The sequence below is a fragment of the Ascaphus truei genome, chromosome 1 (genome assembly GCF_040206685.1).
Source record: "Ascaphus truei isolate aAscTru1 chromosome 1, aAscTru1.hap1, whole genome shotgun sequence".
NCBI classification, from domain to species: Eukaryota; Metazoa; Chordata; class Amphibia; order Anura; family Ascaphidae; genus Ascaphus; species Ascaphus truei.
This window is the reverse complement of record NC_134483.1, coordinates 36676272-36748360: the sequence shown is the minus strand read 5'-3', so window position 1 is coordinate 36748360 and position 72089 is coordinate 36676272.

Genomic DNA, 72089 nt, shown 5'->3' with positions numbered 1-72089 from the left:
AGCACGTCTCTCGCCTGAGGGTCTTATGGTCTAAGATTCAGGAGAATTTGAAGCTTGCTACAGGGAGACAGAAACTCCAGGCTGATCGACTTCGACGTCAAGTACCGGAGTTCGCCCCAGGAGACAGGGTATGGCTCTCGTCCAGGAATATCCGTTTGAAGGTTCCTACCATGAAGCTCGCTCCCAAGTTCCTCGGTCCCTTTACCATACTTAGGAGGATTAATCCTGTGGCTTACAAGCTATGTCTTCCACCTTCTATGAAGATACCTTCGGTCTTCCATGTGTCCTTACTGAAACCAGTGTTTCAGAGTCCTCGCTTTTCCAGAAAAACTTCTCCTCCACGTCCGATTATGATTCAAGGTCAACAGGAATACGAGGTGCAGTTTGTCCTGGATTCTAGAATTTCCAGAGGAGGAGTACAATACTTGGTTCACTGGAAGGGGTACGGACCAGAGGAGCGTTCATGGATTCCTCACCGGGATCTTCACGCACCTCGTCTTCTACAGGCTTTTCATCGCAAGAATCCTTCCAAGCCTTATCATGGTCGCCCGGAGGTCGCCCCTGAAGGGGGGGGTACTGTGAGGATTCTGGAGCCACGCCGCTCTCGGCGTGCTCCTCACTTACCTGCAGCTCCATTTGGGTCTCCCGCGGCACACGTGGACTCCGGAGGCAAGCCGCCGTCAGCTTTTCCCTCTATGCGCGCGCGCGCACATCTTCCTTCCTCTTCTGCTCTCAGAGCAGGGCGTGGGTCCGCGCACGCAGCCGATGGTACTGCCTCACGGAGGCGCGTCCACACGGAGGCGCTCCCGCCTCTTAAAGGCACAGCGCCTCTTTTGATGGCTACCACCAAACTCAGCCAGGCTGCTGGGCTTTATGGCTCCTCCCCTGGGACTCCTTCTGGACTTATACCTGCTGTAACCTGGCCTTTCCACACACCCCTACCTTGCTGCGCTGCTATTGGTTCCTCTCTCCTATATATACCCTGCAGAGTCACTGACTCGTTGGCTGAGCATAGAACCAGTTGTTCTCACCATTCTCTGCCTCCTTAGTCTATTCCGCAGACTTCCTCGTGAACTGAACCGGCTTCCGCTACGTCTACCTGTACCTCTGGCATCCCGAACTCGGCTTACAGCTACACGACTCTCCGCACCTCTGGCATCCCGATCCTGGCTTACGGTAAACTACAACGTCCCTCTCTCTACCCCCGGACTTGGCTAACGGCCCCTCTACCTACCGTACCTCTCCTACCCCGATCCGGAATCCCAGACCACTCTTCAATCAAGACGTGCCCTCGTGGCTGTGGGTGGCGTTATTTCCTATCCCACCTCAGCACCGCGGTCCCGTCTCGTTTGTGGTGAGCACATCCTAACAACAATATACTGTCCCAGAAGATTATCTATGTAGCCGTCTCCTCTGTGGTTCCAAGATATACATGGAGTAGCAGCGCATGTTCTGGATTTATCTCTAATCCTAGATTTATTAATCCCCAAATAAGATTTGTCTGGGTTACAACATAAAAGAAAAAAAAATATTACCTCTTACAAAACTTCAGGGGCTACCTTGTTTTTCAAAAAGAGCAACAATCACACCAGTGATTGGAGGGTTAAAATTGCAGCTTTATACACAAAAATATGTTACAGTATCATGCACAACAACAAATTTTGTTTCACGATAAATAATCAGTCTCTCTTAGAAGAGGTGCCATTCACCTTACTACAACTGCTTTACTCTTCATTTTGAAATGTGAAAGAGGTTAAAATTCCAATAATAGCTTTACTACTCAGGAGTCATAAATAATGAGTGCCTTGAAGCTATATAGCTTAATTGCTATAAGTGAGCAAAATGAAACAATGTCCATGGATCAGTGCTACCAATTCTCGGATACAAGGTAACAATCTGTAAACTGTAAACATGATAAGCTTGCTTGGAGAAGAAACTGTTTAAGGCATCATGGAGTCTGGTATACAATCAATAATAATGCTCAGAGAGAAGGGAAGGTATTGATATATGTCCTGGTTGATAATGCAGATTGTATCTGTAGTAAGCAGTACTCTCTGGTTCTCTTCCTATATGGACTACCTCCCTAGAGCTATTGTGTTAAATATCCAGCAATATTACTCCCACTGTAAATGACCATAATGTGGTAAGTAAATGATAATACTCACAATATATGATGTCGTCCGCTCCACATGTGCGTGCCTCATGCTATTCAGTAGATGCAGAAAATCCAGGGAAGGAAAAACGAAGCACAGCAGCAAAAAACGGAAGGGCTACAATAGTAAAGCTAAACTAAATCAATTTCACCCATTTCTCAGCGCTTCGTCGGAGAGTACTCTCCGAAGCACTGAGAAATGCTTGAAACGTGTTAGAGTTACTTACCATATGCATGCCATGCTATAACTTCACTCATTAAATTAATTTTAGTGTATCTTGACTAATGTAGCCCTTCCATTTTTTGCTGCTGTGCTCCGTTTTTCCTTCCCTGGATTTTTTTAATTGCTATATGCTATATGCTAATTGCTATTTTTTAATTGCTATATGTTCATATAGCAACTTGAGGGGAGGAAAAATATTAAATGCAAAATATTCTATGCAATGGGTCTTGTAAAAATATAGTCTAAACTAGGGGAGCGCAAACTTTTCCTGATGCGCCCCCCTGTCTAGCTTGCCCCGGTAATGCGCCCCCACCCCACCTAACCTCCGGGTCAAATAATGCTGCAGATTCATGTCACGTGACCCGCGGCATCATTTGATGCATGAGACACCATGTCACATGGTCCCATGGCGTCATTTGATGCCGCGTTGCCCTGGGGATGCATCACACAACCGGCTGAAACAAGGTAAGTGGTGTGTTGCACGAGCCTCAAGCGGTCCCCTGGTATTAAATGAAATGCCCGGGGGAAGAGCGTGAGGCCTCTGCAACCACCCGCGCCCCCTCCAGAAGAATCTCCTGCCACCCCCTGGGGGGCACGCCCCGCATTTTGCGCACCGCTGGTCTAAACCAATATAACAAAAGTGCAAAAGGGATAACCACATAGGGGTTAGCTAAAGGAAAGTATGCAAGGGTTCACATGTTGTTAATGGTCCAGATGTAGTCAGGAGAATGACTGTTCAGATAACAAAAATGAGGGAGTTAGAGAACCTGATCCAAGAGACAGTTCTGGAAAAAGGGTGCACGCTTATATCCCTCTCCAAGGGATTAACATACCGCCTATAAAATAGGAGATAATACAATATAATTTCAAATATAAATGTATCACAAAATGTATGTGATTTGTTCATCATGACTTCCAGCAATCTGAAATCTGAAAAATACCTCTGTGTTTAGTAGGCCCAAAGTCCTATATGTACCTTTGCCAGATGGTTTTAAAAAAATGGTGGAAAAAACAAAGTGATTGAGGCAAAAACTAGGCAGTGAGTGAGAATTTTATCAAAGGATCAGAATACTCTCAGAATAGTATTTCCTGATATATTTATTCATTTCATCCTTCAGTTCATTGGCAGGATCATTAGGGAGGCAAATTGTAAAATAACTCCCTTCTCATATTTAGTTACGGTCCATGACCACCATAGTGCCCCCTTTATCATCTGGTTTTATAAATATGCATTTATCAAAACTCAATCCCCATGGGGCTTTTATTCTTTTTAAATCAACAATGACAAAATGTAAGCTTTTGTACCTGAACATGTCCAATTAATTTTCCCAACATATCGCTGAACAAAATAAGTAAACTTCTCACTGCATGATTAATAAGTGGGGCAAAAAACGTAATTTTGGCTTTACATTTCTTTAGATCAATCCCTGGGAGATAGTAATTGAAGATGGATAGTAATAGATGTAGTAGACCCAGTAATCTCAGTAATAAAGGTCTAAGTAAGAGATGTAATAGACCTGTATCTTGAATACCAATAGTGCATGACTCAAAACAGAAAATAAGCCATAAGCAATTTGTTACCCAAAATGTAGGGGCAAACCCTTAGCCATAATTAACCTCTTTGCTTCCAGAGGGACCTGAAAAGCACTGCAGGAGGCAAAGTACTCATTAAATGCCTTAAAATCATTGTCACGGATATTTCTAGATAACATTTTTATCACTAAGGAATCCAGTGTATGCTCCTAGTCTAATGATGATCAGAACCTCTTTCTTCTGTGTTTGCATTTATGCCTTAGAAAGGGATTTCTGACAGATCCCTATTTAGTTCTGTATAGTTTTATGCTCCACTAGAAGTCATTTAAGAAAATGATGAAGTTACTAAAGATGGCAGATAGCATGATCTCCGACAGGGGGGCCCGGAAGCTGTGGGGGGGGCCTGCCGGCACTGGAAATTAGGCTCATCACCCATGCCCGGATGCCAGGCCTCTGTTACCTGCTGGGCCTCAGATTTCTCCCCCCCCCTCCCTGCAGAGGGCCTCACTCCCCAGCTGATGCCCGGTCTCCAACGTAGGCCTGTGTGCCTTTAGTCGGGCCCAACTTCTGTATCCGCCCACAGGACGTAAAGTGAGATTTTGTGGTTATTGTGTGTATGAAGGGGTTATATGTATATTGGGGGTTAATATGTGTATTGGGGGAAGGAAGGGGTGTTATGTGTGTGTGGGGAGGAATGTCTATGGAGTTGCTATTGTGTTAATGTAGCACCTGTTCCCCCCCTGCCAAGGAAGATCTGGCCAATACATTGGTATTGTCCGCGGTCAAGGTAACTCGATGGCCTTGATACAGTGCTGTTCAGGAACATCTCATGCGGCAGCGGGTGGGGTTGCATCGTGAGCAGATACCATCCAAAGGTATCCAGCTAGCAACCGACTGGGAACCCTCTGGCCTGGATACGGTGAGTGCCCCCATTCACTATGGGGGGCTGTGTGTATTGGGGGGTTATTATGTGTTTTGGGGGGGAGACGGGTTATGTGTAATGGGGTGGGAGGTTATTATGTTTTTGGGGGAGGGGGTTATGTATATTGGGGAGGGAGTTATTATGTGTATTGGGGAAGGGGGATTACTGTATGTGTATTGGTGGTGGGTTATTGAGGGTGGAGGTGTGGGAAAGAGAGGTGAGGGAATGAGAGAAGAGAGAGATTGGGGTGTAGCAGAGGAAGAGAGAGGTGGGAGGTTTTGCAAAATCCGTCCCGGGTTTTCTGAGTCCGGATGGGGATTTTGCTCTAGCTCGCCCCCTGTGGCAGGATCCTCCAATTTTGCTCCTGGCAGCTTCCTTTAAAAGGACAGCACTGTAAGTAGAAAGTTGTCGACCAAAGTTTCAGTTCATGCTGAGTACATACAATGCACTTACATTTTGTGTTACTAATTACCAGACCCGGCTACGTACCTCGACCACCCCTGTCTTCCGCCTGCCTCGACCTCGGCATTTTCACTGACTATGCAACGTTGCTGCCAGCCCTGACCTTCGGCTTATGACTCACTATTCTATCAGGACTCTGTCCCCCGGCTCAGCCTGCAGGTCTGTTTCCTGCTTGAGATGAGCATCGTTACAGGGAGAGAGAACTGGAAGCATGGGAGAGGGAGAGAGTGGTTGGGTGTGGGAGAAGGAGAGAGAGGTGAGGGGATGGGAGAGAGAGAGTTCTGTATTAATATCTGGGCAACAGGATACGGGGTGCAAATATATCCATGAAAATATACAAAATATTAAAAAAGGAAAAGAGTGCAATTTCCATTGTAATGTTGATAACAGAAAAGCTGGAATGTGTGTCAACTCACATGCCCCAGATCAAAATCCAGAAATGTGGTTATTATGAGTAACCAACTCTTGTAGTTGTCTCACAATTCTTTCCAGACACCCTTCCCAGCATAGTAGGTCAATGTCAGTTGAGAGAGAATGAGAGAGAGGGGATTAGGGGGAGAGGGGGGGATAAGTGGGGGACGGGGGGAATGCAACATAGGAGACAAAGCAGTAATAGTGAAGTATACTTTATAAATTAACATCACAAAGTAAAGCACTTGCATAAGAAGTTTGGGAAGAGCATTCAGACCACCCTGGGTCATAAAGGACACCAAACAGCAGCACTCCTCCTCTGTTGCTCCTTCTCCACGGCCGTAAGAGCAGGTGATGTAACCAAACGGGGAAAGGTGTCAAAAATCAGCTGCAGCTCTCAGTACCCGACGCCCTCACAATGATGCAAATGATCGATTCAAACTCTGCCCTACGTGTTTCACTCATATACGAACTTCCTCAGGGGAATCTTTCCAATCCTATGTGTTTCCCCTCTGTTAAATGTCCTGCTCTGTTCCCGTATATGTCACGGCGCAATCCTGCATCCTCGTACGCCACAGCGCATTCCCACGTCATCATCACTCGTCCTCTACTGATGTCACGATGCTTCCTCATGGGACCGGCATCTTAGCGTCAGTCCTGGCACATGCGCATTCTCCTGCTTACCATGGTAACCTGCCGGAGCTCCAGACTGAAGACACTGGGCATTGATCTACTATGCTGGGAAGGGTGTCTGGAAAGAATTCTCAGACCACTCCAAGAGTTGGTTACTCATTATAACCCCCAATGCCTGATTTTGATTTGGAACATGTGAGTTGAATAATCACACATTCCAGATTTTCTGTTATCAGCATTACAATATTGCACTATTTTTCTTTTTTGTATATGTTCTTGTATATATTTGCGCCCCATATCCTGTTGCCCATCTCATTTTATGGACTTGGATGAGTCCTTTCTGGGAGCTGCACTATTTCCAAGAACGGTGTACAGCTGCGGCCGCCTTTATCCTAATGTGGCCGTAGCGTCACAACTCTGATAACCGCGGGCAGATGCAGTATATCTTTTTTCCCCGGAATATGTTGCGGTATTTTAGCACTTGTAATATTAGCATATTATTAGCACTGTCTGCAGTACTGCAATACCGTCTAAAAACTCAGGTGGGTTTTCGCGAGCTGTTGTCTTCAAAGTCTAATACTATAGCAGTTCAACGTACGTCAGTACACAGTCTGCGTGTGCGTGCGCAGTAATTGTAAATTTGCATATTTATACATGCATGTGCAATACTGTGTGTCTCATTTGAAAATTGTTGAAATGCATAGGTGTGTACTGTAACAGTATCACATTTCAGCGTATATAGCGCTCTCCCCTCGCTCGCCCCGCACACACACAGGCTAATTTACTGCACTACAGTATTTCAACTTCTTATCTTATCTACAGTACACCTCTCCCACACCATTCCTTTGAATGGGTGTCTTTCTGGTTTCAATCACATTCCTGCGTGTGTAACGTACAGTCCAGTGCAGTGCAGAGCCTGGTTTGATTTATTCTGTGTTGATTATTAATGCTCTTTGGGGAAAAAAAAGTTCAAGAGTGAGTGACCTTTTTCTCGTCATTTTTTATTTTTATTTTCTCAACATGAATATGTGCCTGCCTCAACCATCTTGATATTACGATATTCAATCTGTGCTGTAGCTTTTGACTGCGACACTGTGCGTTTGACTGCACATAATTGATTAGTGTGATTTTTATGTATTTGGGGGTGTGGGGATCAAATCATTATGAAAATATATTTCTTTGAACTGTTCAAGGATATCCTTAAGGCAGCTTTACCCCACAACCCCCTGCACACACACACACACAAGGCTCGCTCAAGGATTTCAACCTCTTATCGACACCTCTCTCAGACCATTCATTAATTTTCCTATTGTTGGCTTTGAGTCACCTCTCTGCGCCTGCGTGTAATCCTCTTTGGGAAGGGAGCTAGCTGATTATTACTGCGCATGCATGTATAACTTCAACATTTCACTTTGACACCTATTGTTCACCATTCATATGACTCACCCATCCACCCCCCAACCCTTTGAGGCTTTGTTTACGGTAACGCTTATGATAATTCCTTCTCGAATTTGATATGTAAATCTGATTAGCACAGCACTGTGAAATTGAGAGTTAAAAAAACCATAATCTGATTCATGTTTTTGATGCAATAAGTTACCAATTTTTGTCATTCTTTTTTCTTTGATATAGGGGGGGGGAGGGGTCAATGATTATGATTGTCATGAATGTAAAGAAATATTTATTTTATTTTGTCAGGAACAAAAAATACAAATATACAAATAATCATTAATAATACAAAATGCAGTCTTTATTTAGTTCTTCTGTCAGTTGAAAATTGAGGGCCGGTGGATAATCATGAATAATGCACATTGATAATAATATTAATAATATATAATATATATAATAATATAATTAATATAAAATTTTCCATCTTTATCTTCTTCCTCATTCTGTGTAGTTCATTGAGAGAGGGGAGGTTTTGTGTAAATCATGACTGCACTTTAGATACACTTTACTGTAGACAGTTCACACAATGTACACATGATACCCCCCCTCCCCGTTTCCATCCTTTTTTCTCTGAAAAGACAAGGAAAAAAAAATTAGTGCAGTTATGTGCATATTATGGCATTGTGTACTGTATAGCTACTCCATATTGGACTACAGTATGCAGTTAGTACTGTCAAACTAGTCTATACTGGAACTACTGTATACTGTAACTACAGTTAAATACTTTGTAACCAGATGGCTAGTGCTGCTCTCTCAGGAAAGAATTTTTTTTTTGCAGTTAGGTGCATGCTGTAAAACAATCTGTGCCATACAATGCAGATGACACAATCCTATATCTACACAGCCATAGCCTCTCTGACCTTCAACACATACTTCAGTTTGACTTTTTGAGACTCGAAAACTGGATTTCCCAAAACAAACGGTTTTTAAACACTGACAAGACTGTAACAATGGTATTTGGGACCAAGACTACATTTTTAAAGCTTCCAGAGACTGAGCTCCTGATTAGAACCAACGCTAACACCACCATCTCCTGTTACTAGTTTTAAATACCTGGGCTTATGTTTGACTCCCACCTAACATTCGGGATGCACATTGATACCCTGACAACCAAGACCTATGCCAAACTAGGGGTACTTTACAGGAACAAATCCTCCCTAAGTCTCCTGGTCAGAAAGCGTATTGCACAGCAGATGCTAATGCCAATTATTGACAATGGAGACATAGTATATGGCTCGGCATCTCAAACCCACCTTAGCAAACTTGATACCCTCTACAATTCAATTTGTCGTTTTGTTCTCCAATGCAACTATAACACACATCACTGCGAAATGCTCAAAGAACTAGATTGGTCATCACTCGAGTCTAGGCGCAAAGTTCACATTTCCTGTCTTGCCTTTAAATTCTTTATGGGCAAGCTACCCAGCTATCTGAACAAGCTCCTTGCCCCTACCACATGCAGCACTTATCACCTGAGATCAGACTCCAAAAGACTGTTCATGGTGCCAAGGCTCAACAAAGTATCCGGCCGTTCCTCCTTCTCTTACCGTGCACCCCAAAACTGGAACAACCTACTTGAGACTCTCACATCCACCACCAGTTTAAGTTCTTTCAAATCTAAGGCTGTCTCACATTTTAATCTGGTCTGTACCTGTTTCATACGCCCATAATATATATTTTCTTTAACTGTGCATGCAATGTCTTGTATATAATGTATACCCTGTTCATTTATGTAACTGTATTTGTAACCATGTATTATTTGTCTTAACTCTGTGCCCAGGACATACTTGAAAGCGAGAGGTAACTGTCAATGTATTACTTCCTGGTAAAATATTTCAGAAATAAATAAATAAATACTTACCTGTATCATACTGTACTTTTTGGAGTGTTTCACGACTTTTCGGATATGATCCTTCAGCTGATGCCAGACCATTTTGATAGGATTGAAGTCTGGCGATCTGTCATTGGAGGGGGAAAAAAAGGACAATTAGTTAAAGAGATACACGGTTACCGCATTTACTCCACTGGCGTCTTCACCCAGTTGATACCGCGCTCAAGAATATGCGCTGTTGACGCGGTGTGCTTCGGATCATTGTCCTGGTAGTAACGGTGACCATCTGGGAACTCACGTGTGATGTACTCCACAATCTCAGGCACAATTTGCTCTTGGAAAAGATTCATGATTCCTATAACAAGAAAAGAAAAGTGCTCAAAAAATTGCACACTAGTACAGTACAGTGCATAAGGCAAAAGCGTGTGACTTATTTTACCTTCAAAGATGACAATGCATCCTGGTCCACGCCTAGAGATGGCACCCCACACATTCATCTTCACTGGGTGTTTTGGACGCGGCTTCATAGATATGCGACCTTTTTGTGGAATGCAAAGGTGGCAAATCTCTCCAGCGATACAGTAGACTCATCAGTAAAGATGCAATCCTGAAACGTTTCTCCACTGTCGATCCATGCCTGGGCCTGGACCACGCTCTTGATCTTGTTAACGTCCCTTATCATAGTGTACGCTCTGTAATGACAAGGAATAATTTTATAGGTACAGTACAGTTTCTAAAACAACACTTTAACCTCCTGTACTGTCCAGTACTAACCTCACACGTCCATATTTCCATCCAATTCTGCGTCTCATCTTCTTTATGCTGGTCTCGGATACAGTGAGATTGCGATTTTGCAGCAGAGTGTATTTGACCCTTAAGGCACTCTTCTCATCATTCTCTTCACTTATTTTGTCGACCAGAAGAGTTGTCTCCCTACAGTGTAAAGAAAAACAACAATCCTGTAAGTTACAGTGCAGTAGGCCACAAGTACAGCACATCATTTACAGTAAACAATAATAGATAAATATACTGTATTATATAGTAATATAAATAAACAGAAATAACTATAATATTAGATAGATCTATACTATATAGTTATATTATCATGCAGCAATATAAACAATAATAGATAGATATAATGTGTTATATAAATATACTTACGCATTAGTTACCGTTGCTGTCCTCGTGCGTTGTTTGGTCTTACCGTGTGCATGATAGCACACGGTGGTTGTTGGTACAACAGGCCAGAAGCAGCTAACCAGCGTTGGATATCTGCAATTCATTGTCCGCTCATGTGCATCTCCTTAATTCTCATGCTGAGATCCTTTGAATTCTTTTTAACAGGCATTGCTACGAGTAGAAAGAAATACAAACACAAGAATGTATATTCGATGTGTATTCAATGTGCAGTGAATCCACAAAATGGATGGTGTATTTATACGTTAATGACTCACATTAGAGTATGCCCACTTTTAATACCTGTACCTCGTCGCCATGCATAAAAGGTTACACACTTTGCATAGCCCACCACTCGATGATCTGTATCTGAACTTTCCCTTGTCCAGATACTGCATTGTGCCATCTGCTTCCATGGATCAACCCCGATTCTATGGACGCAGGAACCCACTCGCCTCTGCCGTGCCTGTCATGCAGAAAAAGCGAAAGGCGGCAGCCGTTTCCAAGCCAAGGCCAAAGCGAGAGGCTAAGGCTAACATAGAAAACCTTCTGCTGACCCCAAAGGCTAAGGGTTTTAATACACGTTAGACTTATTATGTCAAGAAGAAATTCGGTGATGTACACTCAAAGCAAAATAAATGGCAGCCAACCCATCGAACCCGCAGGCCACTTCCTCGATTACGCTTCGACGACTCTGCCGCTGCTCTCCCGGAAATCCACAGCCCATCTTCTCCACTACTCATCCACGACGCTGCCGCTACTCTCCCGGAAATCCACGGGTCACTTTCTCCATTACCCTTAGATGACTCTGATGCTTCTCTCCTGGAAACCCACAGGTTACTTTCTCCATCCCTCTTTGACGACGCTGCCGCTTCTCTCAAGGGAACCCCCATCTCATCCTCCATAGCACCCATCCACCCAGATGTCCACAGCACCCCATGCACAAGATCCAGCTCGTTAGACCGCATGCTGAATGGGTTAAGTGTCGATATCCCCGGGAACTCTACAATGCTGGTAAAGATAGATCTTCTTTTAGAGACCATGCTAAATATGGATCTAACGGATGGAGAAGATGGATCAACGGATGGAGAAGATAGAGATGGGATGAATGGGACCTTCGACAACCTTACATCACCAAGCGCACCCCCTCCACCAGAAGAATGTGTGTATGTGTGCTGTTGACGAAGATGACATGACAACCCCGTCAGGACCACGCCAGGAGACAACACGGCGACCAAGACAGGAGGAAAGCTTCCTCCCAGACAACCTACCCTCGCCCGCCGCCACAAGCACACCCACTCCCAGAAGAACACACACTCCCAGAATCCAACCCACATACGCTTGCATCGATACGGTGCCCGACATCATCCTGCGCGAGCTGCCCAATCCACTCAGGGAGAAGTATAGGGTGATGAGTGCTGGTTTACCCCAGAAGTATGCCATGTTAATTTTCAAGCACCACGTGTCCTACTTGGTGTACTGCGGGTGGGTCAACAATGTAAACTACGAAGGAAATCTCGAAAAAAAGGGCACTTCCTGAAAATTTAAGAAGGACTATTGTGGAGGAATTGCAGCGCTATTTTTCAATTACAGATCCTGTAATGAAAATCGTGAGAGACGCCATTAATGGCATTTTGCATCATGCAAGGTATTGGCCCTGGAAGGACAATCTGGTGGGGATCGAATTTGCGTGACTGTTCAAATGTTTTTTATTTTTTGACTTGTTGCTTGTTTTAACTCGTATTAATAAAGAAATGTTTTTACTAACACTATACTGTTGTGCTGTAAATGTTTTGCCTTTCTGTACTTAAATAAAGGAGATGTTGCGTGTTTTAAATTTTATTAATAAAGAAATGTTTTTACTTACACAAGACCTGCACAACTCCAGTCCTCGAGGGAGTTGTGCAGGCCTGACTGACTGTTCTGTACACCATCCTACTGTAAATGTTTTGACTTTCTGTACATAAATGTTTTTACTAGCAGTACACCATACACCTGTAAATGTTTTGAATTGCTGTACGCTTTAAATGTTTTTAAATTGTATTTGTAAATAAATGTTTTTACTTACTCCATAAATGTTTTATACTTACTCCACCAATAAAAGAACATGTTGATTTGTTTTAAATTGTTCCATTGTCTCGTTTTATACTGTAACAAAATACAGTGTATACTGTAGGCATGCTCAGTACATCACAAGAGTATTAAAACAATATATGTTGTACGGGTATAGAATACACATACTGTATGTACTGGAATACATGTAGAATAAATGCATACTTTTTATTTTTCGGGTTATTATACAGTATATATATATTAAAGTTTTGTATACGGTCTGAAAACAACAGCATACTGTTTCAGGTTTTCTATGACGCTCTCAGTTACAGTATTCTATCCTAATCAATAGCAACGGCCACTAAACTGTTGACTCCGGTACGTGGTTTTTTAAATCCGATCCAGCAATGTGCAGGCATTGTTACACAAAGCGATATTATCCATCAAAATCCCTCCATTTGCGTTTTCCGCTGAGATGACAAAGTTTTCTTTTCTGAGGAAAAACAAAAGTACAAGTTTTACTGTAATGGTCAGTCAGTCCCCTAAAGAAGTTCCCACAGTCAGTCCCACCAATAATTTTCTCGGGGGGCGTCTCCTGTTCACATGTGCATGTGCCTACTGTCGATGTGATGAGACGCATATGCGTTTCAAGAAGGTTCCAATGCGCATGCGCCTAGCTTTCCACCAATTGTTCAGTATCTACTGTAGAAGCTGCTCAGCCAATGATATTGCTTACAGGAGAATCGCTTGACTGTGCATTGATATTGATATTTCAAAAACAGAATAAAATACGGCAACATTACTCACCATAGACTTTGCAAATCAGCTGGCGCCGAGCCACTGCCAGTCCCGTATTCTTGATTATACACGTAGTTGACAGGTGACAGCGGGACTACTACACCTGTAGTCAGCTGATGAGGCTGGAAATCGCTTTGGTACATTCAAGCTTTCTGGAATCTGTACGTGAAATCCGGCTCAGGCTGCAGGTATCCGGGCGGGGACAGACAGCAAGGGTTGCCGGTCACCAGGTTTTCACTGATGGTTGGACCGTTATTGGATGCTGGTGCTGTCGCTGGCGCATTGCTTGCCTGCAACTGATGTTTTTTAGTTGGTTTTAACATGACCTTTCGCCATTTGAAGTCTCCATGATCAAAGATACGGGAAAAATCTGGTGCTACACACCAATACCCTCCAATAACACCGGGATCAATACGAAAAAAACACGGATCGATACAAAACTTTTCCTTATTGCACGCTTCCACACATGAGCATCTGGTGAAAATTTGTAAAAGTCATAGTTTTCGATAAAATACTGATAAATTTGACCAACTGTTGCCATCTTATCATCTGTTGCATTAATTGCGGCCCATATTAAATAAGCGTACGTTACGTCGGGTTTTTGGAACACGGACTGCAGTGATGCACTCATGTCGGGATTTTCAGGACAATAAAACACCAGACACTGCGCATTTATTTTTTTAATATGAAAAGTCTAAATTGATACATTATTGTAACTTCTTCAGTACCAAGGTCAATTTACAATAGACCACTGTGGTATTTTTTTTAAACACCTGCAAGTCGACACATAACTGAAGCGCATGCGCATTACAATTCATGAATATCTGCCACCTGGCGGATACGCGAAGAATTGCAACCAATTAAATCCGAACCATTATCAATAAACACATCAACCGCGGGTGACGCCTGCATGAATGCAACATGAATGCGGCATGAACGCGGTGAAGTGCGTGGCATTCGGAAAAAATCCCCGAAAAAATTCGGAGATGTCGGAGAATAAAAGGGGCCGCGCCTGTATTTATACATTTAATTATCACTTATTCTCCATGTGAGTGTTATATACACTTTGATCACTTCACAGTGCTATTTGCGCTTGCGCTATTTGTTTGTAAGCTCACTGTATTATTATATGTCCATTCTTTTCGCTTAACTTGCAATGTGTACGTAAAAAACTGAGTACTCCAAAATCTCTCCTAAGAGGGACTCAGTGTGCAAGAGAAATGCTATTTACTATGCTGCATACATTGTCAACACTATACAAAAAAAATATTATTTGTTATTGTAACTATTCTAAAAAATCAAATCAATCTCACTTGTATATGTGTTCTGCTTCTGACATTCAGAAGTCACCCAATCATGTCACACTAAAGAAAAATTAGAAACATGAATAATTATATATATTTTAAAAACATTTCCACCATCTTAGCTTGTGTAGTTAACACCTCCGTTGTAATGTGCGTTGTTAAACTGCAAAAACTTAGCAAAATATTAATTTGCACTGTTTAATGCACGCAGGTAGCAATGTAAACGTCATTTATATTTTGTACAGGCACTCACAAAAATGTGGCTTCTTATCAGTTCACAAATTAACAATGATTGTACGGTGTAAAAAATCTTACTAGTTAATTACTCTTGTCCTTGCGATGTTCAGGATTTGTCTTGAAAATGTGCACCTAGTTATTCAACACCTGTGTGTTGGCAGCAACTGGGAATTCTGCCAACCTCGAAAACATATTCCAAAAAAAGATTTGATTGCAAGAGATGTGTTTGTACTTTTCAGCTTCTGTTCCCCATTCTGCTATACATACAGTAGGTATTGTGACATGGTAAACTGGTACTATTATCAGCTTACATCATATTTCCCCCCAGTATTTCCATTCCACTGATTTTTCCAAAATGGAACTAGTACAGTAAATCACATATTCACAAATTCAAAAATATGTATTAAACAATGTTGTACACACTGCTTTGGGAGGGTATGTTACTATCTGCTATTGCTGGGGTTGGATTTTGCTTTTGACTGTATAAACCAGGGGCGGCCAACTCCAGTCATCAAGGGCTACTAACTGGCCAGGTTTTCAGGATATCCCTGCTTCAGCACAGGTGGCTCTATGGGCCTAGGTCTATGACTGAGCCACCTGTGCTGACGCAGGGATATCCTGAAAACCTGACCTGTTGGTAGTCCTTGAGGACTGGTGTTGGCCGCCCCTGGTATAAACCATTTCATTTAATTTGTTGTTTTTTTTAACTGCAAAGAAAGATCATTAGGGACAAATTAAGAAACTATGACATGTCATATTTTTAAGGACATATACTTTCAAATACAGTTCCTGCTGGTGTCATTTGATCTCACATCGTTCATTTCACAGCATGACTCTGCTTTTCTTAATTGCCTGCTAATGATGTTAAATTGCTCTGCTATGGTACAGAGAGCTTTGCAGAAATAAATGGATGCTGGAGACCACTACGGAAGTAATGTAGCTTATTTTTTCATAAAGCACCGCATTTTATTTACATGTGTAGCCAGGTCCCCCTTGCCGTACTTACCCCCTCCTTCTGATGCGCGAGCCGTGCGTTACTCAGAGTTGCGGCCGGTTGCCAGGGACGCGATCAGGCCGGTTGCCGGGGAGGCGATCGGGCCGTCGTTAAGGCCGCGATCGCGTTGCTGCGGTCCCGCCGGCTCGCGGAGCAGGGCGCCGCCATTGTTAGGGAGCTCGCGCATGCGCAAGGGCTAGGAGCACCGGGAGGACTGCAGGGAGCTCGCGCATGCGCAGTGGAGGCACAGAAAGCCCGCGAAGCCCTAGCCTATGAGAGGAGGGCTCTGTAAGAGGACTTCAAGTCCCATGAGCCTCTGGAGCGGCCCCATGATGCCAGGGAGCCAATAGGGCTGCAGGAGCTCTGCTTGCAACAAAGTGATACATTTGGCGGGCTTGGAGCACACTAGGCAGTGAGTAACCGGAGCAGCTAGGGGAAGGAGGTAGGGTGCAGGAGTCAGTGACTCCCTGCACTAGGCCAGCAATCCCCTAGGCCCCAGATAGCCCTGAGTCACCCTAGCTGAGTTTGGTAGGGACAGGCCCTAGGTTAGGGACACTGCCCCATTATCTATTTGTTAGTAGTGAACAAAGAATATTGGTTGTTGCTAAAAGGGAGCTGGACTATTTTCACGGACGCCAAGCGAGCATGTGACTGCGGTCTGCGGGTAGCAGACTAATCCTCGCCAAGGCACAGACGGTGTGGAGCTGTGGTGATATTATCCACGCCGGAATTCACCCCACGCGTATTAGGATATCCCGGCGACTCAACCCCAGTGGTATAGCAGCACCCGTGGCTGGAGCCAGGGCAGGTAACCCACAACCTCACGTGGAAGGTTAGCGTCCGCCGTGATGCATAAAGGTTAGCGTCCGCCGTGACGCATAAAGTGTTAGCGTCCGCCGAGGCGCCTAAGGTGTTAGCGTCCGCCGAGACGCATAAAGTGTGGGCACCCGCCGTGGTGCAAAGTAGCGTACGCGTCCTGCGAGACGCCATAGTCAGGTTGCCCTTAGCGAGGGATACCTGTTGTTATGTTGTTGATGTTGCATGTCATCTATGCATGTTAGTAAAGGTATTAGTTACTATTCAATCTGTGGTACGTGGTTATTGTGTATTGTCCTGCGAGGAACCACTCCCCCTCTGGTGGGAGCCATCGCAGGTGGAGGCGCTGTACCGAGTACGCGGTTACTCATATTATCCTATAATTGTAGGAATCCTCAAAGAGGTTTGCGCGGAGCACAGCAAAGTAGGTGCAGGGGCTAGACACCAATGTGAGTAAAAGTCCTTTATTCCACGATCGACATCATGGTGGTGGGTAAGTAAAACTCTCTTACGCGTTTCAGGCTTCTGCCCTTTATCAAAGAGAAAGAACTTCTCTTTGATAAAGGGCAGAAGCCTGAAACGCGTAAGAGAGTTTTACTTACCCAAACCATGATGTCGATCGTGGAATAAAGGACTTTTACTCACATTGGTGTCTAGCCCCTGCATCTACTTTGCTGTGCTCCGCTCAAACCTCTTTGAGGATTCCTACATACGTTGACTATTAGCGTGAGGCACGCCGAAGGAACAGCCTATACTACTCAACCGTGAGTACCTCAGCCCACTCACCTACGGTCTGGGGCTTATTTTTCCATGTACCCACATGCTTCCTAGGGGGACTATACACTGTTCATAGGTGGTCAGATATTTGTCACTGACCTTACCCATAGATACAGGTCCTGCCCGCAAAGGAAGGGGTTACTTATATGGATTACACGGTACACATGCTATAGAAGACGGTTTTTTTCCTGGATGTTATAATACAAATGATATATGATATATTGTTTACATCTACCTCTACAAGGAACACCATATAGCTGAGCACTGTACTCGGGAGTTTTATCTCCTATCACTGACTTTATCCTATAGTTGTCCCAGGTTTCCCTTAGCGGAAGCTCAGCCCTCCTGTGAGCCAACAGGTAAGGCACCATATGCCTATGGTAACGTTGTATGTTTCTCTGCTCCCACAGTATAATCTGCGATTGCGGGAGGGGGGGGGGGAAACCCGTTACACATGTTACGTAGAAGCTTCCATACCAAGACAAAGGAACCTTTTTACTTTTGGTCCAAACCCCACACTTTAGGGATTTGAATAATTAAAATGTTCAATTAAACCTTACAATTGCAACCAAGGGAAATGAGCCGTTTTCATGTCATGTTAAGGTATTAATAGTGTGTTTTCCGTAAAACAATAAATTAAAATCTACTGTAATTAAAGCATTGTAATTAAGAGGAGATCCTAGTACCCGCTACATAGGGAGAACTCAATGATCAAATTGACAATCTTCAGTGATATGAGAAGAGGTTTAGTAGAAAATACTCCTGGCTAACTGGTCAGTGTATATTTCAGAGTAACTCATGTTCCTTGTTGAAGCATGTTCGGTTATTGATTTATATCAAGTACACTTAAATGGGTATTAACCTCTGTTGAAGGCAATGTATAGTATGCAGCAGCTCAGCTTAAGTGAATGTATAGGTTATACAAATCTCATGTGAAGGGGATGAAAGCAGGGAACCTATAAGGCAAATAAAAAAAATGTCATTGTGAATAATGAGAAAGCAACATAACGAGTATGCATAGAATGTCAGCAAGGATGCCAGCCCAAAGTACTTTGCTTCTTTGATCATAATACTCAATGGGGGAGATGTGTTAACAGAAAGAAATTGTAGCCTTGGTAAGAAATGGGGCTATAGTTCTATCCTCCTGGTATAATCCCTGGTAAGGGCAGGTTGCCAGGAGTTATCATGGGTTTCCCAAACTTCAAGCACTTGCCCTGAATGGTGGAGGTAGGTCATCTGACCCTGTGTCCAATCAAGAGACACAGGGGCGGTGCCTACTAAAGTCATAAAGAGCAGTGCACGTCTTATTTAGTTGTGCTGTCTGAGTGCTGTCTGTGTCAGTTCAGAGTGAGTTAGTGTTAGGAGTGAGCAGCTCATGATTAGAGCTGCTATAGCTAAAGTAGTGAGGTGGACCAAGTACCTCTCATCCTGCTTAGGGGGTGAGGGAAGAGCTAGCCCCACTCTGGATGCCTTTTGTCCAGAGTGGCGGCAGGGACCATCACAAGGGAGAACAGTAGTGGACTGTGCATCACTGTACCTGTCGGCTGCTGCTGCTGCTGCTGCTGCTGCTGCTGCTGCTGCACAAGAGTATAAAGAGACTGCTGCTTTTAAAGATAATCCTTGTGTGAGACTGGAATCTCTCAATCCCTGGGAGGGGGATTTCTGTGGTAGGGATTCCACCCCGCATCCCTGGGGCTTACTACAGATGGAGGCGCTGCACCATTGAACGAGAACGAAGGCATTCACCCCAGTAACCTGTTCCTGTTGTCCCCCATGTCATCACGGGAAACTCAGGCCCTCCTGTTGCCAGCAGGTATGCACCACACAGAGACATATAGCCAGACCCCAGAACACCTTAGGGGACATGATCTGCGATTAGGGGGGGAGGGGGGAGTATGGGCTATAAAAGTATGAATACAAATTTGTTTTGATACACTGCTCCAGTTTCTGTTTTCATTAAATCTATTGTAAGAAAGTGTTTCTTACACTTAAGGCAAATTGTTAACCGAAAAACTTTAGACCACTTAGGACTTTGCAGATTTAAAAGAAAAATGAAACTACAAGATGAAAAAGTGAAGCACAGAAATGCAGAGTCTATATAGAAATAAAAAAATACATTTTGCCCATGTATATATTTATCTTTATATGAAACATGCTTCTGTCCTGTACTTTGTTGAAACCCTTTATGTATTTGAAAGCTTATATCATATCTCCGTCTCCCCGCTAAACAGTAAATATCAAGGGGTTTGTCATACCAATGATCTATAAAGTGGCATCTCTTCCTTCCTGCGGCTAATAATGTACCTCTCTCTATACACCTAGCATCCTGCTGACTTTCCCCATTGCTTGCTTACTTTTAAGTCAGCTTAAATAATGACTCTCTTGCTCCCATTCCTCAATGGTAGTTGACATTATAATGCAATTAATCCTGTGTTCTGTGTTTAGATTTAAGTGACACAAGTGCATTGTTTTGCACTTTTTGGGGATTTAATTGTAGCTGCCACACTCTTCACCATGCTTTCAATCTACTTCAATCAGGTTGGGTAAACAAAATGATTCATGGAGTGTCAACTCTGTATTAGATGTTTGTATGAACTGAAAAAAAAAAGGCATAATTGTCCTTTAATATCTTTATGCGGAGCATTATAAATTATCGTGAAGTACACTGGTCCCAGTACTGACTCCTTGGGTACTCCACTGGTCAAATTCCTCCTTTCTGAATGTTGATCACAATTCTGTCGCCAATCCTTCAAATCAATGTCTTATCCACTCACCCACTGTAGAATTCAATGACAAGCATTCCAATTTGGTCTTCTACACCTACAGTATTTGGGACAGTGTTAAAAGCCTTACTAAAATCTCAATAAGCTACATCCACTGTTCCACCCAGATCTATTACCTTAAGAACCCGGTCAAAAAAATCACCCAATAAATACTTGCTGCCTGGGATCCTTAACCATGTTTACTTTCAACATTATTTCCATTCACTTCCCCACTACCCACGTCAGACTCACTAGCCTATGTTAGCTACCTATCTACCTAGTAATAACCACAATATCCAAATCATCCCTTGTCATTAGTGCTGTTAGTTGTGGTATTTTGTTTTCCATGAGGGCATTTGTATACACAGTACATAACCTGAAGACTTTGGTTTCTGCTTCATCCCTCCTATTTTTCCCATATATATCAATTTGCCTGTGTTATTGATACTTTTTTTTAGTTAAGCTGTCTTCTGTTCCCCATCTATGTTTTCTGCTGTAAAGTCCCTCCCAACCGTTACCACTTGCAGAGGTCTGGGGAACATTTGGATGTATCCACACTTATTGTACTACCTCAACCTGTCAGCTAGTTTAAATACTTTCAAATTAAGCATCTGAGTATCTTAACTTTTCTCCAAGGTGGATGCAGGCCATCTCTTTTATATACATGTAGCCCCCTGTAAACAGCTCAGGCTATACCTATCTTCCTCATTCTGCGGTAAGTCCTGTTAAGATCAGACGCCAGTAATCATTATGGGTTTTCCCCCTTCATAGCCCTAACCTGAATGGTAGACGCAGGCCTGGACTCTGCTGCAGGCGTGAGCAAGAGGGGAGGTTCTGCTGACACCAGGAGGGGAGGGGCTAGCTCTATATCTAGCAGCCCACTCCGGTGAGTGAGGTGTTGCTCTTCGTGCTTGCTGTGTGCTATGTTTCTTTCTGACGATGGTCCTTTAAGGAAGAGTCTGAGCGAGCAGAGAGACCAAGGGTCTAGAGCTGCTAAGTATTAGGCCGTAAGCCATGAATCCTGCGGAACGGTCCGAGGAGTATCGGGAGGCTATGGGCTCCCCGGCACAGCATGCCGGTTGGGAGCGAGAGGAACCAAACCGATCAGCGTCTGTAAGTAGAGCTGATAGAATCATAAGACTGGTGGACCAATGCCCTCACCCCGCTGCCAGGGGTGATGGGAATAGAAATCAAGACCCACCCCGAGAATAACCTCGGGTGTGGGCCACGGGGTATTGCAGCCCTAGCTCAGACCATCCTGTCGGTAGAGTGACTTGGAGGGAAGGAGAGGAGGAAGTCGTGGGAGTTGAGCGGGTTGTACCTCGTACCGGCGATTGTATTGTGGCTGCTGGAAGCCTTGTCGTTGGGATATCGTTGCTCTGTCAAATAAAGAGACTATTCTGTACCCGTAAAGACTGTGTGTGATTTGGAGAGTATAACCCTGGGACCTAAGGGGTTCTTCTATACCGGTCCTGTCCCATTACCCTGGGAGTATAGAAGATGGATGCGCTGCACCACTGAGATAATATGGAGGCTACCACCCCAGAAGCCTGGTCCTGGCTCCCCCACAACATCGCGGGAAGCGCCTATTCCTCACAGGTACGCATCACCACACCTGTAACCCACCCCCATGCATCCCTCACACTCCCGTAGAGACTGGGGGGGGGAACAGGGTTACATACAGTAGGTCTGTATATTGTACAGTAGCTCCAGGCAATGTACAGTAAATCCAAATCCGTTCTCCATGTTATATCCTCAACCTTGTGTAACGGGTATTCCCTCTATCCCAATCACAGATACTGTGTGTGTGGGTGGAAACCTATATGTTTCCAGGTGTCAGGCTCACAGGAGGTCTGAGCCTCCACCAGTGAGAGCCTGGGGTGAATCCTCTGGAACGTTCTCGGTTTCAGCGCCTCCACCTGTGTAGGGTTCTAGGGATGTAGAACGTTGCCTACACACAATAAGTACATACACGAGGATGTATATAACCAATTTATTTATATGCAGGCAATAACAACTCATAACATACACTTCTAACACTCCCCCTAGGGAGTAACTCCAGTCCCCGTATCCCCACACTGTGTCCACAGCCCAACCCCCCTTGTCCCGTGGTCAGCGCTGCCACTATGTGTAATGATAGAATGTTAGGATACGTTGGTGCACTTATGGGGGTACCTGCCGAGCACTCCTGCACTCGGGCCTGCAATTGACTTCACAAAGGATCTGTCGCTCGGTGATTCCGTCTGATCCTGTGGTTCCTTGCACAGGGTCTGCCAGGGGCGATCCCACCCTGGTGATAGTCTCTGTGGGCACAGACTTGAGCCCAAGTCTTCTCTTAGAGAGTGCAGTGTCCGCTGTGTCCCTATCTAACACTATTGCTACTGTGACAGGGTCCCTAACCGAGGGCCTGTCCCTGTAGCACCACAAGCTGGGGAGTTAGAACCTATCTGGGGCCTAGGGGTTACTGACCTGCTCCGTTCCCTTAGCTCTTCCCGGTCCTGACTCTAACTACTACCTAGCATCTGTAGTAACGCACTGCCACCTACTTGGTACTTGCAGCAAACGTGCTGCACAAACACACGATGCCTTCCTGTCAGACCTCACAGCACTGACAGCCGTGACTCTGACAAGACAGCATATACGCACACCTAAGGGCAGGGTTCCTATCTTGGGCCGTCCCTTACCACTTACCCACTAACCTGGTGGGGAGTTGGGGCCTAGCTGGGACATGGGGGAACCTTACCTGGTGCAGGAGCTTCACTCGCTTCCTACACCCTTCCTTCCCCTTCTGCTCCCCAGCTCCAACTAACTAGCGTGGGCTCAGCGCGCAAAATGTATCTCTTCTCTCCCTCTAGGGAGATCCTAGGCCCTATTGGCTCACTAGCGTCACGTGGGGTGTACAGAGGCTCATGGGACTTGTAGTCCCCGCTCAGAGCCTTCCCTGGTAGGCTAGTGTTTCGCGGGCTCCTACCTGTGCATGCGCGAGCTGTTTGGGGTCTTCCCGGCGCCTGGCTATTACTGCGCATGCGCGAGCTAATGCGCAATGGCGGCGCCTTGTACCGCGAGCCACCGGGACCTCGGCAACGCGACCGCTTCAGGGAACAGCGCGCTGCTCGCGCACCTGCCCCCACACCTCCCCGCGAACGGCTGCAGCGAGGGAGCGCAGGTGCGGTGTCCACACTCTCAAAGGAGACCTGGCTACATCTGCATTAAAGTCTCTGGTGCAGGGTACTGTCTTTCCCCAACCTATATACGGACAATACCTCTAAAGAAAATAGTGAGGGTGATACCTGCCTTAGAACTGTCCCTAGCTCTAGCTGTGCAGATCATTATTTCCTGATATCTACTTCTCCCTCCTATCTTTCTGCCGTTACAATTCCCATAATGCATTTCCTATCACTCTGTAGCTCTGGATAGGCATCTTACCCCCCTCTTTCCTTCACAACCTGCTCCCAAATCTATATCTCTGACAATGAAATCAGCCATGAAAAGTTGCATATTTTTCTGGAATCTAATTTTCCTGACAGCCTGCTTTCTATTAATACTAGAAGTCCCCACCCTTCATCCACTGCTTCTATGGTTCAGTTATACCCTGCTAGGGCACCATAGGAGTTGTGCAGTGGCACAGATTGTGAGATCTGCCTACTATCTACAGCCTTCACTCTCATGCAGCCCACAATTGTCCAGACATCCTCCTCCTGGGGGGCTCTGAAACAGCAGTGGTGCTTGTGTGGGACAAGAGGATACAAATATCCTACCTATTTCAGCCGGTAGTCTAGCAATCACCTTCTGCAATATAGAGAACAGCTTACTGATGGTACAGTACTGAACTTAAATAATATTTCTCAGAAAACACCATACAGGCATACCCCGCATTAACATACGCAATGGGACCGGAGCATGTATGTAAAGCGAAAATGTACTTAAAGTGAAGCACTGCCTTTTCCCCACTTATCGATGCATGTACAGTACGTTAATGAAATCATCATATACGTGCAAAACTGATGTAAATAACGCATTTGTAACAGGCTCTATAGCCTCCCCGCTTGCGCACAGCTTCGGTACAGGTAGGGAGCTGGTGTTTCTGTTCAGGACGTGCTGACAGGCGCATGCGTGAGCTGCTGTTTGCCTATTGAGCGAGATGTACTTACTCGCGAGTGTACTTAAAGTGAGTGTCCTTAAACCGGGGTATGCCTGTACACCTACTGCCTTGTACAATACTAAATATTCTAGTAGATGTAAATGCTGTGTACACAAGTTGACCCTTGTACCCTTGACTCTTGCCCATTCCATGCTCTCCTGACCCTTGATCACTCAACTCTTGCTCCCATCCCTCTAATAACCCACCTAAATAAATACAGAAACCTTTCTTGGGTACAAATGGCAGCAGACCTTTATTAAATAGAATCATTAACCTCCTGGACCTGGTCAAGAAGTAGCCCCAGCTAGTGAACCCACATGCTCACTGCTGCTACATAACCCAATGCAAAATCATGGTTCGTACCACCTTGGGTCCCTCCTAGGAGTACACCCTTAGGCCCGCTGCATGTTGCCATTACCCAAGAGCACATCCGGTTAGATCCTCATATTCCACCAAATTAACCACCCGGGCAAAACTGACCTGTCCATACTCCTCCATCACGGCGGCTCCCAGCAGTAGCAGGAGGAACTACAGCTTGCTGCATAAGAGAGACTTTATTCAACCCAATTGGAGGACAGAGTCCATTATACTAATAGACATTGGAAAAGGACTTCACTCAATTGTCACATATATCCTTTATTTCACATTGAATTGTAATCACAATTATCACTGTTTTTATGCGCCAGAGCAGCGCAGGGGACACAAGCCCTTTCACGAAAACAAGAGAGAATACAGAAGGGAGTGGCAGGAACCCAGACAGGCAGAGAGAAAAAGGTCAAGAACCGGCGTCTCAGAGGAAAGAGAGGAGGAACAAGAAAAAAGAAAAAGGTCCAATGCAGAAAGAGACTGTTCATTTCACCACGGAGGTTTTCAACCCCCACTGCAATTAATCATCATTATCAGTGAATACATCTGTGGTGCAGTTAACTGTCTAGTAAGCTCCGACCTTTAATGAGTTAAAAAAGAGCTATTTAAGCACAATGGATTGCTTAGGCTCCACAACCCCTGACGAAGTGACGTTACCCGTCACTAAACGCGTAGGGAGGAGCCTAAACGGACGTCAACTTGGACTCTCATCCACTCTCCGGTCAGTTCACTGAACAGTGACGTCAGCACGCCCAAGCCTGGATAACGCGAGACACACGCGATCAGAGGCAGGAGCTGACAGAGACTGGGGTTTGCTGTGGGACAGCCGGGTCGGGCGTCTTAATTATTTTTAAACTCACGGATCTTGTGAGTATATTTCTGCTAAGCAAAGAAAAGAAAGAAAGCTCCCTAATAGCCGCACAAGAGAACACCTATACCTATCTTAAAAATTACTATTTATTAATAAATGATTAAAATATATTTATTGCAGCAAAAAGCTAACGTGAACCAAAGTGATTAAAATAAATTAAAAAACGGAGGAGGTAACTGTATGCCTAATTCAAACTAACAGTGTATGCTAGGAATAACTATTTTAGAATGTCCCACTGCTATATAATTATACTAACAGTGGTAGTTATACCAATACAGTTCTATATAGTTTGAGGACTACACATAAATGGAGAGTATAGCTTAATGTAGTGTGTGTGCTCAGAATATATTTGTTGAGCCAGCTAATGCTAGTATACGGATATATACACACACATATGTACCAGACCAACGGGTTCAAAGGTAAATGAACCTAGAGGTCTGTTATGTTTAGCAGAACAGCTATTTCAAGATCACAAAGTATGTGTCTTGTACTCAGAACCATGACAAATAGGAAAGTAGTCAGAGTGTTGTGCTTCCTTTAGAAGGCTCCGAAACACTCTAACTGAGAGAAGGCAACAGTCCTCTCCGATATAGCCAGCGCACTAGGTGGTGACGCTTAGCCTGCCCAACATATGTTTCACCGTTGTGGCTTCATCAGGGGCAATTACAGAGTGATTCTCTCAGATCTTTATACACTTAATTCTTACCCCATTGGTTAATTAATGTCAGACTGTGATAGGGCTTCTGTATACAAATCCCTCCCACACTTCAAATTGGGTTACATAATGGTAGGGGTCCCTAATTGGCTATGTCTCATCACATGGTTAATGATACATCCCATTGGTGGGTGGTGGTCATGTGATCTTGGCCCCAGATTATCCTGCCCCTTTGTTTGATTATGGGGGAGGAGAGGAGGGGAGGTGCAAAAAGTCCTATATGTTTTATGGCCGGGAGTAGCATTGCATCATCAGAATGCGACCTCCCTCATTGGCAGCAAACAGCATAATGCCAGTAACCTCAGTACAGAGCCAGCCGCGCATCCGATTGGTTATTCACAGTCACATGACTGTTCGGCATCTTAGCCCTGCCTTGTGGTTTGGTTTGCAAGGGATGGTTGTCATAGCTCCCAAGAATGCCATGCGCTGATTGGCCAGAAGTTGCATCGTGTCATCAAGACGCGACATACCTAATGATAGTATGGGTGAGATCACTGCAAGCAATATTCCCAAAGTAGCTGAAGAAAAAATGTTTTAAACACTCGCAAATGGCTACCTTATAGCATGCTGATAATAAAAACATTATTCATTGTGATTGCTTGCTATTGCTGGATGCTTATGGTGTCACATCAGAGTCTTCTTAGTCCTAACAAGGTAAGTCTAATTAAAGGACATATTAGTGATTGCTTGATGTTTGTATTTGCCTGTGTTTGTGAATAAATATTCTTGATCAGCTGTTTGCTTGTTATTGACCATTAGTGATTGCTTGATGTTTATATTTGCCTGTGTTTGTAAATAAACATTCTTAATCAGGGAAGGGGAGGTGCAGGTAATCCCATATGTTTTATGGCTGGGAGTAGCGTCGCGTCATCAGAATGCGATCTCCCTCATTGGCAGCAAACAGCATAATGTCAGTAACCTTAGTACAGAGCCAGCCGCGCATCCAATTGGTTATTCACAGTCACTTGACTGGTTGTCATCTTAGCCCTGCCTTTTGGTTTGGTTTGCAAGGGATGGTTGTCATAGCTCCCAAGAATGCCATGCACTGAGTGGCCTGAAGTTGCGTCGCGTCATCAATGCGCGACATACCTATTGATAGCATGGGGGAGATCACTGCGAGCAATATTCTCAATGTAGATGAAGAAAAAATTGATTGCTTGCTATTGCTGGATGCTTCTGGTATCACATCAGAGTCTTCTTGGTCCTGACTAGGTAAGTCTAATTAAAGGACATATTAGTGATTGCTTGATGTTTGTATTTGCCTGTGTTTGTGAATAAACATTCTTAATCAGCTGTGTGCTTCTTATTGACCATTTCTAGAGTCTGACATTAAATTTCAAAGGTAACTATATTATTCATCAAAATTGATCATTATATTGTCATGAAGTGTAGGAGTGAATACCCCAGACGGAGAATTACAATTTGTTCAGAGGAACAGGGTTGGAGGGTGATGCACCTATTTAAATGGTGCACCTATTTAAAATGAGTATCACATGCAGCAAGAAGTTTATCAGAGAGATTGTTTGCAGGAAGGGGGTATTTTTACAGGAAGGGGGTGAAGAGGAACCCCTCGTTCAGACCTAATGGTGATAGGGTGGATAATTGATATATCCAACGGGACTCTTGCTGTAAAAGAATTTTGTCCCAGTCTCCCCCTCTTGTATTGGCTTTGAGGCAAAAAATGCCTTGAAAGTGTAGGGAATTGATGTCTCCCCCATGATGTCCCCTAACATGGCATGACACAGGTGTGTCTAACTCATTTCTGATAGAACCAATATGTTCCAATATGCGTCTGCGGAACTGGCGGCCCGTCTTCCCTACATACTGTATCCCGCATTTACACGTAATTAGGTATACTACTTTTTTTTCTTCATCTACATTGAGAATATTGCTCGCAGTGATCTCCCCCATGCTATCAATAGGTATGTCGCGCATTGATGACGCGACGCAACTTCAGGCCACTCAGCGCATGGCATTCTTGGGAGCTATGACAACCATCCCTTGCAAACCAAACCAAAAGGCAGGGCTAAGATGACAACCAGTCAAGTGACTGTGAATAACCAATTGGATGCGCGGCTGGCTCTGTACTAAGGTTACTGACATTATGCTGTTTGCTGCCAATGAGGGAGATCGCATTCTGATGACGCGACGCTACTCCCAGCCATAAAACATATGGGATTACCTGCACCTCCCCTTCCCTGATTAAGAATGTTTATTTACAAACACAGGCAAATATAAACATCAAGCAATCACTAATGGTCAATAACAAGCACACAGCTGATCAAGAATATTTATTCACAAACACAGGCAAATACAAACATCAAGCAATCACTAATATGTCCTTTAATTAGACTTACCTTGTTAGGACTAAGAAGACTCTGATGTGACACCATAAGCATCCAGCAATAGCAAGCAATCACAATGAATAATGTTTTTATTATCAGCATGCTATAAGGTAGCCATTTGCGAGTGTTTAAAACATTTTTTCTTCAGCTACTTTGGGAATATTGCTTGCAGTGATCTCACCCATACTATCATTAGGTATATCGCGCCTTGATGACACGATGCAACTTCTGGCCAATCAGCGCATGGCATTCTTGGGAGCTATGACAACCATCCCTTGCAAACCAAACCACAAGGCAGGGCTAAGATGCCGAACAGTCATGTGACTGTGAATAACCAATCGGATGCGCGGCTGGCTCTGTACTGAGGTTACTGGCATTATGCTGTTTGCTGCCAATGAGGGAGGTCGCATTCTGATGATGCAATGCTACTCCCGGCCATAAAACATATAGGACTTTTTGCACCTCCCCTCCTCTCCTCCCCCATAATCAAACAAAGGGGCAGGATAATCTGGGGCCAAGATCACATGACCACCATCCACCAATGGGATGTATCATTAACCATGTGATGAGACATAGCCAATTAGGGACCCCTACCATTATGTAACCCAATTTGAAGTGTGGGAGGGATTTGTATACAGAAGCCCTATCACAGTCTGACATTAATTAACCAATGGGGTAAGAATTAAGTGTATAAAGATCTGAGAGAATCACTCTGTAATTGCCCCCGATGAAGCCACAACGGTGAAACATATGTTGGGCAGGCTAAGCGTCACCGCCTAGTGCGCTGGCTATATCGGAGAGGACTGTTGCCTTCTCTCAGTTAGAGTGTTTCGGAGCCTTCTAAAGGAAGCACAACACTCTGACTACTTTCCTATTTGTCATGGTTCTGAGTACAAGACACATACTTTGTGATCTATTATTCTGAGCACACACACTACATTAAGCTATACTCTCCATTTAGGTGTAGTCCTCAAACTATATAGAACTGTATTGGTATAACTACCACTGTTAGTATAATTATATAGCAGTGGGACATTCTAAAATAGTTATTCCTAGCATACACTGTTAGTTTGAATTAGGCATACAGTTACCACCTCCGTTTTTTAATTTATTTTAATCACTTTGGTTCACGTTAGCTTTTTGCTGCAATAAATATATTTTAATCATTTATTAATAAATAGTAATTTTTAACATAGGTATAGGTGTTCTCTTGTGCGGCTATTAGGGAGCTTTCTTTCTTTTCTTTGCTTATCATTAACCCCATCCCTGCCAGCACCACCTCCGCACTCTTATTGCAGTTTTTGTTCCGTCACCACACATTCACAATTTATTGGTTCCCCATATCTCCATTGGTGTAGTGCAAGGCGCACAACTTGACCTTTTTAGGCCATTCTATCTTCCTTTGAGTATATTTCTGCACCTAGCCAGGATGCGTTATTAAAGTTGTTTAGACTATTGCGCAATCCTCTGTCTTTTATACCCCCCGCTGGAGATATATACAGGAGACCAGTACAGAAGGAGAAAACACTTTCCAAAGACGGAGTTTCTTCCAGGATCCAGGAGAGACAGGAATACCACGAGGGGTTCGTGTTAACCTGTGGACATCTGGACCAGAAGAAACACAGATACAGATTCTCTCAACTGCATGCGACCCACCCTAAATCTAGTAAGTGGGCATTTTATTAGAGTCATATAAGGGAGGACTTCATTGCTGTAAAGTCAATACTGCGCAATGTTGTGTCTCTGTTTTTTGTCTCACACCATAGAACTACAGCTTGCTGCATAAGAGAGACTGTATTCAACCCAATTGGAGGACAGAGTCCATTATACTAATAGACATTGGAAAAGGACTTCACTCAATTGTCACATATATCCTTTATTTCACATTGAATTGTAATCACAATTATCACTGTTTTTATGCGCCAGGTATTGTAATTCCACTTTTGTATCACTCCTCCAGCTGTGCCAAACATAATACCACCACGAACACCTGTATCCATACCATTTCTTTCTCTTTTCATCATAATTATTTTTTTCAAGTATAACATGCTACAATAGAATCATAACAAAAGTCATAACATAACAGTAAACAAACGAACCCCAGTTAGGGGTGGGAACCTTTTTGGGGAGGTGGCCAGAGGATGAGATAGGTAAGTAACGGAAGACAGCGCCTGAAATAACCTCTCCCTCATCTCCTACCCCCTACACCCCACCCCTCACGCAATACTCCACGGTCCCTCAAGCTATTCCTTCCCCTAAAAGGTCAAGGTTTTCTGTATTCAAACTCCTGCTTGCCTAAAACTCACACTTAGAAACCCATGTGCACTTGGTATAACTAGATGCGTTACTGGCAGAGTGAGCAAGGGATACTTGTTTATAAAGGACATGGAGACCATACATGGATGTATCAATCAGGTGGGGCAATATGTAATTAGCTTAACACCCTTAGCAATCACACAAGAAAAAAATAAAAACAGTTACCCCCAGCAAATACAAACAATGTACAAACAAATCCAACTCATTATAATCTGTGTCATGTACAGTACAGTAACTCTTTCTTTTGACATTCCCCAAATCATAAGCCAACACATGTTTCAAACTCAGAGCAAAGACCAAGATACATTGACACAAAAAAGATGCAAGATAGAAATTATGCAATTTGCATGAATTTTGCTCCAACTTTGCCTTAATAAATTCCCCAAATGTATTTTCTGTGCTCAATACCAAGGGCTATTAATACATGAATTCAGAGCAGGAGTGTGTTGCTTCAGACTCAAACATTATCTGCTGCAATACACTTTGCTTCATTTGTAATTTAATTGAAGCATCAGGAACTGTGGTCCCCATATTTTAGATTTCTTTATCAAATTTTTCAGCAGGCTTCGCTAAATATGCACAAATATACAAAAATAAATACATTGAAAATAACAATGTGAAATTACATTTGACTAAATAAAATTAGTACATTCAAAAAGTTATTACTTTGAAAAAAATGAAAATAAAATTGAAGATTTGATTTTCTGATGGTTGCACAACTCCATTGATATCGGGGGTCTTTGTACAACTTGGTTTTCTTTACAGCTAAAAGGGAAGTGCAGAGACTCATTAATAATTGGTCACAGTTCAAAGATGCGCAGAATGTTGAAAAATTCTTTGGCAAATCTCTTTGCAATTTGTTCAATCAAAATCGATTCCCGACGACCCAGTTTAAAGAACTTTTAAGGGCTAAAAGTTTCTCAGAAATACCACATGTCCACAACTAATCTACTGTTTTGCCCATGAATCACAGCTCAGTCACAATTTATAAGTGATTAAGTGATCCACAAAGCATTTTAATTTTGTTTAATGATACTAACTCCCATCCAGAGCCTGAGGTAGAGATTTTGCCGGATGGAGGGAGGGAGAGAAGGAGAGCGGAAAGGAGGGAAAGAGTTATGGAGAGAGGAGAGAGTCCTAGTTTACTAAAATAACCATTGATTGATTTACCACCCCAAAGACTCATTCATAAAATACGTGGGCAATATCCTTATTTGTACAGTATACACAAAGTGTATTAAAGTGATTACAATTAGCATATTTCCCAGGCATCTCATGTGTGTTCAGTTTTGCTCTCCATGTGTTGTATAGGTTAATGAATACTTCAATGAAATAGGATTTTGTCTCCCTCTCCCTCGCCCTCTCCCTCGCCCTCTCCCTGTTTAAGACTCTGGATAGGAGTAAGTATTAATAAACAAAATTAAAATGCACACTTACTTAATGTATGGTGAATTGCTCAAACTCTGACTGAGCCGCACTTTTATTGCTACTATATAGGGCCATTTTTGCATGGTTTGTGATCTTGGGGGAAAGCTTTGCACATCTGTAGTCCATAAGGCACATTACAGACTCTTCATTTACTAAAACCGCTTGGTGAATATGGCCTCATTATAAAAAAAAAAAAAAGATGCATTTAAAATACATACACCGCCCAAAATAGGGTGTTAGAAAAATGCCAAATGTTACGGCGCTATTTAAAACATACGTTTTGAAGTTTTCCTTGTGAGATAGCTGCATGAAATAAAGAGATACCCCAAAATGACATACAGGCATACCCCGCATTAACGTACGCAATGGGACCGGAGCATGTATGTAAAGCGAAAATGTACTTAAAGTGAAGCACTACATTTTCCCCACTTATCGATGCATGTACTGTACTGCAATCGTCATATACGTGCATAACTGATGTAAATAACGCATTTGTAACAGGCTCTACAGTCTCCCTGCTTGCGCACAGCTTCGGTACAGGTAGGGAGCCGGTATTGCTGTTCAGGACGTGCTGACAGGCGCATGCGTGAGCTGCCGTTTGCCTATTGGGCTATATGTACTTACTCGCGACTGTACTTAAAGTGAGTGTACTTAAAGCGGGGTATGCCTGTACTGTAGTATTTGTGTTGTAGGAAATTATTTGAATGGAAATGTCCCTTCTCCCAGGAAGATATTGCAATTCCAAAATGCAGTATCATCCAATTACAATAATAGTCCATTAAACGGGATCTTATACAAGATTTGTTCCACTCATTATGTACACTGTCCGATTCAGACACTATTACACGGAAGATCCTATTGACTTCAGTGGGAGTTTCCATGCAATAGTACCCCGGGTCGGCAATATCACAAACTTAATTAATCCCTATGTATCGAGGCACTAAATACTACAGCACATGTATTCATTTATTATTTTTCTGCGTAAATGTGTTCATGAAGTTTCTTACATTTATTCCCAATCAGTAAAGATGTTTTGGCTCTAACAGCATTCATTCTACATGTTATAATTGCTAAAGAAGATTGCCTATGTATATTTATTACTTATGTGGAATTATACACATTTAAAAACATTTTGTAACATCATTATGTAAAATGTCTTGAACAGATTTCCATGTATTGAAACCTTTTCTTTGTATTTATTTATATCTGCAAACTATTTTTTGGACAAACAAATGCCAATAGCAATTTGCTGTAGGCTTATTATAGTTCCTCCCCATTTAAATTGTAAAGGCTATGTTTGAATTTACAGTCTGTGAGGTGGCTATAACAGATGTGAGCTAGCTATTAACAGATGTGGATAGGATGGATTATTTCAGCAAGTTACTACTATCAAGTAATTCCAATGGATAATGGAGTCAAAAGAGAGATGGAATTTCAGATAGTCATTATTTAAGATTAGGGCATTACCTTGCAATTACTGCCCCATCTGGAGGGGTTGAAAGCCAAGGGGTAGCCAATGGCTTTGAACTGAATCAAGACATTAATGGCTAGGTATTGCTAGATTCTAAGGAGATAATTATTAGCATTGTCTAAATTTGTTAATTGAGATTTATTTTAATGCTAACATTTATTTTTATGTTTGTAGCTGGTACTGGCTCAAACTTTTAAGTATTCCTTAGTCATTGATGGACAGAATTTGGACCATGCAAGCTTAGTTTGTGAATTTGATACATCTGCTGCCCATAACATTAATTCTACACACACACACACACATACTGTATATATGATAAAAGAGAAGAACATGTTATGATACTTTAGTAATGTAATGTCACCACCGCATAGAATCTTGACTGCACATAATGCTGCGGCCAAGCTTATTCTAAAGCTTACCCGCATTTTTTCTCGGCTTTTTAATTCTCGCGCCGAAATTGGCCGCTCGCCAGCCGCATCTTGCGTCCGCGTGCGGCTGTTTCTTCAATCAGCGCTAATGGCGCTGAACAATAGAAGCGCCGCAGTAGATTTAAGCTGGCCGCCACTGTACAATATCTGAGGCACTGCCAAACAGTATTAAGAAGAGAATAAAAAGAGTATATTTTATTATTGCATTAAAGGTAAGTGTGAGGAGCCAGTTATGCAGTATGTCATAAATGCATGAACTGAACCAAAAAAATAAGTTTGTGTAATATATCAAGGGACAATTTCCCCCGTGCTGGTTTGTTTTGTTTTTGGATGATGTATTATTTGGGAATCTGCAAATTGAGGCACAAAATTGCTTGAAACACAAGAAAAACTGAGAATTGTAAAAAGATCACTTGTGAGCACATTTGCATGTCTTTGGCAGGTCTGCAACCCTGCCTTTCACCATAATCACCTAGCATACAGTGCTTCCACTGCAGCAAGGGATTCTGGAAAAGGACATGCAAATGAACACTCAGTGTCACCTTTGATACATACCTCATAATCTCAAGAAAATGATGTGATGAGTAAAGTATTCAACAGTACAACTGAATGCGGGACAAGACCATGCCAGGATGCAAGATGCAAAACCTGCGCCATGCTCCGCACAGCGGGCACAATACAAATACTACACAGGAATCTGGAATACAAAGTCAGAGGAAGGTTTACCTGTTCCTCCAGCAATGTCATGTACCTCAGCATGTGCATAAAATGCCCAGGGGGCATGTAGATGAGACGGGACACGGGCTAAACAAGGGAATGAATCTGCATTGCCACAACATCACACGCGGAACAAGAGACAGTCCTGTCGGCGAACATTTCTCTGACTCTGGCCACAAGATGAACGAACTGAAGGTGGCCATACTCAAAGGTAATCTTGGAACACCGAAAGAGAGACGGTTGCATGAATACAAATTTATGCAACTGTTCTGGACACTTAGCGAAGTTTTATGAGTCACTTCTGACAGGAGAGAACTCTCTTCCCATGAGTACTAAAGGCCATGTCTATACATACTGTGCTGTATGAATGCACACACAGCTGTCTCTTACACATACAAATACTCTATGTAATACCTTCCCTATATACCAATAGGAACCACATAGTATCTACACAGACTTTTAGTAATGCTACAGCCGCTTACATTTTCACACCTATCCACACCATTGATATACACTCCCACTCCACACACACCTTTTGTAAAGCGCTGTTCCCAAACCAAAACTTTCCCTGGCATATGGAACAAGGTAACACAGTATCTGCATACAACAATAAAGTGTTTTTGCTTATCTGTCAGTCCTTTGGAGCAGACGTCTCTGATTCAGCACAGCCTTGCTTCCTTTCTTCCTAGGGGAATTCAGTCCTACCTTGAGCTCAGAGAAACTCTTCTGAGATCCTCATTACCAGCTTCCGCAGCTGGGGAGCACTTTCTATCTCCCCCCCCCTCTCTGGGGAAAACAGTCTTTCACTCTGTGACTCCCAGCATTGTCTCTCTGTGTTTGTCTTAAACACTTCCTTGTTTCACTGAGGAGCCCAGCCCCTGATTAATCTGATTTCAGCTGCTGCTCTTTCTCTAATTACATTAACGCTCTGTGGACTGGAAAGCACACTTTGAGCACACATGTATGTAACATTTTCACTATCAATACTTTTACCATCACTATAGATTTAGCAAAGCCCCTTACTTACGATGCGGGGAAGGGGGAGGTAACAGCTGCTCTGCCGGGACTGTAGGGAGTGCCAAGTAGAGCCTGCAGGTGGGCAACTGAGTCGCCAGAGCTCCGTGGCACCCCCGACAGCAGGGGTCGCCATTTTGTTTTGCCTGCGCATGCGCAAGGAGAAGCGTGCACATGCGTAGTGAGCGGCGGCCATTTGCACAGGCTCCGCAGAGGAGACCTTGGGACTAAAAGTCTCAGCAGCCTCAGGAGCTGGATCATTAAATGGGCAGGTTTAGCCAGTAGGGCTCCCTGATCCACGAAAAGGGAGCAGTGAGGTTTGGCACGAATCTGGGACCACGCCAGTCAGGAGCAGGACGCAGAGGAGAGAGGTACACTGGCGACACACTTTATTCGAGCTCGGCTAGTCCCACGAATTCGGGTATACTCGGGTGTATTGAGGTTTGTGACTGTTTTCTGCCAGAGTGCATTGCGTTATTTTCCAGGCAGGGATTGAAGCATTTTATTCCCGCTGGCTGTAATACTGCACAGTATATATATATATATACTGCATTACAATTCATGAATTTATGCCATCTGGTAGACACGCGAAGCATTGCAGCCTATTAAATCCTAATCATTATCATTTAACAGATCAGCCGCCCATCAGCCAGGCATGAACCATGGCTGGGAAGGCAAACGCAACGGGGCTTGTCTGAGGTGAGGAGCGGCGCATTCCAGGTATCTGCCAGGTACATACTGGGTATTTGCTCGAATAAAGTGTGTCGCAGCAGTAGTGTCCCAGGTGCCAGTAGCCGTGGGACTAGGTCCCAGCTTGTTCCCGACTCACGATAGTGCCAGTGCATGTATAGGGAAGGCCCTTTCAGCTAAGGACACCCCCTTTAGTGTGCTGCTACATAAGTGACAGAATTTGTGTGATGTCACAGACTCTAAAATCAATCCTGTGGCATAGCAGGTAGGGAATTAGTACTAGCATATGAAAGGTCCTTGGTTCAATTCCTGCATGTATATTAAATAAAATGTATTCATGTTCAACTCCCACATGGTGTGTGTTTGTGTGTTGCAGAGAGGAGAGAGCTGCAGATGCCAGTAAGTCCTCGCACAGTGAAATTTTATTATTTATTTCTTTATTTATAAAATATTTTACCTGGAAGTAATACATTGAGAGTTACCTCTCGTTTTCAAGTATGTCCTGGGCACAGAGTAAAACAAAATAATACATGGTTACAAATACTGTTACATAAATGAACAAGGTATACATTATATACAAGACATTGCATGCACAGTTAAAGAAAATATATATTATGAGCGTATGAAACAGTTACAGACCAGATTAAAGTGTGAGACAGCCTTAGATTTGAAAGAACTTAAGCTGGTGGTGGATATGAGAGTCTCTGGTAGGTTGTTCCAGTTTTGGGGTGCACGGAAGGAGAAGGAGGAACGTCCGGATACTTTGTTGAGTCTTGGGACCATGAATAGTCTTTTGGAGTCTGATCTCAGGTGATAGGTACTGCATGTGGTAGGGGTGAGGAGCTTGTTCAGGTAGCTGGGTAGCTTGCCCAGAAAGTATTTGAGGGTGAGACAGGAAAGGTGAACTTTGCGCCTAGACTCGAGTGATGACCAATCTAGTTCTTTGAGCATTTCGCAGTGATGTGTGTTGTAGTTGCATTGGAGAACAAAACGACAAATTGAATTGTAGAGGGTGTCAAGTTTGCTAAGGTGGGTTTGAGGAGCCGAGCCATATATTATGTCTCCATAGTCAATAATTGGCATTAGCATCTGCTGTGCAATACGCTTTCTGACCAGGAGACTTAGGGAGGATTTGTTCCTGTAAAGTACCCCTAGTTTGGCATAGGTCTTGGTTGTCAGGGTATCAATGTGCATCCCGAATGTTAAGTGGGAGTCAAACCATAAGCCCAGGTATTTAAAACTAGTGACAGGTGTTAGGGTGGTGTTAGCGTTGGTTCTAATCAGGAGCTCAGTCACTGGAAGCTTTACAAATTTAGTCTTGGTCCCAAATACCATTGTTACAGTCTTGTCAGTGTTTAAAAACAGTTTGTTTTGGGAAATCCAGTTTTCGAGTCTCAAAAAGTCAGACTGAAGTATGTGTTGAAGGTCAGAGAGGCTATGGCTGTGTGCATACAGGATTGTGTCATCTGCATACATGTGTATTGAGCCTTCCTTACAAGCTGTGGGAAGATCATTAATGAACACTGAGAAGAGTAGGGGCCCCAGAACAGAGCCTTGCGGTACACCACAGGTGATATACAGGGGGTTGGAGTTAGAGCCTGAGATGGACACATGTTGGGATATTCCTGATAGGTAGGACTGAAACCAGTTTAAAGCATGTTTCCCTATTCCAGAGCTCTGGAGTTTGTTAAGCAGGATAACATGATCAACTGTGTCAAAAGCCTTTGCAAAATCTAGGAATACTGCACCAGTGAGTTGTCCCCGTTCCATTCCACACTGGATTTCATTGCAAACTTTTAGCAGGGTAGTTACGGTGGAGTGTTTGGGACGAAACCCAGACTGGAATTGGCTAGGGAAATTTGTCTTGGTGTAGAAATTGCTTAATTGGGAGTGGACACATTTTTCCATAACTTTGGCTAGAATTGGGAGAAGTGAGATTGGCCTGTAGTTTGAGACAGTGTTTTTGTCCCCACTTTTGAAGATTGGGACAACTCTAGCAGTTTTCCAGGTCTTAGGGATATGGCCTGCAGACAGGATAGAGTTGACTATGGACGCAATTGGTTTGGCAATGGCTGGGGCACCAAGTCGTAGGAACCTAGATTGTAGTAAGTCGGGTCCACATTGGCTGCTTAGTTTTAGTTTGAGGAGCGCTTGTGTAATCTCCTCTTCAGATACTGGGCTAAATTGAAAATTGTGGGCAGTGTTGGGAGGGGGTGGGACTATAGGGGTACTCCCAGGATGAGATTCAGGTTTGGGGTTTGTGCTGCGTTTCGCTAATAAGTTAGTGGCACACCCCACAAAGTAATCATTGAATGCATTTGCAATGTCAGTGGGGTTTGTCAGAGTAATATCCCCCTTAGTGATATTACTTGGTTGTTGATGGTTAGGAGCCTGGAATATATTGTTGATAACCTTCCAGAAGTTAGCTGGGTTTGATGTATTTTGGTGGAGATTGTCAGAGTAATATTGTGCTTTTGCATACCTTGTTTGCCTTGTGCCCACGTTCCGCAGGCATCTGTAGTGATTGAGATCCTTGGTAGTGCCAGTTACTTTGTAGCTTTTCCACAAGGCATCCCTGAACTGGTAGAGTGCTATAAGGTCAGGTGTAACCCATGGAAGGTGGGCCCCCCGTACCCTTATTTTGCGTAGTGGAGCATGGGTATCGCAGAGTTTTAAGAACTCGGATTGGAAATAGTCGAGCGCAGAATCAGGGTCGGGAATTAAATCGATTCTGTGCCATGGGCAGTTGGTAAGGTCATCCTGAAACTGTTGTGGGTTAAAGTTTTATAACGCGGTCTCATTTATTTTGATTGTGGCATGACGTGTTTACATAGGGTGGGGCCTTACAAAATCACCCCTGAAGAATCTACCTAATTATTTAAACATCTGATTCTAATTATCCACTATAATTTAGTTGATAAAACCAGGATTTCACTTACTTTTTCACATACCCTGACTCTTAATTACTCATTGTTGCCTAATTCATACATCATTTTGTTTCAAAGACATGGAATTGGATAATATAATAATAATAATAATAATAATAATAATAATAATAATAATAATAATAATAATACCATTACATATAATATTAATAATAAAGACTGATTTAGATACACGAACGTTATCATGGAAAAACTGTGCAATTTCTGTAATTATCATTGGGGTTCACAAACTTTTTCTCACCACTGTATATACAGTAGAGTTGCCATGTCTAAGATGCAAAGACTTGTACAGAACAACAGTAGCCACAGTAAAGAAGCCTGTAAGGATTACAAATGTCGCTATTATTACTGGGATATGAAATACAGGAAACAATTATTATATAGTCTCGTGCTGAGCTTTTATTTATTTGGTGTCAGGCTTCATTAAAAGAGGAGACTCTTTCTTCGATGAACACCTGTGTCAAGTCCCCATAAATAATTAGCTTAGTCCAGCCATTTCACTCTGTTAATGGTGTAATTTGCCACGCCTTTCAAGCCCTGGACAGCTGCTGCTATTGAAAAACACCTCAGGATTAAAGCCTAAATCCCATTCTTACGTCTTTAGGGGTTACTTGATTAACCATAGCAACATGTATAGGCTGCAAATTATCACCTCAAATAGTAACTTCAAAAGTCTTTATTGTTTTGTTCAACTTATCTAGAATAAAAGTTAATGCAGGTAACTTCAATGGAAGGCTAAAAGCTCAAACAAAGACACCATGCACTGTGACTGAATCAGAATTCATGTAATTAGGTATTATGTCATCTTTTACATCATTTTGTTTTTCAGAATGTTAGTCTAAACAATGTTAATACTAATTCATGCAAAATGCTACAGATTAGAACATTTTATACTGCTATTATGCACCTGATATGTTAAAGAAGTTTTCCAAAGGTTTCGTTGACATTAAAATCTGAATTGCAATGACTAATTAATCAGTATATTTAGTGAATGCGTGGTACCTGGCTAGACATTAAGGGAACAATACAGAATTAAATTAGGACTTACTTCAGTGTTTTCATATCTACTGTATTAATCAGCATTGAATGAGTTCTAGACATATATTTTTTTAAATGTGGTGTTGTCAGTTTGTATAAATATATAAAATAATGTAAAATTAAAACTTTAACAAGATATTAAAATATTCTATATCAGTATTTGTTTTTCTATTATTTTGAAATTGAAATGGTGAGCATTAAATGCAATTAAAAATACAATCTTACAAGCAAGGGTCAAGGCACAGGATCAGACAAAGCACTGGAACAGACAGACAGACTTCAAGCAGCGAGCACAGCACATAAACCGTAGTTTATGCTCAGCAAAGTGCAAGGGAAACAGGAAGGCATTTAAAGGGGAAAACACCAATCAGGAGGGGTAGACAGAATGACATCACCGGATAGCAGGAGACTGATAGGAGGAGCTCGGATTTGACTCAGGTGAGAGGCAGCTGATGATCCTCCTCTGTTTGGTTGTTGCGCAGCGCGCATGCGTAGGTGGTACGCAGCACAGAGTGGGCACGTCATTGATGGACGTGGACGCAGCACGACCGCACCGGGGGCGCTCCTCCATGGAAGCGCTCCTCCAAGCGCATGGTTGTTGAGTTGCGCGTGCACCTCTGACGTCGTCGCGTGATGCATCCAAGGGGCGGAGCCTAGCGGCGATCCTCATAGTACCTCCAGATGACCTCCGGATGACCCATGGATGGTTTAGAAGGGTGTTTGTGTTTGAAGGCTCAGATTAGCCTGGCGACGTGTACCTGTCTGTGTGGAATCCATTCCCTCTCTTTGGGGCCAAAACCCTTCCAATGGACGAGGTATTGCAGCCCACCTCTGGATAGCCTGGAATTGAGGATGGCTTGTACCTTGAACTCCTGCTGGCCTTCCACGAGGACAGGTCGAGGGGGTATGTCTGGCTGGTGGAGTGGGGATCCTGCAGATAGGGTTTGAGAAGGGAGGAATGAAACACGGAGGGGATCCTTATAGTATTTGGCAGCTTCAGCCGGTAGGCTACAGGAATGATTTTCTCCGTAATCAGAAAAGGTCCGATAAACCGAGTTGCCAGTTTGGGAGACGATACCTTAAGGCAGATGTTCATGGTAGATAACTAGACTCTTTGTCCCGGGGATTATTCAGGAGTCTCCTGAAGGTGATGATCTGCTTGCTTTTTTTGCAATGTGCCGGCATGTCTCAAATTCTGCTGGAGTTGGATCCTGTCCTCTGTGGCAGGGACCCCGTATCTGGGAACTGTGGAGGGGAGTACTGAAGGGTGGAACCCATAATTGACAAAAAATGGAGAATGCTGCAAGGATTCATTCTGTAGGTTATTATGAGAAAATTTTGCCCATGGGAGGAGAGCCGACCAATTATCTTGAGCATCGGAGATAAAGCACCGTAACAATTGCTCTAAAGACTGGTTGGTTTGTTCTGTTTGACCATTGGTCTGTGGGTGGTACCCAGATGGAAAGTGTAGTGTGATGCCCAGACTTTTGCAGAATGCCCTCCAGAACCTGGAAATGAATTGTGAGCCTCTGTCGGACACAATGACTTGAGGAGTTCCGTGTAATCAGAAAATCTCCTTGATGAAGACCTCCAACAGTTTGGGAGTGCTGGGCAAGCCTTTAGGTGGGATGAAGTGCGCCTCCTTTGAAATCTGTAATAAATGGAACTTTCAGTTTATTGTCTTTTACATCATCTTTAATCATTTTCTTTTTTTTAATTAATAATGACTCCCTCTCCATCTTCTCTACTTTTTCCAGAGAATTGAGCAGCAAAACCTTGTCGTACCCTCGTTCAATAAACCTCTCGAAAAGAGTGGCTTTATTTATATATATTTTATAATCCCCTAAATAGTTTTCTATTCTCTTCCTCTCTGTAATCTGTTTGTGGTGTTTTCCACATCTAGACCATATTGTTTTAATATTTAACATTAGGAAAGAGTATTGAATGTATCCATTTTTTAGAATGTTACTAACTCTTGTTTCTTTATTTTTAGAGCATTTTTTGTTAATGAATGATGTTTAATAAAATTGTGATTTAGTAAAGTTAAATATTTGTAATATGAATCCCTCATACTTTCATGGTGAGGGGCTGCCTATCTTGGTTCTAACCAATCACCTAGGAGATGTATGTCTCTTTGGGTGTGGGGAGGATCCAGGAGATTCGGCCAATCATAGGAAGGCTGAGGGTTATGAAGCGCCCCAATCACTACCTCCGATATCCCTGAAGAAGTATTCTATATACGAAACGCGTAGGAGAGGGCGCATTCTATATCTTTACCCATTGAGGTACTTGCAAGCAGTGTTTGACTGTGTTCGGGACATTTTCTGGCTTAGTTTGTATCCAGCGCGGCACGACACAATCTGTGGACAGACGCCGATTGATGACGTCACACGCGCACACGTGAAGCAACCCGGAACCGGCAAGGAGACTAATCTTCTCTCCAACAACGGCAGTGGTGTCCCCATTGTGAAGTGAGGAACTGCAATTTGGATCGGAGCTCTATAATCCAGGGTCCCTGCCAGCAGAGAGGAGAAATCCAAGCCTGAATAGCTGATTCCTGTGTTGCTGTGTTCATCGAGTGGTAACATGTCCCTAACATGTCATGCTGTGTATTTTTAATCTTGATGTACGTGCAATACTTACCACTGTTATAAAAATATTTTACTTTTAATATACTACACTATGAGGTTTTTTTGCGCTGTTTTTCTTTTTGTTTTGTACTAGTTCTGGAGTGCTGAGCCATCCCACAAGAACAGCGGCATAAACCTCATCTTAAACCAGGTTGTTTTATTTCCCATAAGGGTCACTTAGTCACCATCACTTTTAATACAATTTATGAGCGTAGATCACTTTTTTGTATCACTATCATCTTATTCTGGGCACATGTAGCGACGAAGCTCCTTATATCCTTGCGCATGTTAGGCCCCCAGAAGGTGCGCTCCAAGAGGTTGTTCATTCTCCTTGTACCAGGGTGACTCGCTACTTTGGATGCGTGACCCCATGCCATCACTCTCCTTTGGAATTTCAGTGGCGTGAGCAAGCGTCCCTCCGGAACCCTGAGTCCCTAAGGGATGTTAAGTTGAGCTTTGGTGATGTCCGGCAATGCGTCAAAGGTATTGGCTGCCAGAATGCAGGTTGGGGGAAGAACAGTTTCCTGATGATCCACAGCATTGTCCTCCACTAGAAATTGCCAGAAAAGAGCATCGGCCTTTATGTTTTTTTGACCCTAGAATGTAGGAAATTATTAAATTGAAGTAGTTAAAAAATAAGGACCACCTTGCCTGCCATGACCCAAGCCGACGTGCACCCTCAATGTACAATAAATTTTTGTGGTCAGTCAAGATAGTGACCGGAATTTCTGTACCCTCCAGAAGGTGCCTCCATTCTTACAGAGCCATCTTGATAGTGAGAAGTTCGCGATTCCCTACGTCGTAGTTCCTTTAAGCGGAAGAATTTTTTTGTGAACAATACGCACAGGGATGAAGTCGAGCTTTAGGGTCCTTTCTCTGAGAGAGTATAGCTCCTACTCCTACGTCGGAGGCATCGACTTCAAGTGTAAACGGTTATGACGGATCTGGGTGTACCTGGATGGGTGCGAAGGAGAAGGCTCTCTTTAAATTTTCAAATGCACTGATGGCCTCAGAAGGCCAGTGCACCAGTTCGGCTCCTTTTTGGGTTAACGCTGCAATGGGTGCCACTACTGATGAGAAGTTCTGGATGAATCTCCGGTAGTAATTGGCGAACCCGAGAAATCTTTGGATAGCTTTGAGAGATAATGGACACGGCCAATCCATGATTGCTTTGACTTTGACAGGATCCATAGTGAGACCAGTGTCGGAGATAATATAGCCCAGAAAGGAAGTGAAGTCTGATGAAATTGGAATTTCTCTAGTTTAGCGAAAAGGTTGTTTTCCCTCAGTCGCTGAAGAACTTGCTTAACGTGCCCTGGATGTTCGTGGGTGTATCTGGAAAAAAATTAGTATGTCGTCCAGGTACACGATTATATGTCGGTCCAGCAGATCCCTGAAAATTTTGTTCATGAAGTCCTGGAAGACCGCGGGTGCGTTGCAGAGCCAAAGGGTATGACCAGGTACTCGTAATGCCCATCGCAAGTGTTGAAGGCCGTCTTCCACTCATCTCCTTGCCGGATCCTTACCATGTTGAAAGCACCTCTAAGATCCAACTTGGTGAAAATAGTAGCTCCTTGTATCCTATCAAAGAGTTTGGCTATCAGCGGTAAAGGGTAGTGATTCTTGATAGTTAGCTTGTTGAGGCCATGGTAATCTATACACGGCCTGAGAGAACCATCTTCTTCTTTACAAAAAAAGAAGCCTGCACCAGCGGGTGATGAGGATTTTTGAATGAACCCCCTCGGGAGATTCTCCTGGATATTTTGCCTCATGGCCTGGGTCTCAGGCATGAACAGGGGGTAAGACCCTCCCCTAGGGGGAATGGCAACGGGCAGTAGGTCGATTGGACAGTCCTAAAGCTGATGCAGTGGGAGTGCCTCCGCCTGCCGTTTGTCGAAGACATCATGAAAATCTACTCGAAGCTGTACTTTGTATGATTCAGGTACTGACACTCCCGCCAAAGCCTTGGAAGGGGGTTAACAATGCTTCAGACATTGAGGACTCCAGCGGATCGGCAAAGACTCCATCCAGTTGATTAGGGGGTTGTGTGTCTGGAGCCAAGGAAGCCCCAGTATGACATCCACTGAGGGGATATGGATGGCGTCCAATTATATAGTCTCGGAGTGGGACTCCCCAGTTAATACCTGGATGGGTACTGTCTGTAGGGAGATGAAGGAGTCTATAGCTTCGAGACCCACAGGAGGATCCTTATGTAACAAGGGTATTTGGTGTCTCTCAGCAAACCCTTGATCAAGGAAGTTTCCCCCCGACCCAGAATCCAGAAAGGCACATGTAGTGACTCGGAAGGTCTCTCTATTGTGATGGGGATGTAGATCCTAGCAGGAGGTTATGGAGGAAGTAAGGATGCGGTGCCCAGCGTGATCGTCCCGACTCTCACTGGGCTGTGGCGTTTCACGACCTCAGCGGGCAGGTGGCCACCAGGTGTCCATTGTTCCCACAGTATAGGCATAAGCCTGCACTTTGTCTGCGCTGCCTCTCACCAAACAAAAGACTGGTCCCTCCTAGTTGCATAGGTTTGTCTAGTGTTTGTGTTGCGGAAGTTACGGGTCATGCTGCGTAAACAGAAGAAGGTTTTGTACCTCGTTGGTGTCTGCCCCTCTCCATTCTTCTCTCCTAAAAACGCTGATCCATGCGGATGCAAAGACCCACAAGGTCTACAAGTACTCCAGGGCGGTCCTGGAATGCCAACTCATCTTTGAGACGCTCGGACAACCCCTGCCAGAATACTGCCGACAGGGCCTCGTCATTCCAGCCTGTCTCAGTGGCCACTGTCTGGAATTTCAGCTCATAGCGGGTCACGGTACGGTCCCCCTGAGAAATGTTGAGAAGGGTTGAAGTGGCAGTTACCTTGCGACCAGGTGTGTCGAAGACCCTCCGGAACTCCGCGTTGAAGAGGTTCATATCGGAGGTCAGGTCTGGTCATTGCTCCCAGATCGGACAAGCCCACGCCAGGGCGTCGCCGGTCAGAAGGAAAATGATGTATGCCACTTTCAAGCGTTGGGAAAAAAAATGAGAAGGGAGCAGTTCGAACTGTATGGAACATTGGTTGAGGAATCCCCGACAGCCCAAAGGGTCACCAGCATAACGGTAGGAGTAAGCAACTAGGGTTCAAAAGTCTGAGCCATCAGAGCGGAAAAGGGTATGGATGCTGCGGGGTTAGCAGTGGAGGTAGAAAGGAGTCGAACCCTGTCAGATTGGGCATCTAGTTCTTGCTTAAGTTGATTTACTTGTTTGTCCTTGTGGGCAAGGGATCCGGTCATTTGCTGGAACCACCCATCATGTTTGTCCAGTCGTCGACCCACCCCAGCGGGGTCCATGTTTGTTGGGCTGAGCATATTGTCACGCTGCGCTCACCACAAACAGGACTAGACTGCTGAGGTGGGGATGTATATAACCGGTGCCCTACAACCACGGAGCCGGGTCCGGAGTGCGTAGTCAGAATCGTGAAGCCGGCTCAGGGTAGGAGAGTTCGGGTATGTCATGGTACATGCCGTGGTCCGGGGTTGGAGAGAGAAGAATGGTCGATATCCGTAAGCCGTGGTCAGGGAGAGGAGAGAGCAGGAATCCAAAGACAAGCCGAAGTTCAGGATTAGAGAAGATACAGGTCTGGGTACAAGCAAGGGTCAAGGCACAGGTTCAGACAAAGCAAGGGTCAAGGCACAGGTTCAGACAAAGCACTGGCACAGACAGACTTCAAGCAGAGAGAACAGCACATAAACCTTAGTTTATGCTCAGCAAAGTACAAGGGAAACAGGAAGGCATTTAAAAAGGAAAGCCCCAATCAGGAGGGGTAGACAGAATTACAACACCGGATAGCAGGAGACTGATAAGAGGAGCCCGGATTGGACTCAGGTGAGAGGCAGCTGATGATCCTCCTCTGTTTGGTTGTCGCGCAGCACGCGCAGGTGGTGCGCAGTGGGGAGTGGGCACATCATTGATGGACGTGGACGCAGCACAACACCGCCTTGGGCGGGCCTCCGCGAAAGCGCTCCTCCGGCCACATGGAGGTTGAGTTGCGTGCACACCACAGACGTCGAAGCGTGACGTGTCCAAGGGGTGGAGCCTAGCGGCGATCCTCACACTTGGATAGTATTGTGAGAAGAGAGATTGGCCTGTAGTTTGATACAGTTTTTTTGTCCCCACTTTTGAAGATTGGGACGACTCTGGCAGTTTTCCAGGTCTAAGGGATATGGCTGCAGACAGAATAGAGTTGACTATGGAAGCAATTGGTTTGGCAATGGCTGGAGCACCAAGTCTTAGGAACTTAAATTGCAGTAAGTCAGGTCCTGCAACTGCACCTGCATGATCTAGCAGCCTTTCCTGTTCCGCACTCCTGCTTCCTGGTTGCCTCCCATTGGTGGAAGGTCCTATAAATATGCTCTCAGAGCTCCCAGTCTTTGCCGAGCATAACCTCTGTTGATGTGACGCTGCTCTCATCACCTAGTTCCTGTCTGCCTGTACCCTGCTGCCTGACCCTGCCTGAATACTACTCTGTGATACTCTCCTGCACTGACCTTTGCTTTGGATACGATTACTCTACTCTATCCTGCACTGACCCTGGCTTGGCTCCACGACTACTCTATGCTCTCCAACCCTGACCCTGGCTACGTACCCCAACGATCCGCTGCTCTATACTCCAAGTAGCGTTTGTGCAACCACCGTATCTGAAAAGAAAGGGTGCAGCTGCCGGAGGAATACTCTGACTTCAAGGATGTCTTCGACAAAGTCAAGTCTGAAATTCTTCCTCCCCATCGTCCCTACGATTTCCCCATCAAATTACTTCAAGGTACAACACTGCCCAGAGGGGCCTCTTATCCCTTGTCTATTCCAGAGACTAAAGCCATGAAAGAATACATTGCTGAGAATCTGCTGAGGGGCTTCATTCACAAATCCACATCTCTCGCTGGGGCCTGGGTTTTTCTTTGTTAAGAAAAAAGATGGGACCTTGCGGCCATGCATTGATTATCGTGGACTCAACAAAATTACGATTAAAAATCGCTATCCGCTTCCTCTCATTTCCAAACTTTTCAATCGTCTTCAAGGAGCAAAAATCTTTTCCAAATTGGATCTACGAGGTGCATACAACCTTATCAGAATTCGTCAAGGCGACGAATGGAAAATCGCATTCAATACCCGGGATGGACACTACGAGTACTTGGTCATGCCTTTCGTTCTTTGCAATACCCCAGCTGTTTTCCAGGATTTTGTCAATGAAATATTCAGAGATTTTCTCAATTCCTTTGTAATTGTGTACTTGGATGATATTCTCATTTTTTCTTAGACTCTTGAGGAGCATGTAGGACACGTCAAACAAGTACTACATCTGTTACGTGAGAACCACCTGTTCGCTAAACTTTAAAAATGTCACTTCCACCAATCTTCTACCACTTTCTTAGGATACATCATTTCGGACTCTGGCCTCACAATGGATCCTGCTAAGGTCAAAGCGGTTCTAGATTGGTTTCAACCCACCATGCTCAAGGCTCTGCAACGCTTCTTGGGATTTTCCAATTATTATCGCAGGTTATTCAGAATTTATTTTCTTTAGTAGCTCCCCTGACGGCTCTTACTCAAAAAGGAGCAGATCCCTCGTCTTGGTCCTCCACTGCGGTAGAATCTTTTGATCTCTTAAAGAAAGCGTTCGTATCTGCGTGTGTATCTTGGTGCATCCTGTTACATCTTGATAAAGGGCTTATACTGCTGCGGCCGAGTTTATTCGAGCATTTGCCCGTTCTCGGCCGCAGCAGTTACCTGGCGCGCGCCGGAGGGTGCCGGGCGCGCGCCGAAGCAGCGGAGGAGCGCCCTCCGATCGGGGCTTTCTTCCTCCCGCTGCCGGGTCCGCCGGGTCCCCCGGAACCCCCTGCCGCCGTCCCCCACATCGCGGGACACCAGGGCTCCCTCGGGGAGCCCTGGACGCGCGTGCAGGGGGCACAGGCACCCGATGACGCGTGACCGCGCATCGGTGACGCGCGGCACGCCGAGGGGATGTCACTAGCAAGCCGGGAAATCTCCCGGCTTGCGGAACTGGCCGCACTTTAATAAAGTGTGCCGCCAGTGTAGCCTGAAACGCGTAGGTGTGTTACCTGCTGCTACTGCTGTAGGGGGCTATGTTTGATCCTTTTACACATTAAAGTGTATTTTATGCTACCGTGAGCCTCCTCCTGCTTCCTTGGCAGTGCACTGCCCTTCTCATCCATCCCATCCTGATCCTAAGCTTCCCTTTACCCTCGAGGTGGACGCGTTTGATGTTAGTGTTGGTGCTGTTTTGTCCCAGAGGAAAAACCCTCAGGCCAGGTTGCATCCTTGTGCTTTTTTCTCCCAAAACGTTTCAGCAGCCGGACGTAATTATGATATTGGGAATCTTTTGGCCATGAAACTTGCTCTAGAAGAATGGAGACACTTTCTAGAAGTAGCTGAGAAGCCTACAACAATTCTTACGGATCACAAGAATCTGTTGTATATTGAAGGAGCTCGTCTTCTGGGAGCCCGCCAAGCCATATGGTCACTCTTCTTTTCAAGGTTCAACTTTGTTATCTTTTACCTTCCTGGGCGGATGCTCTGTCCCGTCAATTTTTGCTTGAGGATAATTCGGAGGATTAACTCAAAACTATTCTTCCATCTAAACTCATTTTTCTTCCACTAACTTTGAGGCATTAATGGATATCGTTCTTCAGCAAAATCAGATTCCTGACAATCTTTCGGTCCCTGAAGGTCGTCTGTTTACTACTCTTTCCTTGTGCAAACAGGTCCTAGAATGGGGACACTCTTCTAAATCGGCAGGTCATCCCGGGGAAAAAAGGACATTGGATCTCATCTCCCGGACTTTCTGGTAGCCTCTGATGCAGAAGGATGTTAAGGACTTTGTACTTGCGTGCCAACTTGTGCCAGGGCTAAGACTTCTAGGAACCTCCCTGCTGGGCTTCTTCAGCTATTACCTGTCCCAGTTCGGCCATGGACACACTTATCCATGGATTTCGTAGTGGATTTACCTAACTCTAAAGGTAATATATAAACAATAATAGACAGCAACTCTTGGTTGCTACAGATGCTGTAATTGTTCACAGTGCAATAGCATGCAGGAGGGGCCTACGTTTCTTCACCCACAGTCGGGTCAGAAGTACACAATTAAAGAGTACTATACATGCTTATCTAAATGGGTTGTGTATCTAATCAAGTGTCCCTGTGGGCTGGGGTATGTGGGTGAAACTACCCAGCTCGTTAGGGACAGGATTAGACAGCACAAGAATGCCATACGGAAATGTGACCCAGATGCTCCAGTCGCTCATCATTTCACACAAACCGGGCACAACATAAGCCAGCTACGATATCAAATAATAGTTGTTGTGAAAAGGAAGCGACATGGGGGAGATCTACAGAGAACTCTATTCCAAAGAGAAACCCAGTGGATAAGACGATTGGATACACTGGCCCCACGTGGCATGAATAAGTCAATAGACTTCAGCTGTTTTATGTGAAGTGACGATTAACTATACCCCAGGAGCGGTTGAATAAACCCTCTTTAGTCTGAAGGTAGCAACATAGGCTGTAGTTAGTTGCCCCAATTATGAGAGATGTAGTGGTTGATGTTCTGGTCACTAGTGCTATCTTAGTGTGGTGATCCAGTCTCTAACTTAGTATGCTCTCACCCACCTCTATCCCTGTATAGGGATTATAATATCAGAGATTTCTTACACACTTTTTAGATGAAGATTGTTATACATGTTAGTATTTGGTCCTGTTTTTTTTCCTGTGCTTACACTTTCAATATATGTGTTCAACATCTTTTCAAAAGGTGTTTTGAATCCTTTTGTTCACTAAACTTATGGTAATTTGTGTCTTGTTATAGAAACTACCCCCCTACAAACCCTTTTGGACACATCTTCTCTACATATGCTGATGCACCTTTAAACTGGCAAGCAGCACTATCTCTCTGCATGGTCTGCAGCATCTACGAGCAAGCGACTTCACTGCGCAAGTGCAGCATTCCAAGAGGAGACTGTAGCGTCCCTTCTTTGTTTACACTAGCCATGTGGGATTTTGCAACATTGCCTAGCACATGCGCGCTCGATCCCCCCTGCAGGAGGCACTTCACGGACATGATGGGCGGGACTACACGTAACACATGACGTCATCCAGGAAGTGATTACAAGTACAATGCTTTGTGGGATGTCCTGTCCACCGCAGCTGCAGTTAGAGAGAAGAAGAGTGCCTGAAGCCCGTGCTAGTTGCCTGTGAACACGGAGAATAAGTACGGTTTGCTTTACCCTGATATACTTACCTTTACTGCGGATAGCTGTTCACGGCAGAGCTAGATGATTGCATTACTCTGTGATTTTTGCTTAAGCTTTCATTCTTGTGTCTTAGAAGCTTTATGATTGCATTTCTCTGTGATTTTTTGCTTAAGCTTTCATTCTTGTGTCCTAGAGGGGGGATAAGGGTCAAGGGAAGTACCTTGAGGTTCCTGTGAACCCAAGGGAATGGGCCAGAAGAAAGGGTTCCTACCCTGAAACATTGCCCCTCTTACCCTACCCCAGTGTCTTTATATGTTTTTCTGTTCCCCATACCCTCATTTTTACCCCACACTTCCCTTTCCTTTGTATCTCTTTCCCCCCCCACCTTAGTGTGATAATTATAGTGTATACTTTGCTAAATGAGTCAGTGAGCACTTCCAATTTTGTACATTTAAATTTTTCACGCTATTAAATTTGTGACTTATTCTGAAACTATCTACGTGTTTCCATGTATTATAGTGTGCTGGAGCCTACTTTGGGTTTTAACTCTAAAGGTATGAACACTATTCTTGTTGTAGTAGATCGGTTCTCCAAGCAATCACATTTCGTACCTCTCAAAGGCTTGCCTAGCTCTCCCAGACTTGCTGAAATATTCATCAAGGAGATCTTTTGCCTCCACAAAGTTCCTACAGTGATTGTATCCAATAGAGGATCACAGTTTATATCTAAAATGTGGCGCTCTTTCTGTCGGCAGTTGGGCATATATCTTCACTTTTCTTCAGGGTATCACCCGCAAACTAATGGACAGACGGAGAGGACTAATCAGACTTTAGAGCAATTCATTCGGTGCTTCGTGTCTGGTTCTCAGGATGATTGGTCGGATCTCCTTCCATGGACGGAATTCACACACAATAATCTTCGTAGCGAATCTACCACTGAATCACCTTTCTTCATCAATTACGGATTCCACCCAGCTACTCTTCCACTTACAGTTTCTACCTCAGGGGTCTCAGCTGCCACCGACAGGATCAGGGAACTCCAGGGTCCATGGAGAAGGACTCCAAAGAATATTAAATCTGCTGTGGAGCGACAAAAACGACAAGCTGATCACCATCGTAGATCGGCTCCTAAATTTAAGCCTGGTGACAAAGTCTGGCTGTAATCTAAAAATATTAGATTAAAAGTTTCATCCATGAAGGTTGCTCCTAGATTCCTCGGTCCATTTTCTATTTATGAAAACATCAATCCTGTTGCTTATCGCTTGTCTTTACCTTCGTCCATGAAAATTCCCTCAGTTTTTCATGTGTCCTTGCTCAAACCTGTGATCCAGAATGCTCATTCCATTCCCATTCTCCCCACCACTTCCATGTTGGTACAGGGCCAGCCGGAATACGAGATCCAATCGATCCTGGATTCCAAAATCTCTCGAGGTTCTTTACATTATCTTGTTCATTGGAAGGGATTCAGTCCTGAGGAAAGATCATGGGTCCCTACTCATCGGGTTCATGTGGCAAAGATGGTCAGGAACTTTCATATGAATTTTCCAGAAAAGTCTTCATGGAGCCACCCGGAGGTCGTTCCTAGAGGAGGGGTACTGTGAGAATTCACCGTTCTGCTGCTCCTGTCCCTTTAACCCTCACTCGTCTATTGGACTACCATGCACTCAAGAGTGGCAACCTGGCAGTGGTACTTACGCGTAGTGCGTGAGTTCTGCGTGGTCTCCTTCGGTCTCTGAGCATGGGGCGTGTCTTGACATGCGGTGCGCGTGCGGTACACGGTCTCCCCCATGGTCTGCGGTCTCCGCTCCTTTGTCCCGCCCCCGTCCTGGCGTCACCGATACGAAGAGCGGTTATGCCCCTCGCTCCACCTCTACCTCCGCGGGTCCTGCCTCTGGTCTCCGCCCCCGTCCTAACATCACTGTTACACGGTGCGGTTGTGCTCCTTGCGCCGCCTCTTTCTCCGCGGGTCCCGCCTCTGGTCTCCGCCCCCATGTTGGTGCGATGACGTCATGCAAACGGGTCGCCTACGTGTTGCGTGGGTTGCGCGCGGCGCGCACATTCTGACATGGTAGCTATTGGCTGTGTAATAGGACGCACCTGCATGATCCAGCAGCCTATCCTGTACCGCACTCCTGCTTCCTGGTTGCCTCCCATTGGTGGAAGGTCCTATAATATGCTTTCAGATCTCCCAGTCATTGCCAAGCATAACCTCTGTTTGTGTGACCCTGCTCTCATCACCTAGTTCCTGTCTGCCTGTACCTTGCTGCTGACCCTGCCTGAATACTACTCTTTGATACTCTCCTGCACTGACCTTGGCTTTGGATACGACTACTCTACTCTCTCCTGCACTGACCCTGGCTTGGCTCCACGACTACTCTACACTCTGAGACCCTGACCCTGGCTACGTATCCCAACAATCCACTGCTCTATACTCCAAGATCTGTCAAGTACCTCATTTACACTGTCTTCTGTTACCCTAATCCGGTCTGCACAACTATCCTACACTCTAGACGTGCCCTCGCGGTTGTGGTTGGCGTTCTTTATAATTCCCTAACCCAGCCCCGTGGTCGCGCCTTGTTTGTGGTGAGCTATGTGTTACATTTGTTTTAATTTGAGGAGCACTTGTGTAATCTCCTCTTCGGATACTGGGACAAATGTAAAATGGTGAGCAGTGTTGGGAGAGGGTGGGGCTATAGGGGTACTCTCAGAATGAGGTTCATGTTTGTGTTTTGGGCTGCGTTTCACTAATAAATTAGTAGCACACCCCACAAATTAATCATTGAATGCATTTGCAATATCAGTGGGATTTTTCAGAGTAATATCCTCCTTAGTGATATTACTTGGTTGTTGATGGCTTGGAGGCTGGAATATATTTGTCACAGAAGACTCCTAGAGCGGGTAAGACCTTGGTGTCTGGAACAGCAGGGGACGCAAGGATTGTTGGGGTCACAGGCTGAGGTCAGAGGCAGGCGGCCGTTTGCGTTGTCGGGGTCACAAGCAGAGGTCGGAGCAGGCGGCAGATAGCGTGGTCAGGGTCGCAAGCAGGGTTCAGCAGCAGGAGCAGGAAGAGAAGCAGGAACTGAGATTAAGGAGCAGGGACTTGGACTAGTGAACAGGGAACAAAAAGGGAAAAGCCATATTACCAGCAAGGGCCTTTAATAATGTACAGGACTCCAACACGGAACAGGAACAGAGGCAGAAGCATAGGCATAAGGAGTCTGACAACAGAACAAAGGCAAGGGAGTAACCGGAAATAGGAACTATATGGACAGGACAGGAGCAACAAGAGGAGACAGACAGAGGAACCCCAGAGCAGACAGAAACTAGCAGCACACCCGGTAGACAGAGAAAGGAACTATGGCTAGGAGCAGGATGTGTGGGAGGCCCTGATAATATTGTTGATAACCTTCCAGAAGTTAGCTGGGTTTGATGTATTCTGGTGAAGATTGTCAGAGTAATATTGTGCTTTTGCATGTCTTGTTTGCTTTGTGCACATTCCTGCATGCATCTGTAGTTATTAAGATTCAGTTAAAATAATAATAGCATGTTCTTGTATAGCGCTGCTAATTGTACGCAGCGCTTTACAGAGACATTTTGCAGGCACAGGTCCCTGCCCCGTAGAGCTTACAATCTATGTTTTTGGTGCCTGAGGCACAGGGAGATAAAGTGACTTGCCCAAGGTCACAAGGAGCTGACACCGGGAATTGAACCAGGCTCCCCTGCAGCAATCTCAGTGTCAGTCAGTGTCTTTTACTCACTGAGACACTCCTTCTCCCTAATTAGTTATTAAGATCCTTGGTAATAGAAGGCAATAGCAGCATTCCAGTGCCTATCTTGACCCTTAATACTGAATTCATTTTATATATTATTATGTTCAAGATTCCTAATTAAATTAAATTCTGCCAAAAAAAGGGGATTTTTTCAGTCAGGAGCAAACCGCGTTTGCCTCCACCAGCGTCTCTCACCCGCAGTGGGGGCATTCCGCCACGTCACGGTCGTCTCAGCAGTCTCCTTCCAATCAGGGCTACTCAGGAGATTGGGTACGGTGGCTTCAAAGCATCAAAAAAGCCCAAGCGGTTTCGTCCCACTGGACTTCATCTGGGGTCATTGACTGAGACGCGGTTTGTTCCTGACTGAGAAGTGGAGCGGTCACATTGGGAGCTGTCATCTAAGGAGAAGGGTTGAAGTGCACCCAAAGTCACTTCTTGTTTACTTACCAGCGGGGAAAGTGTGAGTGTGTTACCATTCTCCTCTGTGTTATCTGTCATCTTAAGTAAATGATAATGCACTATACTCTCTGCATTTGTGTTCTTTTCTTCATATGAGGGTCTACAAAGAGTCTGCTGACCTGGAGAATTCTCTACTTGGAGTTACAGTATTATGTGTTTTTCAGTGCTAATCAACACTGGGTTCATTTGTACATATTAACTGTTTTATCACTTTGCGCCACTAAACTATATAGTGACCATACCGCTCATCCAAGTACTAATAATCAATATGCATTTCTAACAGGGTGCTATAGGAAAAAGAATAGACATTTTATCAAAGTGGGTCCCATGGAGTAATTACTCATCTACTCAATACCACAGCGAGTGCTAGTTATAGGAACTTTTTGGGGTTCTCTTTGGACCCACCTTGATCAAATGCCACCACAATAGAAGACATGATATAATGTCCAAAATGATCTTGGTTTTTTTCATTGGCTTGTGGGAACAAGGCTAGCCCAAAGCCGTACTGGGATCCTAAAAGAGAAAAAAGGCAAAACGGCAGAAAGTGAATGTCTTGAAAATAGCACAAAATTGCAAAAAAAATAGCCTGATCCCCATTAGGAAGTTTCATCAAAGTTAATAGAGGATTACTGCTTAAATCCAGATGGCGTGATCATATTGTTTTATTTTGTTTTGTTAAATAATGCCCACTGCCAATAAATGACGTTAAATAAAGAAATAATACAATAATGCTAGCCTTGTACTAATTTGCTCTCTTTTAATACAACACTTAACACTAACCACTAGTGCATTAAATCTGAACCCCTCAGTCTACATCTGTGTCGCCCCAAAGGTGGACACCCGATGGGGTTCCCCAAGAGCTGCTCCCCTCTGCACATAAGCAGCATGCTAAGGGTTAATATCTGCATTTCCTTACTGCTGTGTTTTGTCAGCCCCACCCCCTGGAATGTTAATGCCCTTGGAGGACAAAGGACTCTGAAACCACAGCTGCTTCCATTCTGAACCCCTTAGTCTACATCTGCGTTGCCCCAAAGGTGGACAAACTTTGGCGCAGTCGAAGGGCAGCTAAAGGGTGTGAGCCATTTGCTGTCATTCGCTGATGTTTGGTGATTTTAAAATTGCTCTATTTCATTCTGAAACTCAACAGACCTTTTATCCCCTGTACTCAATTTTCCAACTCTAACTGTCCATTAAATATCTGTCAATTGACTGTACAACCTCTGTTCATTTAATGTAACCATGTATTGTTATATCTCTGTGCCCAGGACATACTTGAAAACAAGAGGTAACTCTCAATGTATTACTTGCTGGTAAAACATTTTATAAATAAATAAACTTACTGTACTGTAACATTTTACCTCTTTACAGTGGCCATACATTAATATACAGTGTTGAAAATGTCTCTAACTCCTTTACAAAATAATTTGTTACTGAAGCTCAGAGATCCCCAAATTATAAATAATGGGAAGTGTAATACAGCTAAACCCTGTTATAACGCGGTCCTTGGGGTCCACAGACCCTAGACCGCGTTATAAGCGGGATCGCGTGAAAATGTCACCTGCAGTCATTTTTTTTTAAACCTCCATTTTGATGTGCGAGGACCTTATGGTATCTAGATCTCTCTCCTCACTTTATAGGAGCCCATGTGCTCTCCTCTCTGTCGTGTGCAGACTCATTTTTTTTAAACATTCAATTAAATGATTTATTGACTAACAGACACATACACAAATCGAACATTAGTACATTTTGTATAAGACACATACAGGGATCGAACTAAGGACCTTCTTCTGATATGGATACTAATGCCTTACCTCTTACCTCTACACTATAGGCTGGGTGCTGGCTGTTGAGGAGAGAGGAGTAAGCTACTGAAGAGATTACTGATACAAGGTCTGTGAGCAAAGTAGATGAATTATGAACTGTCTGTCCCCTGCATAGAAAAGGGTAGCTGCCTTATTTTTAGACTGTCTGCTAAAGAGAACTATTTGTATGGTCTGCTGAAGAAAAAGCCATTTTTATTTTGTTTGCCGATGAAAAGCCATTTTTTCCTTTTGTTTGCTGATGAAAAGCTATTTTTGTTTTTGTGTGCTGTATATCTTTTAAGGCTAAATAAATAAGCCTTGTCAAGAAACCCACGTGTGTAGTTGCATGTACCCTGCAACATATGGTGTGAGTAGTGGGATTTTTTCAAAAGGCTCCTGCAGTTAAAGGGCCACACACATACACACACACACAAGAATGGAAGAAATGTTGAAAGAGTTTCTGTGCGAGCAGACCCGACAGCAGGGACAGTTAATGCAGGAGCAGGCCCGGCTCCTGCATGCGGAGAGAGATGAAAGACTACAGGCAGCACAAGATGAGCGGATTGCCAAGCTGCTGACCCATTTCCAAGGGTCTGCCAGTCCAGAACTTGCAAACAGACCCCCGATACTCCTGAGAAAAATGGCGCCGAACGAGGATCAAGAGGCTTTTTTACTGACATTTGAAAGAGTTGCCGAAGCTCAGGGCTGGGCTACAGATCGCTGGGCAACTGCTTTGACCCCGCTCCTCATAGGAGAAGCCCAGGCCTCATATCAGGGTCTCCCAGCAGATCAGGCAATGGACTACCGCCAAGTAAAAGCCGCCATACTGGATTGCTTAGGTCTGACCCCAGAGACCTACCGGCAGCAGTTCCGGAACATGAAGTACACCGCTAAGATGAGACACCGGGTCCTCGCTCAGCGATTTTTGGACTTGTGTACGTGCTGGATACACCCCGAGGAGTGCACTAAGGAGGCAATTCTGGAGCAGGTGGTTTTGGAACAATGTCTACAAATAATACCCCCTTCCGCACGCTCGTGGGTAAAACGCCACACTGCTGAAACCCTAGCTTTGGCGGTCCGACTCGTGGAGAACTTCCTTGGGGCTGAGCAGCAGGCGAGTGTCCCGGACCCGACTCCACCGGCACTTGCGGACGGCCAAAGAGGGAGGTCGGATCAATGGGGAACCTACGGCCTGTCCATACGCAACCGCCAAGTCCAACGGAAGGAGCAGTCTTACCAGCAAGGACGGAGTCCAAATGCTGGTCCCCGCCGAGACCCTCATCTCCTTCCGGATGTCGGCTCGACGCAAAATGAGAGGAACTTCCGAGGACGTCGCTATCCACAGCCCCCTCCTGAGAGGGAACCCTCTCCATGTTCCTCCTGCGGAGAACAAGGCCACCGGATGGTGGACTGTCCACAGATGGATTGTTCATTCAGCAGAACCATCGCCTCGGCCTTTACTGGGGAAAATTACAATCCCTGGCTACTTCCAGCCCTGATTGGGGGAAAAACCGTCCAGGCCCTTATAGATTCGGGCTCTGGGAAAACTCTGGTCCTCCAGGAACTGTTACCGCCTAACGTATATTCTTTTGACTCCCCATGGAGCATAGAATGTATACACGGCGATGTAAAACGCTATCCGACGGCCAAAATCCGGCTACAGGTAAAAGGTCAGGAGGCTTACCTCGAAGTAAGAGTTGCTCCTTGGCTCCCTGCCCCCATTGTGCTCGGTCGGGACTGGCCTTTCTTTTCGGACCTAATGGCCCCAGTCTTTCACGAGGAGCCTCCTTCTAGGGCTCAGGAGAACCCTGGCAAACTGTTCCCCTTGTCGGCAGACCTTTTTCCCAGTAGACACCGGGTTCAAAAGACTTGGAAGCAAAGACGCTCGGACAAACAGGACTGGTTGCAGAAATGTGGGTCTCAAGGTGACCATTCTAGTAATCAGAGGTCACAAGTGATGGCTGGGGATGGCCAGAGGGAGGGGGATATGGGGGATATGGGCCCTGGAGATTTACCAGACCTGTACCTCCCTGACTTTCACCTGACGCCACCCCACGCATCAAGAGCGGAAGCATCATGGATCACGGTTTCGGATCAATCAGCCAAGTACAGCATCTGCGCGCCAGGGTGTGGACACACCCGGCAGGTACCATCAAGTCACCAAGTGCACCAACAACACACCTCATATGAGTGGGCAACGCTGTTCCACACTGGGGTGGGGTTGTGGGGACTATTGAGAAACTTGGGTGGATGGTGATGGGGTTGAGGCCCAATGAGGCCAGGTTAAGGGTGACACTGCTGTGTTGCTATTGTTATGTTGATGTATTGTAATGTGTTATGTTTTAGTGCATATAGTAAACTGTTTTATCCATACTCTGGTGTAAGTACTTACTGTATGTGGTTCCTGTGTAAGGGGTTATTCTACACACTAGAATCCCTGCACAGGTGGAGGAGCTGTAAGCAGTACGTTCCAGGATACACCCCAGGCTCCCAGTGGCGGAGGTTCAGGCCTCCTGTGAGTCTATCAGATATTGCACCACACCTGGTAACATATGTAGATTTCCCTATCTGCGATTGGGGGGGGGGGGACTGTGTTACACACACAAAATACAATAGTAGTGGTCATGTCTACTTTTAGAAAATATAACTATTAGTACCTTTTCTTGGTGTTTAATGTTAATATATTTGTGTAACAGAAAAGAGAATTGGATCCTTAACTAGACATAGAAAGATTCTAATGCACAGTTATTTTCTAACATAATTACAGTAACTAAAAAATGACTCACCCAGACACTTTATGAAGGTAGACAATCAGAAGAATCCTAGGTCACGCTGAACTGTTAAAGAAAATTTAATTGTAGATTGTGCATTGTGCGACAGATAACATGAACACAAAATTATGCTTCTATGCCAAGATGGGGTGTTTTTTAGCTGCTTTCACCCAAAGAAAGTTTTATAACAAATGTGAGAGTACCCTGTGCATATCAATGTCAACCAATCGTAATTATGGTAAAACAAGTGTGCTCGTGGGGTCTCGTGAAATAGATGTGTAACCCATGTTCCCCCCCCCCCCCGGTCGCAGATTGGACCTCTAGGGTGTAGTGAGTGCTGGCTACATGTACTATGGTGGTGCATACCTGCTTGGAACAGGAGGGCCTGAGTCTCCCGCGTTGGTGTGTGGGATGACAGGGCCAGGCTTCTGGAGTATATGCCTCCATCTTTAGTGGTGGTGGTGCAGCGCCTCCATTCTCTGGCGAAACCTAGGGGATAGGTTGGAATCTTCCCAGAGAAAGCCCTGGTCCCAGGGCGAGAGATTCCAATCTCACACAGTATTTATATATAAACAGCAATGTCTTTATTGTCCTTAATATCGCACACAGCAGCAGTTCATTTCACAGCAGCAAGTCATGGCAGTACACAGGATCCTGACCTCCTCTCCTTTTCCTCCAGGAATGTACCCCTGCAGGATGGCTGTAATGGGGCCTCAATACCCCTACCTCCACCCAAGGGTAGGACCTTTGGGTGAGGTTAGATCTCCCACCTCACCCCAATCTGCAGGGTGAGAGGCATTGGTCCATTGCTATCAGCTCTACTCAGTATGGCTGAGTGTCTTCTCTCCTGTCTCCTTGAAACTCCCAGACCATTCTCTCTCTGCTCCAGCACTCTCCACTCTCTTGGTTCAACTCTTGCACAACTGCCAGGGTAAGACTCCTCACACACACACTCCAGCTCCCAGGGCAGAACTCCACTCTCTCAACTGGAGCAGCCCACTAAATAGATACAGCCCTGCCCCTCATGATGTCAGCAGGACTTCCCCTCTGTCTCAGGCCTGCCACAGAGTCAGGAGCCTACCTCTATCGCTCAAGGCAGGGCTTGGTGGGGGAAAAACCCATGATTACTACTGGCGCCTGCCCTTAACAGGACTTACTCCAGTAGGAGAAAGATATGTAGCCCACTATATCTTACCGGGGCTACAGACGTATGAATGTAATGTAAATACTATGTACAATGTATTTTGGAATTAAAATTTTACAAGACGACTAATTCAAAGTAAAATATTACTCACAGAAATCTAGAAGTACAATGATTGCCTGGTATCATCATTTTCCATACCCATAGATTATTAGGACTAAACCTGTGTGCCTGCTCCCCACCAAAATGAATAAGTTATTTTCAATTGTTGGGTGTGCATTTGAAAAATCTAACAGTAAGTAGCCCACACAAGCCCAGAGGCACTTCCTCCAATGAGAAAGTGGAGCCGGCAGAAATAAAGACCTGACAGCTACACAAAGAGGTGCAGAAGTAAAGTGACATCTATGTATGTAACTATATTTGACAACCAGTAGACAGTGTAGGTGTTTGTGTTTTGATGTCCACTAGACATTACTATGTAAAGGCACTCAATGGGTAAAATGGACAGTACATTAATTAATGTAATTATTTTTGGGGCCAAATACACTACGTAGTCTTCTGCCTTGTAGGACACCTTCTAGGACACTCTGTAGCCAGTGAAGATTGCTTATTATTGTATATATTGGCATTTATGTCTCTGTACTAATCAAATGCTTTGGAGTGTTTCTACATTCTTTACCTAATTTCTTTTGTGATAAAACTTGTGTTCTGCAAATACAGGTTGTTCATCCTGTCTCTTTTCCTTGTTGTTATTTTGTTTGGATAATGATGGAAGAATAAATAGTTTAAGAGATACTAAAAAATGAACATAAGATTAGAATAAATGGTATCCAAAGAAAATAGAAAACATTCATTATAACAAAGCCTAATCCCATTAATAGAGCTGCTCCTTCAAGGGTTGGTGGGCTGTGGCAGATTACTACTGCATAAAAGGAGTTCCACTCTGGGGCTTGCTGGGGGTCTGATCAGCCAGAGAGCTGCCTGGGGCAAGATAACCTTGATAGAAGACAGCAATCAGAAATCTATTTAGTTGGAGTGCTCCTGATTGCAGTCTCTCTTCCACACACGTGAGGCTGTAAGAAACAAGGCGCAAAAGAGAGAAATAGGCCAAAGGGATGTGAGAGAGACATGAACATGTCCTGGGTGCTGCAATACAGCTTTGGTTAATGTTGAGTATTTGTATGGGGAATTTGTGCTCAGTCATAAACACAGGCTGTGGTTAATATAATATCCAACACTTTACTTTGCTTCAGGAACAGCAAATTGTTACAGACCAAAACCGACTAACTGAAACCAACAACTTTAACTCTAGAGCAGACAGAAACGTTAACAGGCAGAGCAAGAGCGCTTCTGGGAAAGCACTAATTCACTACTACAGTAATTCACTACACATGCAGTATTACAGCAGCCTCTATTCATACATAACTATTAAGTTGCAACATATTTTGGTCCTGGCATGATTGGGGTGTATACTGTAAATAGTGTAACTGCCCTTAATTTTCAAACTGATGCTGCGTCCATGCTTCTGAAGCCGCGTGCGGCGCGATAACAGTGCCTTAAGGCGGTGATTGCACCCATAGACCGTGCGTGAGCGTGCGACAGCAGGAGGGGGTGCGCGGTGCGTGAGGAATCAGTTCAATGTGATTCCTCGCGTGACGGGCAGGTCACGTGAGCGGTTCGCCCAATGTGGACGAACCACCTCTAGTTTGGCCAAAAACCGCTCCCGCTAAACGCGGGTGATGTCACACACGCGCATGACTCTGCGCAGTCTTCGGCAGCATGGACACAGCCTGAGTTATACAAAGCCTTAGCATTAAATTGCTAATATTAATAAAGAATAAACAAGTACTGTAATATGATAAAGTGAACTTTTAAATTATTGACAGATTCCTTTTCACTTGGATAGTCCTTGAACTTAATACTTCCAAGACATTTTTATGTAAGCTGTAGAAAAACGGCATGGAGTTCAATTATTTAAAACAGCTTCAATGAATTTTGCATCTGTCAGCATAAAAGTTTGCTATGCACAATGCCATGGATCACAGACTCTTGTAAGTCTCAACCCTCCAAAACCGTAGAAATGACTATACTTGGTTCTTGCCATATTTAAACTTTTTGGACAAAATTACAATGTAGTTTCATTAAACACATGTAAGGACAAATCTATTTAAAACATTACAGAGTGTAATATTTTAAATCAGACCAACCTTTACATCTCTCTCTTTACTTCCTCAAGTAAAGGCATGTCAGACAGTAATGCTTTGAAAGTCGGATACATCAAACTGCGATACCGAAAAATACGCTATTGTCGCTCAGAAAAGTGCATTCTTTTTATAGTGCAATACATCAAGATTGCGCTGCCAAAAACATAGCACTTTTTATCGGACACGTTAAAAATACCAGATCTGGTAAGATAATACCATGTTGGATTTTTTTGGGTATTAGCATGCTATACAGTACATCAAGTTTCAATATTTATCAGAACGGGATTAACGCTAGAAATAAAGCCATTTTTTATCACCTTCTCCAGGCTTGCCATAGCCCTAACTTGCCTATGTACATAATAGACAATATGTTTGCCCATTATAAAAGATAAGCAAGATAAGTTAAACCAACCTGAAATAGGGGATAAAATATTATTTTAAATACATTACAAACAATATCAACCCTTTAGTAGTCCAAGTAGTCAGCTAGTTAGCTGACCACACAGGGCTAACCCCTTGGCGACACTAGTGGCTAGTAAACGCTTCACTAATCGCCATTGAACTTTTTCCAAGGTCCCACTTGCGTGATGTTGGTGGTGAGGTTTTTAATACTCTTCATGGCGACGAATGCTGTTTCTGGTGCCACTGGCTAATCGGGACGCCTACCGCACAGTCATCACAACTCAAAATACAAAGACAAATGTCAGTACCACTACATAGCATATCGAAAGGATTGCACATGGGGGTAAGATATTATAAAAACACAGAGAAGCCGAACGCTTCATTAAAACCAGCCAGCATGCTCGATCTCAAGCATAGCAACTATTTGCATTCCCTTTGTAATGGACGTTTTCAACCTTGTCAATCGCAAAGGCAGTGAGCAGGGAACAGTCAGATTTATGATATTTATGAAAATGCCTTGCTACGGAAGTTATTTCCTTAATTGCAGAAAGATCTTATTGTGCATTTTTAATATTGTGAGCATGTTCCAAAACCCTGAATCTAGCTTCTCTTGAGGTCATACCTATGTATATATTTTTGCAAGGGCAAGAGAGATCATAAATAACTCTTTGCTCCTGCATGATAAAAACATCCGTATAAAAACGTTTCTTTCGACCCGAAGCGTCACAAAAAGTCACAGGGACATATTCTAGTAGCCTTGATAACCAATTTATTGAGGCTTTTGAGCTGTTATCGCAAGATACTGTAGCTATTCAGAAAGCCTCAATAAGTTGGTTAAATTGTGTGGCAAAAGCATTTTATTGCTATTTATGGCTCCTGGACAAACACGACGTGTGGTTGCTGGCGAGAAGCCCCAAATCACAATGTTAATAAAATCGTGCAATTCTAGTAGTCTCCATTATTTTATCGAGGCTCTGGAATTGCGAGAAGCTAATAAGAAGGGATGCAAGAGAGGGACTTTGCAAAATAATGCGTTTTCCTGCATCGGATTGATGCCGGGGGTTTCGTAAGCTGATACACATTAATATCAGCACCGGAGACCCCCGGCATTAATCTGATGCATGAAAAATGCATTTACAGGCAACTTCATTACCTTAGCGGCTAACCACTAAGGCAATGAAGGGGTTAACTACCAGTGCCCCGTTTATTGTGGGGGGTGGGTGAAGGTGGTATTTGTCCCATGGTGGGTGTATAGGCCTTGCGGGAGGAGTTAACCCCTTCATTAATACCGCAAAGGTAATGACGGGGCTAACCTTCTGCTACCCACCCGGTAGGTATAAACCCCCACAGCGGGTCAAATACCACCTTCACCCATCCCTGCTACCCACAATAAACATAAAAACACAATACAAACACATTAATAAACAATACACCCATTCATTGCCAGTGTGGTTACCTATGCCCTCAATGGGAGCAAAGGTAACCTAATGGCAAGGAATGGGCACCCCTTCTACCCCCAACTACCATTACAGTACAGTAATGGGCAAAATTACTACTATCCCGATCTGGATAATAGTGCATTTTCCCATTCAAAATAAAACAATATACAGCAGCATAAAGTAAATAAAACGTGTACTTAACCCTGCCAGGGTGAAGGGCATCGTCACCACCATCCTCCATGTCCATGTCCTACGTTGGCAAGAACACAACAAGAAAAAATACAATCAAATGGCCCCTAACCCCTTAATCACCTTAGTGATTAGTAACCGCTATAGTAATTAAGGGGTTACAACCCTCTCCCGCTACCCACCCGGGAGGCCTAACCACCCATCCCAGCACATGTACCGCCACTCTCTACCCATTGATTGGCACAGCGGTACATTGTGCCCATATAATATGGGCATGATAAGCCACTATAGCAGTCAATGGGCAACATAACAAAAAAATCAACAAGCCCAAAAATACACAGCAATAAAAGAAATGTAACCCCTAAAAAACATTAATTAAATGCCTAAACAATCTGAAAATGTAACTTAAAAAAACCCATACAAATACATAACAAATAACTCATAACAATATACAGAAATAGAAAACATAACCATTAATTCAAAACGAGCATTTGCAAAAAAATGAATTCCCTGCCACTGTATTTATCTATACCCTAAAGGTGTATAGATAAATACATTAGCAGTCAATGGGCAAGCAAAAACATAAAAATAAAAAAATACAATCAAAAACCTGAAAAATTAAAATGACATACATTCAATCTTTTTCTTACCTTTATATGTCTTCAACCTCTGAATCCCGGCGTATCAGGAAACTCTTGACCAAAGATGCCATTGTTCGACATCCTCGCCGATTCTCTGCAATCAGGTAAAAAGATTTTCTTTCTTCTATCTTCTTTTCTTCCATCTTCAATATTCTTTCCATTGTAGTCCATTGAAACCCCATGTTAAATCCAAAACGGATGTTGACTCGATGGCTTCTTAAGCCATAATGAGACGGCACTGGCCCTTGACACGGGAGACCAGGCATTTACACCTTTATACTGGGAAAAGAGCAAAACGAGTTGATGAAATAAATTGCGGTTTATTCACTTAAAATAGGCAAACACACAGTGGAACACAAAATACATGAGAAAACACACTTACTGGGGTTCTGGACTACAAAACTAAACTTTCCTAGTTGCAATGAACAATAAACCAAAGTCTTTAGTTGACGGGACAAATCGTCATGAAGTTCCTGACGCCACCGCTCTCTTTCTTCTGGAGGTGCTGAAATCCCTTGACCGGGAGTTAGTTCCAAACGTCCTGGAGCTAAATTCGGCTTGCAATCCTAGCCGCGACCGCTACATTCAATTCTCAGAACTTGGCCGCAAAAAGTAACTTAGAAGATATATTCCGCCTTGAAATTTCTGAAGCCGGCTCGCTGCTATTTCTCTGAAAGCATCTTTTGGTACATTCAAATTTGCTGCTGATGTTCTGGCGTTTAGAATCTGCTCTCCGGATTGGCTGAGATCCTTAAAGTATTTCAGAGTTCATTCATGAAATGCTACAGCCTATCCGAGCGTGGGAAATTTCCTACAAGCCAATCAGAGCGATGCCAGTCTTCTGAAGCTGGGCAAGCGGATCCTCTGAATCAGCCATGGGTATGTGCAAGCTTTCCAACTCTGCCACTTGGTATTCAGAAGCCACCTGCTGGTTTAGGCTCCTCACAGTCTGTGAAGCAAATGGTAGTCCCAATGACTTCCATTCATCCCAGGACGTGGGTACTATAGCTAAACCTCCTGCCCAAATGTTCTTCACACCTCTGGCAACATCTGGGGCTTTCATGTCCAATGTCTGAGTAGAAACGCTGGCACCAAGCTGATAGACCAGTGACTCACTCAGAGCATCGGTCCAGAACGACGCCGCTCATTATACCATGCACAAGCATATATGTACTTTAAACACACTGTTTACTAAACTATACATTTGATATTTTCCTGTCTTATGGATATGGGGAAAAGAATAAGAAGTGGCACTTTATTCCTTACTAGCCATATTCCCCACACAATATAACTAAACTTAGACTGAGAAACTCCTCACAACCTTATGTATGGTTAGAGCACCCCCAGAAACCCTATACCAGGTTCTGAGTGACCTGGGCATTAACTGGGCATCCCCTTAACCTACGGACCCCTTGACCGTTCCAGGGACACCTCACATCCCTATGCCCCATTAACCTTTCTGGTCTGTGCTGAAGTAGGGAATCTTAGCTGTGAGTCGCACAAGCGTTTTCAAAGGGAGATTTTGCCGGAGCAATGGGCCTATATGTATCCAGGATTCTGACCTGATTTCTGGGTACATTTTTGGGGTATCCAGCAACTCTGGACCCCAACTAGCTAGGCACATTCTGACAACACTTTGTCCGTAAAAACACCCTTGAAACTCATAGCCAAGCAATCTCTGCTTGCTGGCACTCCTGGAAAGGTAAAAACACATAAGATCTTAATGGTCGCATTCTTTTATACAATGCATGTACAAAAACTGGGCTCAAGAGTTCACACTCCTGAATCCCAATACATGGATCAGAGGTAACCAAATGGGCTTAACCTTTATTAGTGAGCCTGGTTACCCCCTCACCATCACACCTCCCCCCTCAAGATGAAGGCTTTGTGTGTTTTAAAATGTTTTTATTCTATTTTTTATGCTATGTATAGTAAATTGATTTGTATTTTTGGTATGTGTAACAGGGACTTATCCCTGTTCAGAAACTTGCCTCTAATCCAGCAGTGTGCTGGTTAATTGCTTGTGTGCAATCAACCAACTCCACCTGCCTAATCACAGCTCTGTGAAATAGTGTCATGTGAGTCACAGGAAGAGGATTCCTTAGTCTCACAATTGGGGGCTGACCAAAGGAAAGACAGACCAGATTATCCTTAGTCCACACTGGACTGACCAGAGGAAGAGATGTCTTGAGCTGCAGAAGGACTTGACTGTATGCTGATAGCAAGACAAGGGGACCAGACCTCTATACATGGACAGATATTGCCTTAGCACACAAGGGTGCTGACCCAGGAGAGCAGAGAACCTTCCCCTACAAAAGAACCAGATAAGACTTTCTTTTGAGACTGTTATATCTATACACATATATTTTTAGGGCTGGCAATTAGCATAGCTAACCACCAAGTTAGAGAGGCTGGACTACATGTGTAGATATTCTCCAAAGTGGAGTAGATTTTCTTTTGCTTAAAGGTTTTTGCTGTGTTAAAGGGACAGGCGCAATAAAGCCTAATTTTAGTTTCACTTTAAACGGTCTCCATTGCGTACCTCTGAACACGGCTCTTACAGTATGCTAGCGTGCTGTGCTTGGGTTCTTATTTCCTCTTGATTCATTGTATCTTTAACCCTTGAACATCACCACAGACATTTCTTTAGCCTTATATTGTGTTTTTTGTTTGGCACTAACAGTACTGTAATTACCTTTAAGCAGGTACAGTATTCATTTGTTGTTAGATACAATTTATTAACGGAAGGTTCACTACATCATGATGTGTGATGGTTTCACATATTTACATGTAGAACATTGAGATACATGTGTATGTACTATATTTGTCACATTAATTATTTAATTGACAAAAAATTTGCTAAAGTGTATTTAAGATTTGTAAGCAAACCCTTCAAAAGTCTGAAAATGTTGACGTTAAGGTGACATGCAAACCTATATTTTGTGCTTAGTGCCGCACAGACAGAAATCCTATATATGGTTCACACCTAATGGTAATAAGTATGGTTGACAAAATGGTTGTTTTAATTACATGCAACTTTTAATACAACTTTGTACAACAAAAACCGTAAAATAAGTATACACACAAATTCTGATATTAGTCTATACTTTTATTAAGTGCATGTGAGTGTTTGGTGCTAAACATAAAAAGATTGCGCCACGGGCAGACTGTGTGTCTCCAAACTGGTAGTATCATGTATACCCCAGTGTATAGCAGCCTGATTCATAGGACAACTAGAGCATAATCCAGCTATGGTGTACAGCCGAATAAGAGCCAGGGGCCTGAATCGCACAGGTGTAAGTAGTGTGTAATGGAACAATGGAATCTCCTTTCTCTCTGTTTAATTTAATATATATATATATAACCATAATACTGAGTTAAGTTATGGTGAGTAAAAAAAGTGACAAAAACCCTCCACAGGAAAGCAAATATGCAAATATAGCTGTATGCTCATCTGCATGTCTTAGGCAGGTCTGTATATATATATATATATATATATATATATATATATATATATATATATATATATATATATATATATATATATATAACCATAATACTGAGTTAAGTTATGGTGAGTAAAAAAAGTGACAAAAACCCTCCACAGGAAAGCAAATATGCAAATATAGCTGTAAAGGCGGGGTTGAAGACCTGCCTAAGACATGCAGATGAGCATACAGCTATATTTGCATATATATATATATATATATATATATATATATATATATATATATATATATATATATATATATATATATATATATATATATGTGTGTTTTTATTAACTGTTCTACATAATTTTCAATTTTGATGCTTTTTAGAATTCAGTATGTATTGGTATTAATATTGTTTTCCCTTTCTTCTAGGCTTATGTCTAGGTTTTTTATACACATATATATTTTATATATATTTTTTATTCCTTTGTTGTTTTGAGTGTTATGTATTAATAAAATGTGTTTATGTTGAATATGTTGATTATCAGCAAGGGCTATCAGCCTACATGGATTGCTGCCCATTTCAATCCGATTGGCTGTTGCTTATTAGCGACCGTCCAATACGGAAGGTGGGGGGGTGTACTTAATGTTGCCGGTAACCATTGCTGAATTATTCCCTGATGAAGTAGCGGTGATTGCTATGAAACGCGTAGGATTAAACCCCTCTATTGCTACGAATTTAGCCCTACTTTCAGTGATATGCTGAGTGGTTTATTTAGTCATCAGTTCGTGACTCTGAGCTTTACTCTCACTGATTTGGTGAGACCGGGACTTTGTTCCGCTTTGGACTGATTCACACATCACGTGTGCGGCAGAGACCACCATCCATGTCGCTGTGACGTCACTCAGCTGCGATGCAATCCTGCTGTGTGAGTACACACACGCCGATATCTCCGAGAGGAACCTTCCCTTGATGAGGCCGAAACCACCGGATAGACGGAGTTCCAGTGACACCTTCCACTGAGGACGTGACGCTGACATCACAAATCTGTCTAACTGCGATACCAGTGACTCACGATACCTGCTGCAGTGTGGTAACCTGTTGTGCTTTATGCACTCAATGTGCTTGTTTCTTCTACCTACTGTACGCTGAATACTCACCTTTTTATATATAATTATATTTTGACATACTTCACTATGCAGTATACCGCTGTTTTTTGTTTCCTGTAAGTAGTGTGTACCTCTTTTTAAAGTGTAACGATGCTCGTCTCAAGCAGGAAGCGGACCCGCAGGGCTGAGGTAGGAAGGGGAAATAACCGACCTGAGAACAGGGACAGAGTCCTGATAGAGTAGTGCGTAGTAGGCGAAGGTCAGGGCTGGCAGCAGAGTTGCGAAGTGTGGATGCAGAGGTCGAGGCAGGCTGAAGTCAAGGATAGTCAAGATATTTGCAGTGGTTGGGTGGGCTGAAGACAAGGATAGTCAAGGTAGGTGAGCCGGATCTGGTAACGTGAATGACACTAGGCATAGATGCGTTGCATGAATTCAATAGGAAACTGGATCTTTCTTCGGCAACTTCCTGCTCACAGGGCTGTCCTTTTAAAAGGAATCTGCCAGAAACAAATATGGACAATCCAGCCACAGAGGGTGAGAAAGAGCAAAATCCTGAGCCGGAAAGTGAAAACCCGGAAAGGATTTTGCCAAACCTCATAGTACCCTCCCCCCCAACCCCTCCAGAATCGATCTCCGGATGATTTAAACGGGCTTGTCGGCAAATCTCCAGTGGAACCCTCGGATCAAGGAGGAAGCGTGGACATCACCAGACTTCACCCAAGAATTCTCCTCTGGACTGTATCCCCTCCAAGATACCAGGTACTGGAGACTGCCTCGAGATCTACGGGAATCCAGAATCCAAAAAATTACATACTCCTCTTGACCATCC